Raw genomic sequence first — 71,684 nt, 5'->3', positions numbered from 1 at the left:
GCTCTCCAGGTATTTCAGCATCTCCTCCTGCTCCGCCTTTCTGGTGAGGCTCTTGCCCTCTCCCGTGGCGGCGGCGGCGGTGCTGGTGGTGCAGATGAACACGGTGTCCTCTCCCCTCAGCCCTCTCCTGTCCTTGCGGTAAGCTTTCCTGGACAGCTCGTCACAACTTCCCTTGCCAGACTCCAGGTCCGAGGGGGTCCTTAGCAGCTCCACGACATCCCGGTCCCTGGTGTCCTTGCAGCACGGCCGCATGTTCTCGGGACATTTGGTGCAGCCGTCGGTCTTTCTGGTGAGGGCAATGGCGGCGATGCCCGGCAGGCAGATGGCCGGCCCGATGGCCAGCAGCGGGATGTCTCCCAGGGTCTCTCCCTTGATGCCGGACACAGTGAACATGAAGCCGAACACCAGAAAGACGCTGACCAGAGCCACCACCAGCCCCGTCCGAGGGTTGATGTCGTCGGGTCTGAGGGTCCTCGCCATCCAGCTGGTGCGCACGGGGACACTTCCCTCCGCCGGGGCGCCGCTCGGGGCAGGGGACGGACGCTCCCCGGCGAGCCTCCGAAGTTTCCCGGGCAGCGAGGCTCGGAGCACCCCGACAGCCGGCACCGCTCGGCTTCCCCTCGGCGGAGCCGCAGCCGGAGGGCGGGCCGGGGCTGGGAGCTGTCCTGCCTCCTGCCTCCTCCCTCGCTCCCCCCCGCTCTCGCTCGCTCCCTCGCTCCCCGGGGCCGGCCGGAGCGGCTCCCCCGCCCGCGGCCCCGCCGCGCCCTCCCACGCCGGCGGAGGGTGCAGGGGGCTGGAGCCCCGCCAGGCGCCGGGGGCAGAGGGGCCGGGCAGCTTCCAGCAGCAGCGGCCGGGCAGACAGCTGCCGCGGGGCTTCACCTGCCCGGCCCCCGCCTCCTCCTCCTCGTCCTCACCCGGCCCCGGCGGAGCTCCGCACGGCCGTGAGTACGCGCTCCGCCCGGCGCGGGATGCTCCGCGGGATGCTCCGCGGCCGGCGCCGGGGCTCGGCGGGGCCGCCCCTACCTGATGGCCGGCGCCGCCGCCCCGGGCAGCCTGTCCCTCTCGGGCCAGGGGGGGCGGACCCTCGACGGGCGTCCTTCCTCGGGAAGCCGGCGTGTGCATCCTCCGCACCTAAAGCCTCTTCTTCGGTGAGGACGGGGCTTGCGAAGTAATTCTTGTCCCGGGCAGACGGCAGTCCTGCTCCGAGTCTTCTCCCGAGTTAGGCACCGGTGGAGAGCAAGGCTTCGGGAGATGCTCTGTGGCGGCTGGATTTCATCCTGAGGGTGGCTCTTAGGGATAGAGCCTCTCCTGATGTTACTCCCTCCCCAAGAATGAACACAGATGTTGGGGTTCCCTTGGTATCCATAGCCTGCCGACTATGATGGTGACGTTCTGTCCTTGTGATTTGATGCACTTCGGGGATGGTAATTTGAAGTAAGCACCACGAGCTGAATGACTATTCAGAAAACGACCTCAACTAGGTAGGAATATGAAGAGGCAGCAGCATCTTCAGGCAGGTTGCCAGTGATACAGACTAAATGCATTCATCTGGGGCAGAGATAGTGAGAGATAAAAAAGAGTGATACCAGAAAACTTCCAAGAAAATTAAGGTAACAGAAAAGGACACTGTGAACTAAAATTGTGAAACCATGGTTTCTTTAAGTTTTCCCATTAACATGATTCATTTTCCTCATACTACAAACTTGGAAAGCTCAGAGAAGCCAATTTAGAAAACACTCATATGTTTCTCAGGTCATGAAAAGCATGGGTTCTATTTCCCCTCCCTACAGTACAACATCAAGAGAGCACCTCTGTGTTGCAGATTTCCAACTTGCCTTGCAGAGAGCAAAGAATATAATTTGTAAGTGGGAACAACTTCTGCCTTACAGGACTCTTCATAAATGGGGTGTCAAGTTATAGTATTTACTGTTTCTTTTGAAGGATGAGTAAATGGGGCTAGAAGTACACACTGGGGAGAGTTTTTAAGTCAGTGGCAATGGTCTGGATTTGAGATTAAAAGTTTGTCATGGACTACAATAATTGCTTCAACTTGTCCTCCAGAAAATTGTCCAGTAAAATTCACACTCAACCTCTCACCTGTTGCAGAGTGGGCTGAAACAGGAATGTTTCAGACTCTGTTAGAAATACCTTTCTTGACTGAAATATTTAAAAATCAAAACCTTCCAGCCAGCACAAGTTAACTTCTACTTTTGTCACTGTGCAGGATTTAGTAGTATGAGAAATGACAGTAGCATTCTCAGCTCCTAGTTTCCAGAGTGAATATTTGCTATTTATTTCCATCTGCTGTTATTCAGATACACAGCTTTTATGTCCTCGTGTTGGAATGAATACTGCTTTTTTTTATCCATCAGCTAGATTCTGGATGAAAGGAAGTGATTAACCTCCAGCAAGCCTGTTCCACATAACTAAAATGTTGTAAAGTGTAAGTTATGAAGTTATGAGTATGTTGGTAACTAATGCTATGAAAGTCACTGTTCCTGCTCCTGACCTTCCTTCACCTCCCCTAGTGCATTTGAATAGTCTTTCAAAAAATTGGAAATTGTTTTTTTGTTGAAAAACAAATTATGGTGCCTGGGAAAAGCAATTACCTGAAGCTGTATTCATCAACAGTCCTTCAGAGATAGAAAAAGGACACAGAAATGTAAATATTAGTGGCAGTAGTGGAGAGGAAAATTGCTGTAAGAGCTGAAGTACATGTCAGAATATCTAACAGGAGTAAAAATGGCCCTTCAAATTTAAGCGACAGGCTTACTGAGATGGAAGAGGGAACATTTACTTTGGAACAGAAAGCTGTTAGTGGACAGAAAAACACAGAAAATGCCAGGACAAAGGTGGAACTAAATGTCTTCAATTTGTCCCTTTGTGAGTGATTTCAAGACAAGATTGTATGCTTCCAGCAGGAGGGGATAGAAAGGGAAAACAACCACTCAGTTCCAGGAAAGCATGCCACAATTGTTAAAATTGTCTTTCTAAGCTAGAAATCAAGAGATCAGCAAGTGCCACTTAACACAACTAAGCAACAATGCAAATGGTTGAATTTTCTATCCTGTTCATAACTAGAGAAAAAAAAATTCCTTTGGGGTGAAGTATGTTTCTTTCTGGCATGGTACACAAAAATTAGGTATTTGACCACATTTTTTCCTCAGTTTTTCAATGGCAAGCTCTCTTTCCCGCTCTTGAGTGAGTGGGCAGCAGGATGGGGACTGAAAGAAAGAAGTGCTCTCTACTGTAATAGATCAGGTTTGTGATCACCTGAAGAACCTGAACATGAGTGTGTCTGTGGAATCTGATGAGATGCTGTGCTGATTTTGTCTGGGATAGAGCTAATTTTCTTTGCAGTGGCTAGTATGGGGCTGTGTTTTGAGTTTGTGCTGAACACAGGGTTGATAATTATAAAGATGTTTTTGTTATTCCTGAGCAGGACTTACAGAGAGCCAAGGCTGTGTCTGCTTTTTGTCCTGCCACAGTGGTAAGGAGTTTGGGGGTGTATAGGAGGCTGGGTGGAGACACAACTGGGACAGGTGACCCCGACTGACCAAAGAGAAATTCCAGACCATGTGACACCATGCTCAGTTCATAAAGTGGGAGGAAGGAGGAGGAAAGGTGGGACATTTGAAGTGATGACGTTTGTCTGCCCAGGTCACCATCAGGTGTGATGGGGCCCTGCTCTCCTGGAGGTGGCTGAACACCTGCATGCTCATGGGAAGCAGTGAATGAATTTCTTGTTTTGCTTTGCTTGCGTGCATGGACTTTAGTATCCCTATTAAACTGTCTATATCTCTATCTTTTACCCTTCTGATTCTCTCTCCAGTTCCAGTGGTGGAGGAGTGAGTGAAGGTAGGAAAGAGAACTCTGGAAACTACTGATCTCTCAGCCTCCCTGTACTGACCTTTCCTATTAAAAGCTACCCAGTAGCTCTCTAAATTTTCTAGACAAGGATTTGATTGGTGGGCTGTTCAGTGGATGAGGAATTGGTTGAACAGTCATACCCAGAGGTCAGTAGTCAACAGCTCAATTTTCACATGAAGATTGGTAATAGATGGTGTCCCTTAGGGATGTGCCTTGGGACAAGTACTGTTTAATGTCTTCCTCAGTGATGAAGAACCACTGGCGGATTTGCAGCCAACCTGCTTGGAGTGGTTTGAGTGGTGCTGTTGACACACCTGTAGGTCAGGGTGCCATCCAGAGGGGCCTGGAAAAGTCTGAGAAGTGAGCCCATGGGAATCCCATGAGGTTTAACAAGACCAAGAACAAGGGGCTGCACCTGGGTTGGGGCAACCCCCAGAATCAACTCAGGCTGTGAACAGATTGAGAGCAGCCCTGTGAGAAGGACTGGGGGTGCTGGTAGATGAGAGGCTGGACACGACCCAGCCATGGGCACTGACAGCCCAGAAAGCCAAACGTGTCCTGGGCTGCATCCAGAGCAGTGTGGGCAGCAGGGGAGGGAGGGGATTCTGCCCCTCTGCTCTGCTCTAGTGAGGCCCCACCTGGAACCCTGCATCCAGCTATGGGGTCCCAGCACAGGAAGGACACGAACCTGTTGGAATGAGTAAGGAGTAGGGCCATCAAGATGATTAGATGTATGGACCATCTTTCCTACCATGAAAGGCTAAGATAATTGTTGAACCTCATGAGATTCCTATGGTCCCGCTTCTCCATCTTGCCCACATCCTTCTGGATGACATCCTGTCCTTCAGGAGTGTCAACCACATCACTTACCTTGGCCTCATTTGCAAATTTGTGGAGGGTGCAGCAATACCCTTGTCTATGTCATTAATGAAATACTAAATAACATGGTCCAAATACCAACCCCTGAGGGACATTGCTACTGATGTCCATTGAGACCCTGAGCCATTGACCACTGCCCTCTGGATGTAACAGTCCAACCAATTCCTTATACATCTAAAAGTCCACTCATCAAATCCATCTCTCTCTAATGTAAAAAGCAAGATGCTGTGAGGGACCATGTCAAAGGCTTTACAGAAGATTAATGACATTCACAGCTCTTTCCTTGTCCACTGATGTAGTTACTCTGTTCATTCTCTATTTCCTGTCACTGAGGATTTCTCCTGACTGCCATGCCTTTGCAAATACAGTGGGGAGTGACTTGGCAGCTACATTAGCCAATTCTCTCAGGACTTTCTGGGATGCATCTCATAGTGGATCCCACAGACATATGTTCTGGTTCTTCAGGTGATCAGGAACCTGATCTCTTAAGGAAGAAAGCACTTTTCTCATCCAGCTCCCACCTTACTGTCTATCCACTCAAGAGGTGTGGGAGGAGAGACTGACAACAAAAAGAAGTTGCTGAATATCTCAGCCTTCTCTCATCTGTTGTTTCTGGTTTTCTAGTTGTGTCATTAGAGGAGTACATTTTCATTGACTTTCTTAATTGCCACGGAGCAACCACAACAGCTATTTGGATAAGCAGCTTTGGAGGTACTAAATTCCTTTTGGTTTTTTATGTAGGTTTGAAGATAGAGATCAGAAAAGGGTGGACCAAGATGGATGTGGTGAAAAGGGTATCAGTTGAATGACAGGTAATTTTTCCTGGTACTTCTTTCTTAAACCCTTCTCTGAACCTGCTCTTTTGCAGATACAATTGTATGGTTCAGTCAATGGCTTTTGCAAGAGCAAAGACTTTCTTTGACCAGTGTGTGCGCACCATATTTTTTAGTATCCTAAAGTTTAAAGATCTGGAAGATGGAGTTTTGAATTAATACATTACAATTGACAGCTGTCTTACATATCTCAGGCATACCATGCAAGAACTCCACAAGGCCTTAATAACATCATAGGTAAAATTAGACTCTTAATTTTCACCTTCCAAGCTCTGTGGCAATGCTAAAACTTGATACTGTTTTTGAGTATGGGATTGTGTAAGTCCTATCTATAATTTGGATATGGAACATGGGGCTTGTTTTGCTAGCAAGTTCTGTGTGGATTGGGATACTCAAGTTTCAAGCTTTTACACTAATGCACTTGTTCACATATTTGAGCCACCCCATTAGCTTGAGGAGACAGTCAGTCATTCTGCTGAGGTCACTGGTAGGCACTTCAAACCTGCTCAAGAGCTGCTTCACAAAAGTCCTTCCTGTCTGCAGCAAGTACTCCTTGCTGAAAGTGGATGCTGAATGCGCAACATCCATCTCCAGGCCTTTTTGTACATTGTGTTTTCTTGGGAGCATATACAAAAGGAAATACTTGACAATTTCTTTGTAATGTGCAACTACGTGCTGTGATCCTCATATACCTCTGTTAAAAGATATTTTTTTCCTCTATTTGAAAATCTTGTTGCTTACCCAGCATCACATACCATAACAAACTTATTTATATTTCTTAGGGGGTCTGTGAAGCCACTTCTGAAGCCTCTTCCATACCTCTGACCTGCTCTCAAAGCCTCAGGCAGTTCTCCATGTCTTCATGTCCTCAAGCACAAGAAGTTCACCTGAGGGAGGATTTTTGAGCTCTGACTGTTGAATCGAGCCCCTGGGTCTTGCTCTTTGTAGACAATCATTTGTGCTTGACTGCTGCTTGCTGGCCAATTGGCCGGATGTGGAAGGATTCTGCTGATGAGAGCATCTGATCAATAAACAAGGGGCAAAAGAGAAATAACAGATGCCTGAAGGGCTTGTGTTTTGTCACTGAGCCATCACACCAGGAGTGGGATTCAGAAGCCCTGGTAGTGAGTCATGCATCCGTCTTGAGGTGACCTCGGGGACTTAGCAGGATTGCTGTGGAAGAGGTACAGGCTGCTGTGTGAGTCACGGCATCAGGCAATAAATTAGCCAATATAATTCACTGGAAGCTTTATCTATCTGCATCGCTCTGCCTGATATGCTCTTTCCCTTTGGGAAGTTTCTGATTAAATAAACTTTATTTCTTCTATTCAAAATTGCTCACAAAACATGCAATAAACTCAGGGGGGGCACCCACAAGTAGTGCATGCTATGCACAATGGTGAATAATGAGTAGCTTGCTTTGTCCCAGAGAACTTAGCAGACACTTCTTAAAGGGGGTCTCTAATTGAGTTGCTTGTCTATGGAAAAAGAGGAAGGGAAAATAGGTTGTCTTGACCTACCTCTGCAGAAGAAGCTAATAATTTTTGATATGCTGGAACACTTTTAAATCAGTTTTAAGCATAATCTTGACCATGTATTAGGGTACTTGCAATGACTAATTCTTTCTGTAGAGCTTGCTGACATCCTTCCTGTCTTTTAGGAAAATTAAGTATAAAAGTAAGAGAACTGATCAAAAGGCTATGCATGTTCCTTGAAGGCTCTGAAAGACTGGAACTTCCCAAGCCAATTAAACCTGAAGCAAATTTAAACAGGGATGGATATAATCAATGTCTATAGCTCATTTAAACGATGCAAATACGTCTTTAAAAATATCATCCTGTGCTGTGGGTATGAAAGAAGAAATGAAATCTTTGTCACAACAGTCCTGATTGCTTGACCTGTGACTATTTCATGCCACATCTGCACCTTTGCTAAGATGTAGCAGCTAAGCCAGGAAAACATTTCCAGGCATATGAATAACAAGAAAATAATCAGAAGCAGTCAGCATGGATTCACAGAAGAGGAAGTCATGTTTGTCCAGCCTGATAGTCTACAGTGAAACAGCTGGCCTGCTGGATGAGGAGAGCATGAAGTCTACTTGGACTTCAGTAAGGCCTTTGACACTGTCTCCCATAAGATCCTCCTAGGCAGGCAGTTGTTGTATGGCTTAGGTGATCAGACAGTGAGCTGGACTGAAAACTGCTTGAATGGGCAGACCCAAATGCTTATGATTGGTGGCACAATATATAGCTGGATGCTGATGACTAGCAGTGTACCCCAGGGGTCAACACTGGGTCCTTCAACAATCTTCATTAATGAACTGGATGATGAGGCAGAGCACACAATCAGGAATTTTTCAGAGAACATAAAACTAGGAGGGGTGACTGATTAGCAAAGAGTCATGATCACAGGGATGTCAACAGCCTTAGAAATGGGCTGATAGGAACCTAATGAAATTCAGCAAGGGGAAATGCCAAATCCTGCATGTGGGGAGAAAAAAAATATATGCTAGGTACTGCCCAGCTGGAAAGCAGCTCAATAGAATACGATCTGGGGGTCCTGAGGGACACCAAACTTAATATAAAGCAGTGTACCTTTGTGGTGAAGAAGGAAAATGATGTTCTGGGCTGCATTAGAAAGGGTATTGGCAGCCAGCTGGGAGGTGATCCTGCTCATTTACTCAGAACTGGTGAGGATATCCCTAGAGTATTTGTCCAGTTCTGTGCTCCTCAGTACAGCAGAGTCATGAACATATTGCAGAGAATTCATTCTTCAATGGAAGGGTCATTAGGATAGCTGAGGGAGTGGAGTACCTTTGCTATAAGGAAAGGCTGAGGGAGCTGGGCCTGTTCAGCTTGAAGAGAAGATGGCTCTGGTGCAATGAGCAATGTCACTGAGTGCATGAAGGGAGGTCACAAAGAAGACACAGCAAGCTCCTTCCAGTGGTGCCCAGTGACAGAACCAGAGGCAGTGGGCACAAAATGAAACACGGAAGGTTTCCTCTGAACTTCAGGATACACTTTTTCATTGTGAAGATTACCAAACACTAGGGCAGGTTGCTCAGAGAGGTAGTGCAGTCTCCATCCTTGTAAATACTCAAAAATCATCTGGACATAGTCCTAGGCAACCTGCTGTAGATGACCCTGCTTGATTAGAGGGTCTTCCAACACCCGCAATTCTGTGATTCTTTTATGGCATGGAAAATTATGGGTGAGTGTGAACATGTGTGCATGCACAGACTGAGCACTTTCTCATCACTGTCTGCAGGAGCACTGGAGAGAGATAGCCAAAGTATTTTTTACTGGAGATGGGGATACAAGCAGCTCTCTTTGAAGGGGTGAAATCTACATGTACACCAGGAGTTCTCTGGGGAAAAATTTGCAATGGGGTACAAAGTGTGCATATAAGTCACAGGGCAGCTGTGTTCTTGAATAACATGAAATCTGCGGGTTTTTTTCAGGAGGCAGCCTGTCTAATACATGTCAAATGGTGATGGCTTCCCTAAACCATCAGTTCCAACAGATCATCAGCCATCACATGGCTGCAGGCACTAGGAAGGCTTGCTGCAGTCACGTGTTAGCCCCTCACTCTTAGGCATTTCCCTGGCAGCCCCCTTCTTTCTGCCTTTGGGAAATACCTGCTACTTCAGCCTCTGCCACCCAGCAAGGCAAGTATCTGAGTGGAGGTTTCTCAACCAATTCGCAACCCTTCAGCGGCTGTTGGGCCACAGACACTCCCTGGGGGAAATTTCACCTAGCTCAATGGTGCTGCTGGTGGCCACTGTGAAGAGCTTTCAGGGCCTCTCTAAAGACCAGGGGAGAGAAGTGAGCTATGACATAGGTATCTGCCAGCTCTGCTGTCCCAGTGATTGATACCTGACAATAAGCACAGCTGGGGATCAGACAAAAGCATGTATATACTGTGAAATTTCCCTTTTTTTTTTTTTTTTTTTTTTTTTTTTTTTTTTTAATTTGGCTTTTGGGTGCACCAGACACCAAGATCAGGAAGTGACAGAAGTCTGTCCAGGCTTTCTTGCAACACTGTGAACATGCTACTGAAGACTGCCTTCAGAGGAAATGGTGTTTGAGTTTGTACCCACAGGTACTCTCCATGAGGATTTGTGAGGAAAAATATGCAGAAATGGTTGCTAGGAAGATCTTGGTGTTTTCCTCCATGGAGTGTGCAATGAATTGGTAGGAAGTAGCAGTAGTGGTAAGGCCTCTGTGATTGGAGTAGGGAAAATCAGATGTTCTGTTATCCAAAGAAAAATGCATGTGCATCACAATGGCTCTTGCATGCCACCACACTGTCTAAAAGTTAAGAACTGACTTGTACAGACATCAGTCATAAGAGTGGCTAAATGTGTACTTGATTAACCTTAGTGCCCTACTGACTAATTAGGCAGCTTATGGGGATAGCTTCACAGATGGTAATATTGCCTTTCTATGGTCTTGTTGCCTTTTCCCATAAGCTGCACCCATAAGTATCCATTATCCAACTAAACCATCATAGATGGTGAGATGACAACAACCATAGCAACAGTCATGGTACTGTACTGTGTCAGGGAGCAGTATTTAAAGGAAGGGTTGTGTGTTCATTGTGCTGGGAGCACAGCTCTGTGCATGCTTTATGTACAGACCAGATCCTAGTGTTTATTGCATGAGGAGGTATGTAACCACAAAGGGTGAAAGGAAGTGATGGGGGAGGACTTTGCCAGCATTACACACATTTCAATGTAGTAGGGTGTTCTTGTTTTTCAAAGGCACTTGATGCAGGGGCGTAATGAAGTTTTTATTGCTATATACTTTGAGTGCTTGCAACATTTAGAGTTGGTAAAAACCTTGCATGCTCATATCAGGGGATATCGAATGGCTCCTGATTGCAGGCATGGGTGTAAATACTTGGTTTTTATTCCCTTTCCATAGAGTGGACCTGTGTCTCTGAAGAAAATGGGAAGGATGCTGTAAAAACAGCTACAAATGTTGCAGAGGAGGAGTGGAGCATGAGAAGGTCTCCAGCCATCCCATGGGAGTGAGGGCTTGGTGCAAACTAAGTCTTCAGCACAGGCTCAGAAGGGCCAGACTGTTTCTCCATCCGTGCTCATTTTCCTTGCCCTCTGCCTAGAGCAGAGAGAGTGCAGGCCACTTGGGGCAGCTTCATTTGAGCAGAGATGTTCCTTACCATATCCCAGAGATACTAGATTTAGAGGGTGCCAGAGAATATTTACCCAGTGTGTTTACTATTGCTGGCCCTTCGCAGCCCAACATCAGCCATTCCCTGGCTCCATCTCTACATCCAGTATCAGGCATCAGGTGTCCTATGTCCTCTGTCAAGGGATCTCCAGCTGACAAAGAAAGCCACATGGCAGGTTCTTTTTTTTGCTCTGCAGGTTGTGGTGAAATACTGTCCAAAGTGTTTGAAAAACCTGTTTAAATCACTTCCACCAATGAATACATTTTTCATTGGCATAGTGGTAGGAAAGAGATGGTAATAGAAATTTTGTAACTTTTTTTCTCCTTCCTGCAAAGTGCAAGTGGTTCCCCAGACTCTGATGGCATTTTGGGTCACCAGGGTGTGTGGGCACTGTCTATTTAGCTGGTCTATTGCCAGAAGCCCTGTTACAGTAGGAAAGCTGTCAGAGGTCTAGCCCCAAGACCTGCAGGGGAAGACACTGTAAAAGGAGAAGCCAGTGTGCTTCCTGCTTCCCTGACTGCCACACTACAAGCAGAGGGGCACAACTTGTGCAGGGTCACCCTGACACAGATAAAGACCCTTGCATAAGCACATCCTTGGGGCTTCCAGTTGATTTCAAATGCCCTCCTCCCAAGACTAATTCTCATTTTCCATCCAGGAACAATGTTCATCTGAAGCAATAGAATATGGGCATCAGAGAGAGATTCCTTGTCTAGACATCCACCTATCCCAGGCAGAGTCAACCTGGCTTGGATACCTCCTCAACCCGTCTCCCTATAGAAAGTGAGCACAGGTCAATCTGGAACCCTCCTCTACTGCTGTCATGGTCGCTGAAAAGGAGCAACCAGCCACTGATGTGTATTGAATCCTACCTTGTGCTTTGACAGGAAGCTGCAATGTGGCACAATGAGAAATTAATTAGCCTCATGCTGCCGCAAGCATTTCCAGTCCCAGCTGACAACAGACTAATTAAGAACCTCCCTGTGGTGTCTATTTTAGATAACCATTTACTTTGATACAATTTAACAAGAGCTTTTCTAATGGTTTATTTCACAGGCAACTCATTAGATTAATTTGTGTAGCAAACAGCAGGAACTTGAGCAGATATTTTGAATTCCTAGCCACCAAAAGTTAAGACATTTTTGCCAAAGAATGAATTAATTTTATCAAGACAAAACACACACTTCCTTCTGATGTTTTATGTCATGTCATTTGTTTTCAGATGTTACCTTAACCTAAGTCCAGAAATTTTGAAAACTGAAGGTGACCTGGTAAGTGCTGGTTCTTGGGAGCCAGTTAATGCCCCTGTATGTGATTTGCCCATCAGAGTAATTTGCCGTGCTTGCAGACTGAGCACCAAGAGTGCTAAGTTCATCACCTTATCAGTGTTGTCTGTTTCTCAGTGAGTAACCAAACTTCCTGCTAGCTCAACAATCCCTGCATCTTTTGACTATGGAAAATGCTGATAGATGCACAGATCTCCAACTCTATGTACTCACAGGATCTCCCACAAAGCTTAACAGAATCAGAAAAGGGTCCTACATCCCTCAAACAGCAGGAAGGAGTGTCTTTCCTTTCTACCTTAACTTTCAAATGTTAAGCTTGACCCTGCCTAACTGCATAAATGCAGTTAGTCTGTAGGAATCCACAGGAGTGCCACATGTAGTCTGGACCAAAGTAGGGACATGGGTTGAAAATTAACCCAGAAGCAACTCGGTTTTCTCCATACAATCTGTCCTAATGGGAAAATGTGTAGGAGGATTTTACCTTCCCTCACTGTCTCTGCACTGCCTCATGTTCACAAATTACAATTGTGAGGGTGAAATATTTGACTCCAAATTAAGAGTGAGTGTATGACAGCAAAGATGGCAGGTTGGACCTTACATAGCATATGATTGCACAGCTTGGAAAGAAGACTGGTGCTCTGGGTGGGGAAAGAGAGCAAAGAACATGAGCTGAAAGACCTTGCCAGGGGAATAGGGTAGTACCACAGCAGCAACTAATTACTCTATGTGATTTTAAGTAGGATACAGTTCTCCACATGACTGAGATCAGGTTTTTTGTTGTCACTAGAATTGGGAAGGTCTCTTTGAAATTAATATTTGAACATCTAATATATTTTCTTTTTCCCTGGGGGGATACTAACTAGTTTCCTATTTTCAAACATCATCAGAAACTTAGGTTAAAGCTGCAGAGATTAATATTGCCTCAAGTTTGGCTGAAGTTGGCTTGTGGATTTGGATACATAACTTCATTGGACAAACGTCTTCAACTGGAAATGCCTCCGTACAAGTCATCTGCTCATCAAGCTACCTGCTCAGAGGCACAGAGATCATCACTGTTTGTTGATAGAGGACTGTTTCCATGCTCTTCTTTCTAAAATGCTATCCACAACTAAAATCCCCATATTCTTGTCTAGGATAACACATAGAAAGTGAAAACTAAAAACATTAGTGGGATTATCGGTTTGCATTTCTCAGCATCTAATTGTTTGTAATTCTTGCCTCACTCTCCCTCACTCCCAGAAATTCTGTGTGACTAGAATTTGGAACATTTTCTCTGTTTCATGGCAACAGAGCCATGCTGTAGAGCCACACACATTATGATTTTTATCCCTTGTTGCAGGCTGGTTGTGTGTAAACACCTCCTTCCCAGTCCTTTCTGAGCCTTTTCGGATGCAAGCAGCTACAGCAAATATCAAGTGTGACTTCATTTGCTGTAGCTATCTGTGCTCACCTCCTAATCCTTCAGGCTGTTGCTGCTTTTCCCATGGCGGAATGCTGCGAGGCTGGTGACCCACTTCCCAAGACTGAAGGCTCCGTGGAACACAGGGTAGCTGCAGTGCCCAGCAGTTGTGTTGAAGCTAAGTGCTGACAGCCATAAGGCAGTAAGGACTGAATGCAATTGCCTCTGAAATGCACACTGTGCACTTGGCCCAGCAGATGCTTCTGCCATAGCCATGTGACAAAACGTGCTCTTGACTCACAGGGCCAGACTCCTCAGAGGTGAATACTGGCTCAGTGCTATCAGTTTGTATTTCTTCCTGCCAAAAGCCTCTAAGGACCGTGTTAATCAGGGGGCTTCTAGAGCTTTTTTTTTTTTTTTTTTTTTTTTTTTTTTTTTTCCGGAGGAGTAGCTTTATACAAGCAGCCTGTGTAACACTGGTGAAATTTTTAATTCTGTTCTTTTCTGGCTGGTCCTCTGGGCATTTCATGGTGGCTTCCTGAGGTCACTGGTTCTGCTCTGCTGACTCCTACCTGGCATGCTATTTCCTTGTCTGAGCTCAGCCTGCCCAAAAAATAACTTCGTCTACCAGAGTACTCATGTCAACTGCTGGTGCAACTGGATGAGCTACAGTTGCCCTGCCTTTTGAAACTGGCCATGCCTTATCAGGTGGCCAGCTTTTTGGTAATCTTTTATTTACTATTAAATATCTGTTTCCAAGAGTATTGTGTGGTTTCTAAGGATACTGTGTGTAAGAGTTACATGTCCTTTGTGCTTCGGTGTATTAACAGATGGGGTGCTTGGGCATATTGCAGTACATGAGAGTCTGTCTGGCTTCTGAAGCTGACCTGATATCTGCTGCTAATTTTCCAAAGCAGAAATTCTTTATGGGAACATGAGACTAAGGCAAGGTCTCGTGGATGAGCTACATCTGAACACCAAGTGACCACAACCCACTATGCTACATATTTCCTTGCAGAGGCTTGCTCAGACCCAGTAGTAACACTGAACAGCATGTTGTACCTGATTGTGCAGTTTACATTTTCAGACTCTCGCCAAATGTGTGCCATTGATTCCTAGGTGCTCTATTGCCCTGGCATTGCACTTGGTTTCATCTATACTCCTAACTCCCTTCAGGGGCAAGATTGTCTTCAGAGATAACATGGTCTTCTGTTAAACACACTGGGAACAGCCCACAAGGTGTGGAGTCCTTGGGCTTAAACTATAAAGTATGACCCTATGTCTCTAGTGAGGGCATTAGTTTTCCTGTTGTGAATTCCTGTCCTAAATCCCACCCTATCCTGCCAAGGGGAGCCACCAGCTGCCATGTTATCCCATGGGTTTTTGCAGGGTTCTTGTTTTCAGCAAATAAAGGTTCTTGTGGTGTTTGAGCATTCATTCAGACCCTGTGTCCCTGTCAAGACGTTTTCCACATTTCCTATTCAGGTGCTACCTGCAAAACATATAATCAGTTAGAGGTGCAAAGACTGGATAAAAAATTCTTCAGCAACATTTATTCGACAGATTCATCCCCTGTGATCATCCCCTGCCCTGTCCTTATCCTGTTAAATTTAATTGAAATTTTACTAATAACCTCAGAGGACTAGGATATTACTCTCCCAGATTAGTCGGCAAGACCATTATAACATTATAGCATCAGAAGAAATTAAATCCCCTCCCCTGCTCTTTGGGTGGGGAACAAGTTATGCTTTCTCTTTGGATGATGCCTGTTCTCACAACTGCTAATCATCTGAGACAGGAGCTAGTGTCCTGTCAGATGAGTGTGCTGTAGTAATTTCTCTCATCATCATATATCTAGCTCTAAGTTTGGAAAATGGCTCCTACTAGATGGGAGCTGAGCTAAGTATACCTCAATGGTTGCAGCTGTGCATTTCTGTAACCATTGGTGCTGCAGAACCTGGTGTCGAACTTCCACTATTTTTTATTTGTTCCTAGAAGACTTAGTGGAGGGATGTTGAGATAATTTCTCTGTCTTCCCCTGAAATTTTTATTTTTGGAGTGCATCTCAAATATCCTTAGAGAAAAGGAATGAAAATCAGCAGTATGACTGTGCTAGCATAGCAAATGTTTTGCTGGTAGTAGCTATTTCCCCCATCATGTTAGTACTGAATTTGTTCTGGTATCCCTGAAATGCCCTTAGCACTTCATTTCTTCTTTAGAGTGAGCCAAAATGCTCCCTCATGTGAAAGCTAGCCCTGGGAAGACAGTGCTAAGCCTCTTATGAGAGCAAAGCTGTGCCTGTGTTTAGACTTATTCCATCACCCTCTGTAGTATTTGAGCTGATTCCACTTTTTATGCCTATCACTTTCTCATTTCCTTTGGCTACGATCCCTCTTTCTTTCTGCTGAAATGTTTGGAGGGCAGGCAATTCCATGGCTGCCTGCAGATGAAACCAGATCAGCTTTCAGTATTGAGTTGTGTAACAGCTGCCCACTGTCACTTCAGAGCCAATTTTGGGACAGTGTCATCAGCTTTGTCAATCCATATGTCCCAGGGAGATTTTTACTGGATAAAAGCTTAAGTGCCTATTAATTGGCTCAAATTCTTAAATGTATATCCAAGACATGAAGTGTCAAATGAGACCCTCAACTTTCACTAACCAAACAAAACTGTAATTCATTGATATCAGTCCTATGAATTCCAGATATCCATAGACACATGATATCTAAAAGGTTGTCCTGTGCTCACCTGAGCCTGTATATGAATATGATGGAATGAGCAAGAAAAAAATTAGTATTCTTTTTGCAAATTTTGCTTTTTTTTTTTTTTTAATTTGAAGGTTTGTGCTTGTCAAAAGCATATGACAAATGAGCCAGTATGAACAGTATTAGAGTTTTAGTTCCACAAAGCAAGTGTAAAAAGATCCAGTGGAAGCTTGCAAATATATATCATAGCTTTCTAATAATAAAAATGTCCCACTTGCCTTAGGTGTGGGACACTGTGTCCTGGAAGATGTCCTCTTGCTACCTGAACAGCGGAGCCTCCTCCAGTGAGAGCATGCCCTAAGCTGCTCTTTGCCATTGCATTCATTTCTGAACAAGATGACAAGACCCCAGGGCTGGTAGGTCAGCTGCACACAACCTGGATCAGATCCCAGGTGGCTTTTAGCTGGAGGTTCAGCACCAGCCTGTCCTGTCAGAATGTGCTGATGGACTCAAACAATGCATGGAGCTGAGACAGCTCCATAACTGAAAGTACCATGTGCTCCAGGTGAGTGGTCTACAGAGACCCTACTACTGAAAAGTAAGTCTCAGGACTGAGTTTGGACTTATTTCTCTTTGTCTAAACACAAAATCACAATCAGTTCAGCTTGCTTAACTTGCCTAGTTTGTACTAGTTAAATCACTCAGTAGCCTGATAGTGGCTTAACTTCATCCATTACCTTAATATTTCTTTAACTAACTCAATTTAAATAAGAAACAAATCACATCTGGTGCAAAATTTGCTAAATGATAGACAATTGTGGCTGCTCAGAAGCTCACAGTCTGACATTAACTCTAGGTCACTTCTCAATAAGTTTCTGCTCATCCACAACATGACAGCTGCCTTCAGAGTGGTCAGAGGAATGAAAAAAAAAAAATTAATGTTTATTTATTTTATTTAAAAAAAACTCTTTTGTTGTAAACAAACTAATAAGCACACCTTAGCCAGGCATGGAGAATTTCTGAATCAGTGTAAGGAGCTCTGTTGCTCTGAGAGTCAATTGGTATATACTGATTTGCATTTTTCACTGATCAGACCTGCTTGCATGAGATAACCCCTTACAATTTTCTTGTATTTGAAAAGTGTGTTTGACCAATTTCTTTACAGCACTGCATAGCTTTTGATAGGACGTAGAAATCCAGCATTCTGGATTTCTCTATGGAATGTCACACAGTAATTTTTCCAGGAATAACCTGGGATTTTTCAATTTGGATAAATTCCAGCTCAAGTAATTACACTCTGCCTTCCCCAATTCCTCCAAAGGTCCAATTAATTCAGGCATTCTTAGCATATAACTGTTACACACGGCTACTGTACATGACTAGACAGCTGTTGTACTTCGCCCGAAAGACAAATACATCTCAGTGGCGCATGAGCAGATTCCCTCACAGCACTCTGACGTGGTGTGCCTGAATGATTCCAATTCTCACAGTCCTCCAAAAAAAGCACACTGGTTATGCACACATTGTCCTGGGTTGTAGTGTAGGATGTACACAAAGTATTTATTCTATCACCATCTTCATGAGCTGTTGGAACCAGGTGGGGCAGTGTTTTCCCAGGCCCCCTTCCTTTGGGCTGTCTTCTGCTAATGGCCCATCAATGCCTTGCCCATGACTCACAGGTAACTCCCTCCAGGGGTTATCTCTGTTTAATGGGCCATCAAGGACCCACTTCACGACTCATTATCCCATTGTGAGATGCTCTGCCCAGGGGGAGGAGCCAAGCATTCTCACTTGGATATAATCTGGGATTTGGGACAGTAAGAGTAGCCCTTACCTACTGGATTCCCAGAGGAGCAGAGCTACCAGACCTTTCTACAGGATCACTGCTTCAGGAAGAGCACCTCATCTGGACTGCTTCCACCACCCTGCTCAGGTTGTATTCTGACTCTGTCAGTGGTCTTTTGTATTATGGTATTTATTTTATTTCACCTTTTTACCTTTCTTCTTATTAAATTATGTTTTCTGACTTGGAGCCCCTCACTCATTTTGCTTTCAAACCACGACACACATTTATCATGGTCTTCCTAGAGCTGCTAATCTTGATCATCCTTCTTTGTCCTGCTGCTTAAATTCCCTCCTGGATCTTGAACTATCTTAGGTGGGGAGGGTCTCAGAGCAGGGGATGTGCCAGCTGCACTGGCAGGCTGTACTCACGTAGCACACGTTGTTTTGAATTCCTGAGACGGCACCCCCACCGAGGTAATTAGTCATTTCTCAACTGCCTAGCAGGCCTGTGACACCTGTGCTGGCTGATGTCTACCTGTAGTGAAAGAAAAGTTTAAAATCGCAGAAAGCAAGTGGAGATAGAAAGCCCATAGCTGCAGTGCAATATGTTCTGCTTTTTCTTTTGAATGTGTTTTTACATCTGTTTTTTTTTACCAGGTCTCAGTCTGATCCTTGCAGCAAGAGCATGTTGCTTTAAAGCCCACTTGTTCCTAGCTCTAATGATGTGGTGTGACTCTTGTGGTTTGTAAAATCAAGCTGCAGTGCTCATGTCTGACCCTTGCTGTCAGACTAGAGCCAGCTGTCACATCAGAGTCTCAGCACTTCTGAATAGAGGGCTTTCTGGGCCTTGTCCAGTTTCATAAAACTTGCCCCTGATATAGTCACTGTGGCAGTGAGGATGTTTCAACACCAGGGTTGAAAGCAGTGGCCTCTTCCTTCTGTTAAATCTGTTCAAAAGCAATGTGAGGCCCAAAGGTAAACCCTGGCTACACTGTCTTCTTGGAGGGACCTCTGCACTGCTGGAGTAGCAGCTAAAAGCAGCAAGGCTACAATGAGAGAGGGTCTCATGAAAAGAAAGCTGAATATGACAAGGATCAGAAGGGGGCAGTTTCTCTACCATGTGCTTTGCTGTTTGAACTTCAGGGATCCTTTTGGACATGCTGTAGGATTTCTGGTTGTGTCAACTGCCAGCATATGCATCCAAGTCTGCAAGATACAATGGGGACAAATTTTTTTGTGGAGTTGCTGTGAGATGGGATAATCCACACTTCTGTCTCATCTGCACCTGTGGATGCATTTACCTTTCAGCCCACAAGGGGCTCAGTTCAGCTTGCATTGCTTGAGGGATAGAATTTCAGCTGGTAGCTTCTGGGTCAGGCTAATGTTGGCAGGTGGAGTAGCCCTGGGAAGGAGGCTGCTCAGTTAGGGGTATCCTACGTCAGTCTGTCTCTAATGTCCATCAAGGTTTCAGTCAGTGCCAATTTACAGTTTCCTTCCTGCCTGGCTGTCAGGTGTAACTGTCATCATACTAGACCCCTCTTCCGACTGTGACGTTGGCATCCTCTGACCATGACATGAAGCACTGGATAAAGGCTGCAATGGGGAGGTGGCATGTGCCTGCCTTTATTGTATGTGCTACTGAGTCAGCCAGCTCACCTTTCATCTTAGCTCAATCTGGGCATGAACATGTTCAGTACAAGTGCTTCCTGGGGAAACGCTGTCCTCCCTGAAACTTGGCTTTCTCCAAGGCCATTGGCTTCCAACATGTGGTGTGGAGTGTAGAGAGCAAGTAAAAGCATTAGGAAAAGAGGTTTCATTTCACACATATAATTGGGAAAATTGACATTCTCCAGAATGGGATGGGGAAGAGAATTGGAAGGATAAGAATGAAAAAACCCATGGTGAGAGCGACCAATTTGATTTTTATTCATGCCTCAACATACGTTATACCTAAGTATCCTAATAGGGAGTGTATATCTGTTGGGAGCCCTATCCCAGGGAGGCTTTTCCTGGCAGCCAATCAGGACAGCGAAAGTTTCCACGGTCGGGCTGCGAGTGACTCCCACTTGCTGGCGGGGCAGATGCCCGGTTCTCCAGGAAATAAAGCCCAGGAAATCAAGCTGGGAGAGGAGCCTTAACATAGAGAAGCAATTAGCTGCAACACAACCAATGCCATTTTGCTTTGGGTTTCTTGCAGGGATCAGGGGCTCACCCGGAAGGTCAGCTTGGCCCTCCTCCCTGCCATCGCCTTTCCCTCCCTGCGCTCCCGCTTCCCTGTCCGACTGTCCCACCATGCTCCGCCGCTTCCCGGGGCAGCTGGTGCCACCACATCCAGCACGGTTAGCGTAGAAAAACACATAATCACAGAATGATTATATGCTATGTTTTATTGAAGAGCTCTGGGAATCAGGGGTTCAGGACCCAAATCAGACTCCAGCATGGGTTCGGAATGGACACGGTTTTATACCCTCTTGTTACATAACTACATATGTTAATTATTAAACTTACATTGTTCTATCGTATTACATTGATCTTATCCAAGCATGAATTTTGCAAATATCAATTCTCATGATTCTTGTTTAAGATAATAATCATATTCAGTTACCAAACAAATGTTACAATTGACAGTCATGTCATTTATCACATGATGATTATATAGGTACAGTTCCACCCGACCTAGTAAAGAATACCTAAATTTATTTCCAGGGCCTACGTGTTAAACTAAGAATCACACTCATCCCTCCTTTACCCTTGATTTATTACATAGGCAAAGTTATACTTGATTTGGTTAAGACAGTGGAAGCTAAAATTCTGTTCTTGCTGCCCCGACTGTTCCAGGCCTTGCCTTTTTAATAACGACCTCCACCACCTCCCAGTTACCCATTTCCAATTCTTCCAATTTAAAATCATTTTAACTCTGTACTATCAGCACTCTAGTGTTTCCCTGCACGGAGTGGGCACTGCCACACCTGGCCCGCAGCCGCCACCGTCCCACGTGTCCCGTGGTGCCGCAGCCCCGGCCCGCAGCCACCGCTCGTCGACACCACGGACAGGCTGCTGCCGCCACTGGGAAACCGCACCCGGCTGTTGCCGAGAGCCGCGCAGGCTTAGCCCGGCTCCTGCTGCCCGGCTGGCGATAACTGGGCCTGCAAGCGGGAACCATCTGTCCCTCTCCTCTGCTTCTTCCTCTGTCTCTCTTTTGCCCTGTCTGCTCTCTTTTCTGTCCCATTTCGGGAGGAGCACTGGCCCTTCTTTATCGAAAAACAGTTCTGAGATATAATATTGCTGCATTTGTGCTTTATTTTTGTCCGAGAAATCTATCAATAAGAATCCTATCCAACTCCTCTTTTTACAGCGGGATGAGACATTCATATACCCTGTTTCCAAGGTCAGACTACAGGGATGATATTACCCAAGTACCATATGTTTCCAAGAAGGGCTCATATTCTAATTTACAGTATGGCACACAAAAGGGGATGCCAAGGTCTTAACAATATGCAGAGTTCAGTTGATCTCTCCATGGAGGTAATCTGCTTCCAAGTGGATTTTTTATATTGTTTGCATTCCAAAGGCCTGTGGAGTACATTTTGCATGAAATTTGCAGTTGAATGTATTTTCTTATTGTCATCTGTCTTGGGTTGCAATGCAAGATGTAACCAAAAGTATCTATTCTATTGCCATCTGTCGAAACTGGCTGGGGCCATGTTTTCTTTATCTCTTCCAAGATATCCTCCCTCTGGGACATATCTTCTGCTAATGGGCCATTAAGGCTCACTGCATGACTGATAAAATTACATCATCCAATTGTTAGATGCTCCACTCACTGGGAGGAGCCAAGCATTCCTACCTGGAAAAAAAACTGCGTGTCGGAACACCAAGGCAGCCTGTTTCCACTGGATCCCCACAGGAAGACAGGACCCATCTTACCACCACTGGACCTTCAGAAGAAAAGTACACCCTTCTACAGGATACTCGCTTTCAAGAGAACTCCATCTGTCACTCCAGGAGGACTGGAGCCGCCATTTAACTGGACTGCTACCAACACCCTGACCAACAGGGCATCAGGCTGTGTTCTGACTCTGTCAGTGTTTTCTTTTTCGTTTGTTTGCTTTTTATGTATTACTACATTTTTATTTTTAATATTCCTAGTTATTCCTATTTCCATTTCTCATTCCTATCCCTATTCCCATTTCTTTGCCTGAGAGCCCCTTAATTTCAAAATTATAATAATTCAGAGGGAGGGGGTTTACATTTTCCATTCCAAGGGAAGCTCTGGCTTTACCTGGCAGAGACCTGTCCTCCTAAACCAAGACCCATCTCATCACCTGTTACAAGAAGAAAGCCCATGATTTCCAATCAACAAACCCTGCCTTGGTAAAGCTGGGGTGTCTTCCCAACAGAGAGACACTGTTTTGGTGTTTCACCTCATGAGAACTAAACTTGCAACATAAACTTGTTAACATTTCAGGCCTGGTTCTCATTGCTGGGCTGACAGATGGCACCTATTAGGAGTTACCTATTCAAAATACACCAATTCAAAAGGTAGTTAATTATGCTAATATGCCTGGCTTTAAGCAATGGAACATCATTGGGCAGTAGCCTACAGATGTTAGTTATGGCAACCAGAAGAGTTTTGTGTCAGAAAAGTATGGAGGGATTTAGTCTAGTGACAAAGGTGTCAGCAATAAACCCCTCCTCAAATAACTGCAATTCATTAGGCTTGATCTCAGGTTTCAAGGAGGTCTGGCAGAGCTGCTGTTGGAGCCATGTGTAAATATAACATGGAGATAGCCAAATACATTCCATGGAGTTTACAGTCAAATGTGGAACTGCTCCAAAAACAAGTGAAGGAAAATACAGTTGTGCCTGTTTCACTGAGCAGAAGCTGAGGAGATAAGCTGTTCAGAAAGTTGTCTGTGCTCACAGGCAAGGTGAGAGCTAGTCATTGACCACAGTCCTCCTGTGATGATACAGCATCCCTCAGGCCAGAGAGGGTTTTAAAGAGCCTTTAAAAACACAGCTAACATATAATTTCTATTAAAGACTTCTGAAGCTGTACTGAAGCACAGCCGCAGCTGTGATGGGAAGTGTGGGCTGCAAATGAATGACAGTGGAGAACTCTAGAGATTAACAGAAAATAAAACCTGAGGTGGTTCAATGTCCCAGATTACAAGACTATGAATCTGATATTTAAAAATCTGAGCAAGATGGACAGTGGACAACCCCGGTCTGAAGGGTAGGATAGGAAGGGAGATAGTTCTGCTGGGCAGGCAATGGCAAACTGCCCTCCTCAAGATGAAGCAAGTCAGCAGAGCAGGGTATTTTTTACTATCCCCCTTAGTCTGTCCAGTAGAGTGACCATATGGAGACATCAGCCACTCACAGATGATTGGTTTGTATTTTTCCTGACAGTTTGTTTCTTTCTGAATGGTCCATTAATTTTGGCTTCCAGCAAAGAAATCCGGTGCAAAATCAGACAACAACCAACCAAACTTGGGTAGGGAATTTTGATTTTGGATAAAAAGAAATGTTTTACAATAAATAGTAGGACAGACCTACAAATTCAGAAACAACTTTCATTACTATTCCAGATATAATGGGATATATTAATATGTATTAGGAAAAGGTCTTTGTACAAATATATAATTTAATATGCTTTATAAAATAGTTTTATCTCATATCACTAACTTTACATCTGAATGGATAATAAAGATAATTTACAATTTCTTGAAATATTAAAAGCTCAGAAAACCATGCTTTCTTAAGATAGATATCAGTAGACTAGAATAAACTGGCTGTGTTTTCTGTGCAAGATTCACCCACAGATAGTCTATGAGTAAGTCAATACCACTATCAATTTTTCTTAATTAGGAGGCCTTTGCCCATGAGGAAGAAAGAAACATAACTACATCTCAAAACTACTTTGCTCATGCTTCAGCCTGTTGTTGGCCAATTTATCTTTTTCAGCCACAGTTCTAAACAGCTTCTGGGAAAAGAGCTCATTTGAAGAGTACATACTTCTAGTTTTGGAAGCAATTGTAAAAATAGCTTAGTAGGATTTTTATTAATAAGCATATGTTCTTTCCTTGCTTCCTCGGGGTCAAGCATAACTCACCTGTGGGTTTTTTTGCTATTTAATTTAGATAATGAAACTGCAAGTGATGCTTTAGAAGTATGTATAAAAATTCTGTGCTGAATTAAGTGGACAATGTCAGTTGCCACATAGAACTGAGCTACTATTAGTTTTAGAAGACAAGAAGCTGTGCCCGCAGCCTGCTGATAATTAACGTTTCCACAGTCATATTTTTCACTAACAGAAATGCTTCTTTCCCTGCTATGTTGTGTGAAAAGCCCAAACGGGGGAAAAAAAAAAAAAAAAAACCCAAAAAAAAAAAACAACAAAAGACTGATGGTATGCATGTGAATGTAGAGAACTGTCAAATCAGGCACACATCCCCATCCCTCCCAGGCGGCAAAATGCAAAGTAGAGACTTCTAAAACCACTTGCCCTTTAGAAAACAAGGCCATATCCACCAAACAAAAGTTCGTCTCTCTTTCTTGACACAATCAGCTCAGCAGATGCAAAGTCATGCCTTTGAAGAAAGCAGAAAAAAGTCTGTTTCTTCCTTTGCTACATATATAAGTTTAAGCACAACTTGCCACAAGTTGAAAATTAAAAAACGTAAACAGAAGTCAGATTTTTGCTAAGTTCCCATGATGTTCCTTTGAAAATAATAAAGTTAAATTTTGAAGTGCAAGTTAAGAAAGTAGAGGGAACAGACTCTCATTCCACAGTGTAAAAATGGTACTTTATTTCTATTAAAAGCATTGAATGAGGCTTTCAAACAGAATAAAGAACTAACACATAATTAAAAGCCAGAAGAGGACACCTATTTTTATATTCCATATTTACAAATCTGTAATCATTTTAAGGACTCCTCTCATGCCTGCATGGATGAGTTGAATTACTCTAGTATGAAACTGATTAGGCCAACATCTGAGAACCTAGACAAATATTGTATCTTAACAGCCATCCAAGAACTAGATGTCCAGCTTAAATTGGCCAACTAGGTTTTCTTCCTAGGCCATTGAGTTTTTGCTGAAAGATCAGTGTCTTGGTTTTCCTCCATGGGCCAGATGAGTGTGGCCCAATGAATTACTACTCAATGCTCTGTTCTCAAATTTCTTCTGAGTGCCTTAAAAATGTGAATCAGGCATAAATCACCAATGCACTTATTACCTGCATGAGAGTACAGACATCTAAGGGTAAGGGCTGCAAGGTGTTTTGCTACACCAGACAACACTAATTCCAAAATACATCAAATTACTTCAGCTTAAACAGTTTAAGGTGTTTATATATGTAACCACTGCCTTAATTTGGGATATTTATCTGCATTTTTTTGTCCCTGAAAGTGCCCATCCTTTTGCCACATACAAAAGATGTTTGTGACAGGCAAAGATCATGGACTTCTGGCATAGACTCATTGTGGAGGTTTTTTCTTCTGAAGCAAAAGATTTTATCAAAAAAGTTACCTGAAGTAATGGATTTTTCATAAGGGGCATATAGCAGAGAGATGCCACAGGGAAGATGCATCCTCATAGCCAGTGAGGTTCTCTTGAGCATCTCATCTGTTTGCTGCTCTTCATCTTTCCATGGCTCCCAAACTGTGCAAAGCTAATATAATTAACCTTAAACGACAGCTTTTATTAAACAGAATGAACAGAAAGAGAACAACATAGAATTAACCTGTGCATGGAGTGAGAGTAGAGATATCTTTACCATTCATGTACCGTTCACAATGCCTTTTGATTTTCAGAAAACCATGTGGCATATGAGGCATAACCAGGAATGGTTATGACCTTCTTGACTTGTTTCTGGTGCCTCACTGAAAGACTTACGCATCAGTCACATACTTTATATCCTCCTACTGACTTTGAAAAGAGCAACTTGAAATGAAGCTGTTAAAATGCCTTAAAATTATCAGGTAAGCTTCAGTGAGAAAGTTCCCAATTATGTACAGTGAGAACAAGGTAACAAAGAAGGTATTTTTTACCACTATAATAAAGCCCAATATAATCCAGCATGCTTCAACTATCTAAGGAAGTGTATATTATCAGATATATTCCATTTCTTGGACAGATTCTCAATGGACAGTGCAAAAATCAACACCCTTGCTTTTTTTTTCCCCTTTCATCAGGAGGGTCTTCTGAGGCTACAATAGGACTGTAAGTTAAACAGAAAGGCATATTTTTAGCTTTTAAGTCTCATCTCATACCTCTCTTTCCCAACACTGACTCAGGATCCCTCCACTCGCAAATCTTCCAGTGCACACAAGAAGTTCTTTGTTGGCTTTTTCTGTGTCAGGACAGAGCTAACATAAGAAGGAAATGTCAGGAATGCTTATCTGGGAGTGAACTTCATTTCCCACTAACCATTCATAAGGGAAAGCTAGCATGTGAAGTATGTATCTAAATAAAATGTGTGAGGACACAGGAGTGATGGAATAGGGAAACTTCATGTGAGATAAGGTTTTCTGCTCTGTTTTTTCACCCAGACAAGATCAATACTGTAATAAACTTCGATTTTGTTTGTCCTGAACACTGGGCAGCATCCCCTAACATCCTCATGAATTAAAGAATTAATAAAATAGTATTTAAGCAGCAGGTAGAACCACACCTCTGCCTTGAGAAGAGATGCTTTCTAATGGCTTATCCTTGCTTCCTGAGCTGATGTTATAGGCTGCATTGTCTGCCAGGCCAAGCAACTTGATTTTGAGCAATGAGATCCAGTCACACAGTGAGAAGATTAACTCACATCTGTTATAACACCTTTTGAGGCAACTCATTAAATCAGTCTGGCTGTGAAGTCCAGCACACCTGATGGCATTAATCTAATATCTCATCCTGGACCTGAGGTTATCAGTGGACAGCTGTAATTACAATTGATTGAAAAGGCATTTTCACAGAGGAGTTTCAGTTTCCTGGAATTCAGGCATTTCTGAATATTTTTCCTGTGTTGTCCAGTCTAGTCATTCCAATCTTATTATGTTCTGGCAGGCATATGCAGCTTTTTAGTAACTTGAAATCAAGGTATGAAATTGGTAAAATTCTGATTATAGGCAAGATAAAAAGTTAAGCTCTAAAGACAAACTCACATGGTCTTTTAATGGCACTGTATATATCTTCTACAACTTCCTGTATCCTCCCTGTATGCTGGGGAACGGGGTGAGAAGCTCTTGCTTGGTTCACTGTACTCGTCGCTGTTTCTTGACATCTTCTTTTTCTCTTCCTTGATGGACTCCTCAGAGTCAGAGGACAGCTCAACCACTTCTGGTGTCCTCTCAGCCAACGGCTTCACGTACTCAACAATGACACAATTGTCTGAGGAAGAGCCACTGTCATTTGAGTCAGCATTAGCCTGTAGCTCAGTTTGCAGTTTAGTTCTTCGACTCCCTGAAGCAGAGTCCTCATCAGAACTTTCGGATGACTCCAGAGGAGTAGCTATGGTTGCACGAACCTCTTCTGAAATGGAATAGGAAGGCCCTGGAGTTTCATCATTCCAGGGAGCTTGACCAAGACCAGGTACAGACAAACTGTTATCTGGCCCTTGTGGGTACGCCACATCTGGAGATATCGTAATAATTGATGAGTCTGAGTGGCTTCCTTCCTCATACGACGGTGCAGGACAGTCATAATTGGCATGTTGATCATATGCTTCCAAGTTAAAAGGACAATGAGCAAAACTGATGAATTCATGCAGGAAGTGCTCTGTCCGATTCAGCAGAAACGGCTTTAAATCATTAGCAAAGGCCTGACTTTCCAGATCGTATCTCGTTACGTTACTCATGATTATGTGCTGCACAATATTGATCAAGGATCTGTGGGCACCAAACAGGATGGTAAGTTCTCGCTTCAGCCAAGGAACCAGCCGGTGCAGGCAAGCGGGGTTGCGACGGAAGAACTCTGCCGAAATCTCCCGGTACCGGCCGCCGTCCTGAATGCTGCGGATGCGCACGCCGGTGCGGTACAGAGCCCTGCGGAAGCTGATCATGTCCTCCTCCTGGATCTGTCGCAGGGATCTGCCCTCTGCGCTAGCCTTCCTCCTTGAGGCCAGCCTCCTGATCATCTGCTGAATCTCTCTGTGTCTGTGTCGCCTCGGTTCACTTGACAACCCTTCAAACAACATCCCGTTATTGGGAGGGGAACTGCGCGTGCGGCGTTCCCTCGTTAAGGTAGTGCGATAACGAAACCTCCGGCCATCGGGGCTGGCAAAGGAGCTGGTTTCTAAAGGGCTGAGTATGTACTCCTAAAGTCATCCTCAGCACGAATCGTATGGAAAATGGAAAAAAAGGGCTGCTTGCAGAGCGGGCATTCTGCTTTGTTTTTTGACCACTCTTGGACACAGCGGAAGCAGAACCTATGCAAGCAGCGATCCAGATACGCAACATTGTCAAATCTATCCAGGCAGATGGGGCACTTGGAGTCAGGAGATGCATCTGTTGGCAGCTTACTGGTGCTGGCTTTTGGAGAAAAATTGCTATCTTCTGCAATCTCTCAGCTAACAGAAAGCACCCAGTACCTCCCACATTTTAGGATTACCATTTGGCTAGTCAGGTCATCCCTGCTGCAAAGCACCTTGGAGCATGAGTCACATCCTGACCTGTGAAGGATGGGCTGAGTTTACTCACTGCAATAAGGAGATTTTCCAAGCAGATGCTCTGTGTGCCTCTCTTTTCTCTGTTCGTGGCTCTTAGCCAAAGGGTGACCACAGGGTGACCACTTTCAGTAAAGATTAGATGGTCTTCCTTTTTTTTCTTTCTTAACTTTTGTTCCCTGTCGCCTCAAGGACTGGTCCTAAGCAACCATCTCATCTTGATGTGAGCTGCAGGCAGCTGTCAGATGGCAGCATTGCTCACTAATAGGTGAATGGGAATTGAGTCAGAAACTCAGAAAGCAAAGGTTTAGCTTCCACAACCTCTTCTTTAAGCCACCCAGTTCTCACAATCTAGTGAGCCATTTTACTTTATAAAATAATCATGTTCTAAGAGAAAAAAAAAATGTTTTAAAAAAATTAATTATTATTGTCTAAGAGAAAACACAGACTCAATTTCCTGGAGATGAAAGGTTAGATACAATCTAAACCAGCATCATAATCAAAAAGACCAAGTATGGACACCATGCATTCACTTACCAAATGGACGGAATATTTTTGAAATGGCATGCTCCTCTTGAGGAGTTCTCTGGGTAACAACTGGAAGGAAACATAGAAAGAAATCCAGCATGATCTTCAGACTTTTATTTCTGAACACAGAATAATATTTAATATTCCCTTGCACAGGCTCTCCTACACAAAGCCTTCAAGCTCTGAAATGCACTGTCTTCTACCAGTGAGCTATACATCTTCCCATCATTCTCCATGCTCCTGCAGGGATCCACTGGCCAAACAATGCCCACGTTAGCAACTGGATGCCTTAAGCATATTCAATGCCTGCCCTTTGGTTGGCTGATGGCAAAGAAGCAAGTTAAACTGGAAAAGTCAAGTGGAAATCACTGAACAAAGTGAGCCATATTGCAGACACAAAGTAAAGTGAGTTCTCGAGCTATGAGAAAACTGAGTCAAAAAGGGTTTGAAACAGAAGCTCTTAAGCAAAGGGAGAAACCAAAGTTGTTATTTTAAAGACTGTCCATGTGGCAATATTGCTCTGTGGCCAGGATCTGTTTTGCTTTTAGCTCTGCTCAAGACTGAAGGCAGTTTTGAATTGTAAGACAGCAGAGATTGTATAAAGCAGATTCAAGCTGCATTGGGAGCAGCAGCCACGTACAAAAGCAGGAAGGTGAGCAGGAAAAAGCAAAAATAACAATCCTGATAAAGGGAAGAAATTATATCACCTGCTTTCACAGATAGGCAAGGACAGCATTGGAAACCTTCCACCCTCACTAATAGGTAAAACCACATATACAGAACTTTTAACCTTCCAAGGATTTCATGCATATTGTCCTCTTAGATCACAATGTCTAAGCTTCCAGCCTGTCCACATAATGACTAAACCTAATGCCACAAAATAAGAGCAATAAAACCAGCAGTGACTCCATCTTCCTCAAAGAAGGATGTTAGCAGGACAGTACTTACAAGAATTCCTGTAATACCATTTGGTAGGCATTTCAGATCTTACAAAGGTGTTGCTTTGTGATCCTGGGCAGCTTCTGGTCCTTCATTGCAATGTATTCAGAGAACACAGCACTGAGTGTAGAAACAGGGAACCTTGGAAAAAGAGATGCATTGCAGATGTGAACACTACTAAGACAACGCATGCCTTCCCTTTGTGGAATGAAGTCAGAAAAAGCATTCCAGCCCAGGACTGCAGGAACTGCTGTAAGGCAATAGCAGAATCCTGCACTGAAAAATTTGTCTGGAATTTTGTACAGAAATAAAAAGGGCACAGTGGTTTTATTTATTTATTTTTTAGTAACTGGCCTTAGCCAGTTACTCCTAACTATCTGTCCTTACGTCTCGGAAAAAAAACAGCTAACACTTGGGAACAGGGACTGAAGTGACATCCTACTGTATGAGCAGCTTCTTATAAAGAGGATGAGCCAGGTCGAGTGGAGACCATAAGGGAGAGAATAACAAAGGTAATTAATATCCTGTCTTGCTTCTGTGACAGCTGAGCCCTGTGCACAGGAAGGCTTCTGGGGCTCCCTCCTCTGCTCCTTGTATGCAGTAGAAATGCTGCTTTTGTTGTATGCCACATAATTATGTTGCAGCTGGAGAAAGAAAAAAAAAAATAAACTCTTTTTGTACTTGCCTATAAATGGCCAGGTCATGAAAGAAATAAATTGCAACAAATTATGAGGTCCTGCAACTCAAACTGCACCTCTCTGCAAGAACAGAGTATTCCTAGGTAAGCAGCCAGATGTTCATTTAATTAATTTTCCTTTTTTAAAAAATTAAATATACTTTAGGCATCTAAACAGCCAATATGAAACAGCCTGGGTTTGGGACCCAGCATGCTCTGTAACCATGGCAAGTTCTCAGAGTCAGGCTGATGCTGCAAGGCATGAACCATATATTAAGTTATATAAGCAACTTTCACTAGAGAACATAAAATGTCGAAATCTGGTACTAAGCCTTACGTTCCTCTGTTTCAGAGTTTAAAAGTTAAAACTGCTGCAAAACTCCCAAAGGTTTTCAGTCAAAAATGTACAATCTACATGCTTTGAGCTTTAGATATTTGAAGAGTCTTTTAAGATGAAACTTGGTGATGTGAGAAGGTTTAAAGGTGTGACATTTATTTAATTTATTTAATTTTAGCATTGCTGGAGTTTGGAATGTTAGGTGTCCAGCTGGATTCCACAGTTTTAAAACTTTTTTTTAATCCTGATAAAATTACTTATCGTAATATTCACAAAAAGGCAGTTTACAGACATAATCACATGTGCTTTCCTTTACCATGGATATGCAATTAAACTGCCTGCCAGCATAACAGTTACTAAATGCTGAGGTTTGCAACCAGCTGTCAATGCAAAAATCTATGCCCCCTCCATCCAAATTTACATGGTATACTACTGCATAAAGACATAACATAATCATTGAGCAGAAAGCAACCATGTGAAATAAATGCAGTGTATATTTGCTTATCCAGCCACTAAATAAGAAAAATGCAACCTATATTGAGACAAAAAAATGGAGAGTCCTTATTTTTAATATGATGCAAACTATTATCATACTCCTGCTTAAAAAGCCATGAGAACAAGTTGAAGTTAGAGTGTGGTGGAAGGAGAGCAGAAGCACACTCATGCTGTGCCACATCATATTTGTTGTGTTTTAAAGGCAAGTTAGGTCATTTCTTGCAGCACTTGTGAAAGCAGGAGAAAAAATAGATGAGGGTGGGGCAAGAAGAGAATGTGAATTATGGAAACAGAGCAAACCCCTACTCTCCAAGTTTCAAAGGCATCCTCATTTGCATATGCATATCTGAAAATTGAAAATGTAAGTTTACTTCTACCCTTTTAGTCCAAGCCATCTCTGAAGCATCAGCAGAATAAAACCTGTGCAGGGATACAGCAGCCAAGATCAGTACATAGCAGCAAGTCAGCCCCTCAGCTTGGTCTGAGGTGTCTGTACTTCAGAGATCATAAAAATAGAAAGTGGCAGATTTGTAAGAAAGCACCAGCATTCTGTAGTGCTGCAGGTTAATGATATTCTGTTAAAGCCATATGGATCTGTGTCATGCAGACACTAAGGAGGAAGGAGAAGGGGACAGGGTGATGAAGAAAACTGAGACAAGAGAGTGGGAAAGCTCAAGAAGAGAAGGAGGGTAGCTGCAGCTCCACTGTTCTCTGTGGCTATTGCACAGAGTCAGGAGGTCATCCTGAAACCAGCAATTTAATATGCCCACTTCCAAGGCCCAGGCAGAAACACTGGTTCCACTGTCTGCTCCCCACAGGCATTCCCCTATCTGGCACAAGGTAAAAAAGAGCAAGTATGTCTCTGGCTGAGCATCCCATAATGCAAAATTAATCCCTCAGATATTCCTTTGGGCACTAGCCACGTTTTGTGCCTGATGCCAGACCCTGGGTAACGCAGCATCAGCTCCTTAAGGTCCTTCTCCTTGGCAGAGAAAGACCCCACCTTTGCTGCCTGTGCTGGGGTGGGAGCTGTCTGAGGAGGGGGCTAGCAGGCACAGCATTGCAGCCCACCTTGAACTAGAGGTGTGTCCATACAGAGGCACCAGGATTGGAGAGCACTTCAGATTGGGTGAAGCACCCCTCTAAAAAGACTTCAAGTTATCTGCAAAAATTTGTCATCATTTATGCTGGCATCTAAGAATGAGAAGGGTCTGTGTGCTGCTTTTGGCATTTACTTTCTTCACAGTGGCAGGCGTGGGGCTGGGTTTTGGATTTGTGATAAACACAGGGTTGATAGCAGAGGAGTGTTTTTGTTACTGCTGAGGAGTGCTTGCACAGAGCCAAGGCCTTTGCTGCTCCTCCACTGAAGAGGCTAAGGGAAAGAGGCTGCACAAGGAATTGTGAGGGGATACAGCTGACCCCAGATGGCACAAGGGATATCTCAATCCCATACCCATGCTTAGCACATAAATCTGGAGGAAGGAGGAAGGAGAGGAAGTGCAGAGTCATGACATTTGTCTTCCCAAGCCATCCTTCCATCCATGATGGGGCTCTGCTCTCCGGAGATGGGTGAACAGCTGCCTGCCTATGGGAAGCAATGAATAATTCCTTGATTTCCTTTGCTCCCATGTGTGACTTTTACTTTCCCTACTGAACTGTCTTTATCTCAATCCATGTGTCCCATCCCACTGTAAAAAGAGGAGTTGGATAGGATTCTTATTGATAGATTTCTCGGACAAAAATAAAGCACAAATGCAGCAATATTATATCTCAGAACTGTTTTTCGATAAAGAAGGGCCAGTGCTCCTCCCGAAATGGGACAGAAAAGAGAGCAGACAGGGCAAAAGAGAGACAGAGGAAGAAGCAGAGGAGAGGGACAGATGGTTCCCGCTTGCAGGCCCAGTTATCGCCAGCCGGGCAGCAGGAGCCGGGCTAAGCCTGCGCGGCTCTCGGCAACAGCCGGGTGCGGTTTCCCAGCGGCGGCAGCAGCCTGTCCGTGGTGTCGACGAGCGGTGGCTGCGGGCCGGGGCTGCGGCACCACGGGACACGTGGGACGGTGGCGGCTGCGGGCCAGGTGTGGCAGTGCCCACTCCGTGCAGGGAAACACCAGAGTGCTGATAGTACAGAGTTAAAATGATTTTAAATTGGAAGAATTGGAAATGGGTAACTGGGAGGTGGTGGAGGTCGTTATTAAAAAGGCAAGGCCTGGAACAGTCGGGGCAGCAAGAACAGAATTTTAGCTTCCACTGTCTTAACCAAATCAAGTATAACTTTGCCTATGTAATAAATCAAGGGTAAAGGAGGGATGAGTGTGATTCTTAGTTTAACACGTAGGCCCTGGAAATAAATTTAGGTATTCTTTACTAGGTCGGGTGGAACTGTACCTATATAATCATCATGTGATAAATGACATGACTGTCAATTGTAACATTTGTTTGGTAACTGAATATGATTATTATCTTAAACAAGAATCATGAGAATTGATATTTGCAAAATTCATGCTTGGATAAGATCAATGTAATACGATAGAACAATGTAAGTTTAATAATTAACATATGTAGTTATGTAACAAGAGGGTATAAAACCGTGTCCATTCCGAACCCATGCTGGAGTCTGATTTGGGTCCTGAACCCCTGATTCCCAGAGCTCTTCAATAAAACATAGCATATAATCATTCTGTGATTATGTGTTTTTCTACGCTAACCGGGCTGGATGTGGTGGCACCAGCTGCCCCGGGAAGCGGCGGAGCATGGTGGGACAGTCGGACAGGGAAGCGGGAGCGCAGGGAGGGAAAGGCGATGGCAGGGAGGAGGGCCAAGCTGACCTTCCGGGTGAGCCCCTGATCCCTGCAAGAAACCCAAAGCAAAATGGCATTGGTTGTGTCGCAGCTAATTGCTTCTCTATGTTAAGGCTCCTCTCCCAGCTTGATTTCCTGGGCTTCATTTCCTGGAGAACCGGGCATCTGCCCCGCCAGCAAGTGGGAGTCACTCGCAGCCCGACCGTGGAAACTTTCGCTGTCCTGATTGGCTGCCAGGAAAAGCCTCCCTGGGATAGGGCTCCCAACAGATATACACTCCCTATTAGGATACTTAGGTATAACGTATGTTGAGGCATGAATAAAAATCAAATTGGTCCCTTTTGGATATAGAAGGTACCACATAGTGATACTTAAATACTGAATAATGAATAGCACCCCTGCAAGGATTTTAGTTTGATGTTTGTTTGTAGCTAAAACTGAATTAATTGTCTTTACATCCTGAACATGGAAAGTTCAGCACATTCTTTTGTATGTGAGTAGTCACCTTGAAATCACTGGGAACAACTGTCACAGTTGTGGGAAGCTTGATGTCTGACATAGATATGATGCCTACTGCAGATGTTTACACAGGGCATGATTTTTAAAATTGTGTGCTTTTATTTATTTTGATGTGATTATTTGCCCCAAGTCAGGTGAGAAATTTGTATGGAATTTGGATTTAATTTTCTAAAAAAAGGAAAAGGGGAAGGAATTGAGAAGGATAGTGTGCTACAAATTTCTCCTTGGAATAGACACTTCTACCTGCTGCAAAATGGATTGTTCACCCACAGTTACATCTGGAAAATGACAGCGGAAAACACAGAGTATATTTTCCTGTGTTTGAGAGCCTTTGTAGCAACGTGGAGTGACAGCAGGATGACTGCAACTGATGAAAAAAGATATGATTATCAAGCTGCATAACCAACAAATTATTTCACTTGTTTGGGTTTAGTTTTTTTTCCCTTTTGGGCTCTAATGCTGGCACTCAGCTTTTGGTTCACAATAAAACCCACTATATGATCTTAATTACAGCTCATTTTAATAATTTTGACTACTTTGCTACTTGAATCAGCACAAGGATAAAGTCCAAATATCATTTATATAATTTGCAATGAAGAACTATGAAACCACTCTACCAAAAAGTAGTTTGTTGAGTAAAAATATGTTGTCTTAATGACTGTAATCAGTAACACATGTAGTGTGAATAAAGTAAATGCCATCTTTATCTGCTGGCCATGTTATGCTCTTAGCTGCTGCAATTATTTCAAAATGAGTGGAGGAAAATGCATTTTCCTCTTCCTTTAAGTGTGATGTTTTCCACATACAGTCTGTTTTTCCATCTCACCAAGTCCAGAAATCACTTTTAGAGCAATCATGAATAGCCATACATCTGTACCAGTTAAAAGATTATTATGACATTATTACTATTAGAAATTACTGCAGCAACAACTTGCCAAATGAACCATTAAAAGCAAGTTAGACTCACTGAACCACAGTAAAAACGATTAATGGCGGCTTGGGGTGACATATGGTTTTTGAAGGTCTTTATCTTTTTAACCATTTGTCTCTTCCAGTGCTTGTGGCAAAGCCCTCCACCTCTCTTTCATTCGAATGTTAAGAGACATTTCAAAAACTATAACTTTCTCTTTGTGACAAGCTCATTTAGTGGTATGTCACTGTTCAACTGGACCTCTATTAACATGCAGAAATTCGAATTAAAGGCAGAGAACACCTTACTGTTAAGGAAAATGGTGTGCTGCTTTGGGAACTTCACTTGAGCCTTTTTGGCTGTTGCTTTACCCTGTGCTCTGAGCACCCCTTTTGTGGTTGTTGTTTTTGAGGCTGAAGTTTCAGAGATGCGAAACCATTTTTTCTTCAGATGACAAAAAAGGGAGGTGAAAACCCGATTCCTGTAAAGGGAGTTCCCACAGTCAGAGCAGAGCCCGCTGTGGAATCCCTGAGCAGCAGCTTGTCTGTGCCTTAGAGCATGTGGCAACACTGCCGTCTAGCTTCCAAAAGGCTTTGCGCACTCTTGCTTCTTGGTTGCTTGAGTTCGTGTGTTAGCACAGCTTGGTCGAGCCTCCGTCGCCGAGTCAAGGTCCTGAAGGATTGACTTCTGTTTGGAAACACAGAATCGTTTGAAGTAGTCACAGCACGAGATGAAGGATGGAAGACGGTAGCAACAAATGGTAGAGGAGATCTGAGGTGGCAATGCATCAAGAAAACTCACTGTCTGTGTGTGCAGATAGGAAATGAAACCCATCTGTCCAACTCTTGCAAGATATTTGGCAGCACAACAAGGCAGAAAAACCGGTTCCATGTTTGCTCAGTATTTTTAATGACAAAGCATTTGCAATGTCATTGAATACAGTCTCCTGACATATCACCGTCAATACGTCCTTTAGGCTCAGTGTTGAATCCTGCTTTCCTGCTTGTCTCTCCCTTATCCTTCTCTGTCTCATACCACAAATGCATCTGTTTTATTCTTTTCCCACAGAAGCTGTAGCTTTTGCTTCTTGGTTTGTGGTGACCTTAAAGGTACTTGTCAGAAGTAGTCTGAAGTACTTTGTTTAGGTTTTATATGCATCTTTTGTCTGATCATCTTGGGATTTTAAAAGTTTGTATGGTTTCCATTTACAATGAACTTGTATTTGTTTACCAAAATCTGTGTTTGTATAGCCTTTAGGTTACAGATGGTATTATATAAATAATAAAGAGGATAATGAAAGCATATAATTATTTTTAAGGAGGCAGAAGGCTCTATTTTGGACTCTAGTTTGAAATTGCACAATTCCTCCATTTTCAAACAACATGTAATGCAGGAATGAAGCAATTGTGTTCAAGCTTTCTGGGTGGTGTAACTTATAAGAAATTGATTATCATCATATATTAAAGTGATTGAAAGCTGTATTTAGCCCAGAGTGTCCTGACTAATGATTTTGTTTCTTCTTTTTGCTCATTTTCAACAGCTTTCATTAAATAATTCAGCTACCACATTAATCAGAGAATCATCAGGGCTGAAAAAGACTTTTAAGATCATCAAATGCAACTTTTGGTCAATTACCACCCTAGCATTTAGACCATTATTTAATTGCTACATCCAGTCATTTCTTGAACACTTCAAGGGATGGTGACTTCACCACTTCCCTGGGTAGCTTGTTCCAATGTCTGACCATCCTTTCAGTGAAGGAATCCGTTCTGATGTCCAACATGGTCATCCCCAGCACAACTTGAGACAATGTCGTTTCCTCCTGTCAGTAGCAGCCTTGGAAAACAGGTTGATCCCCACTTTCAGGTAGTTGTAGAGGGTAATAAGGTTACCCCTGAGCCTTCTTTTCTGCAGGCTAAACAACTCCAGTTCCCTCACCCTCTCCTACAGAATTTACTCTATACACCCTCCACCAGCTCTGTTGCTCTTCTCTGGACACACTTCAGCACTTCAGTGTATATCTTGTAGTGAGGGGCCCAGAACTGGACACAGGACTTGAAGTGTGAATTCACCAAGTACAGTAGCATGGTCACTACCCCAGTCCTCCCGACCCCACTATTGCTGGTACAGGCCAGGATGCCACTGGCCTTCTAGGCCACCATGGACACATGGCTGGCTCATGTTCAGGCACTGTTGACCAGCACTCCCAGGTCCTTCTCCTCTGGGCTGATTTCTAGCCCCTCCTTCCCCAACCTGCAGCTCTGCATGGGGTTGTTGTGACCCAAGTGCAGGACCTGGCACTTGGCCTTGTTGAACCTCCCACAACTGGCCTTGGCCATGGATCCAGGCTGTTCAGAGCTTTCCTGCCCTCCAGTGGAAGCATGGTGTCATTTGCAAAGTGACTCGATCCCCTTATCCAGATCATCAGTGAAGATGTTAAATAGAGCTGGCCCCAGCACAGACCCCTGGGGGACACCACTGGTGACTGATTGCCAGCTGGATGCAGCACCATTCACCACCACTCTATGGTGAGAGCCATCCAGCCAGTTCCTAACCCAGCAAAGAGTGCTCCCGTCCAAGCCCCAGGCTGCCAGCTTATCCAGGGGTGTGCTGTGGGACACAGTGTCAAAGGCCTTGCTGAAGACCAGGCAGACAACATCCACAGCCTTCCCCTCATGGTCTAGGTGGGTCACCTTGTCAAAGAAGGAGATTAGGCTGATCAAGTAAGGCTTGCCTTTCCTACACCCGTGCTGGCTGGGCCTGATCCCCTGCTTGTCCTGTACCCGCCATGGGAACACACTCAAGAAAATCTGTTCCATAACTTTAATTGGCACTAGGTTTAGCTATCCTTACATATTCTCATCAACCTTATAATTAACATGTATCCATGGGTACTGCTTTGTGTTAATGAGATAAGGTTGTATTTGAAGGAGAATCTTTTGTGTCCATTAAAGTGGCTGTCAGTATGGCTGCATAGCCGGGTGAATCAACTAATCATTTCATTAAATGAAAGTCCTCTTAGCTATGCTAATCAAAAGCATGCTGATCAGTCTTTCCAAACAAACCCCCTGAAACCTAAACAAACCACTTCAAGACTAATAAACCAGTCTTGCTCTGATATATAAGCTATGCTTTATTAAAAAGGATTAAAAAGAAAAAACAAAAAAGATCTGAGGGAGATTTCATCAGCATTATGCATATATTCCTTTAGCCATCTCTGGTGATGTCATCTGAATGGTAAATGCTGCCTAAACACAGTTATTTGCCGTATCATTTTGAATGTGACAGGAGACACAGGCTTCCTACTTTGAACTGCATCTTCTTGGGTGAGGAGAAGATGGTGGATGCTGAACACTGACACAAAGCTCTTCTTCTTAAATCCCAGAAGCAGGTTGAGGGGTTTCTATGGGCTTCTTGACTTCTATAAGCAAGCACATGATAAGAAGCTGAACAGAGAGTTTGAAAAAGGAGAGGTTGAATATATAACACTGCCAGTGAGCAGCTTCGTAGACAGCTTTTTCAGAGAGTGGTAGATCAGTGTATTAAAAAATGAGACAACTGGCTTTAAAACTTCTTAGGTGTGGTTTAAGCCCAGCAGGCAACAAGTACTATGCAGCTGCTTGCTCACTCCCCCTCCAGCAGGATCAGGGAGAAAATCAGAAGAGTAGAAGTAAAAAACTGTATGGGCTGATACAATAACAGCTTAATAGGTAAAGCAAAAGACACACATACAAGCAAAACAAGCAAAACAAAACAAAGAATTCCTTCACCACTTCCCAAAAGCAGGCAGGTGTTCAGCCATCTCCAAGAAAGCAGAGTTCTATCATGCATAACAGTGACTTCAGAAGACAAACATCCTCCCCTTGATTCCTTCTTCTTCACCCAGCATGATGCCACAGGGTATGGGATACCTCTTGAGTCTACTAAGGCCAATCCTGGCAGTGTCCTGTCTTTTCCTAATTCCTTGTGTACTCCCAGCCTCCTCCCTGGTGGTGTGGGTGAGGAGCAACAAAGGCCTTGGCTCTGTGGAAACCCTACTCAGCAGTAACAGAAAATGGTTTATATTATCATCACTCCTTTGAGTGTAAATCCAAAACCCAGCCCCATACTAGCCACTGTGAGGAAAACTACCCTAGCTAAACCCAGTACGTTCTCTACTCCTTACTTCATACAATTTACGTCATTCTGTAGTCCTACATGATTTAATAGAGTCTCATTGACACCCCCCATCCCCTCTCCATCCTTTGATATAATAAACAGATATCATTCCCTTAGTCTATGGACACCCCCTGCAAAAGCCCATCAAATGTCAATGTATGTCCATAGAATGTCAACTGAATTCATGAGCTGGGGCTGTCTGTTCTGCTGGTCACTGATAGAATAGGAGAAGAGAGGTGATGTGGGACTGTGGCCTAGAGCCAGTTCAAGTCAAGTCACTGCTGCATTTGCACTCATTATTGTAAGACTTGTCCTCCATTGGTTCATGTGGTTCCTATTACAGTAATTCCTGTAAGCGAAACTCAAATAATGTGTTACAACAATTTAAAGGCACATCCATTACTATTTCCACCCCTGGGCATTTTGTGCCAGATTATAGGATTTGATAGTGTAATGAACTCCTCACCTTGCTTCTAGTCTGGCTAGCAACAAGGAGTTCCTGCTATAGCAATTACAGGGTCCACCACAGACCTCCATGGGATGCAGAGGGACAGTCTGCCTGACCGTAGCTTCACTGTGGGCTGTAAGGGAATCTCTGCTTCATCACCTGGACCACGTTCCTGCCCCTCCTTCTTCAGGAAGAGGACTGAGGACTCATCCACATGTCACAGTCCTATGACTCAAGTTCATACTGGAATTCCAGCTTGTCCAGTACAGCAGCAGACATCTGCAATGCCGTGGACACCTGTCAGCCCAGGCCCATCATGGCTGTTATCAAAGCATTCCTAGGCACAGCAGAGTGAGGTGATAAGAAGCACAGCACTAGAGCAAACAGCCACCAACAAGCACTGGATTGCAATACACAGTCAGGCAAGTGACCCCTGTAGGCAAGCACTGGAGCCTGCTGATTAATAATTAAGCAGCCATAACAGCCGAAAGTTCCACCTAGCAAATTCCAATCTGGACTGTCATAATCTGAGTTTTCTGTGGTCCACATTGGGTCCAAAGAAGGACTGTTGTGGTTTAACCCCAGCCAGCAACCAAGCACCCCATAACTACTTGCTCACTCCTCTGTGGTGGGATGGGGAAGAGACTTGGAAGGGTAAAAGTGAAAAAAAAACCCAACAAATTGAGACAAAGTTTAATAGGGAAAGCAAAAGTCACACACAGAAGCAAAGGAAAGCAAGGAATTCATTCATTGCTTCCCATAGGCAGGCAGATATCTACCCACCTCCAGGACAGCAAGGCTCCATCACATGTAAAGATGACTTGGGGAGACAAATGCCATGACTGAACTTCCTCCCCTTCCTTCTTCCTCCAGATTTCTATGCTAAGCATGCCACCATATGGTATGGGATATCCCTTAGGTCATTTGGGGTCAGCTGTCTCAGCTGTGTCCTCTCACAATTCCTTGTACATCCTCTGTGTCCTCACTGGTGGCATGCGTCAGGAGCAGCAAAGGCCTTGGTTCAGCATAAAAAATGTTATCGGGCCTGTTTTCAGCACAAATTCAAATCACAGCCTGATAATGTGAAGAAAATTAGCTCTGCCCCAGCCAAAACCAGCACCTTTCCACTACACTAGAAAGAGGTATTTTCTAAATCTCTATGAGGCCTTTAATCCCATTTCAGTGTTGTGGGGGAGATAAAAGTGACTTCTTACTTCTGCCATCATGCTGACATAACTTCAGGTAAGCGTTAGGATGTGGAAGTGGAGATGTTTCTAGGATCCTTGACATTTACTCTAGCATTGAGCTATGACCAGCTCAGTACCAGAGAAAGGATACAGAAAATTGTCAAGACAGACTAGAGAAGTAAAAGCTCTTGAGTGAGGCTCTCAGTTCTTTTAATATACACAGAAACATTACATAGGTTTCTCAGTTAGGTAAGGGCCATGTCATAAAAAGAGGAAGTCTCTTTCTGCCTTCTTGTTGACACTGTGCAAAGTCCTCATCATCAGCAGGGACATTACTGAGTGTTTCATCTCTCTTGTGAGCCGTCTCTGCCTTTCACTACAGGGACAAGAGAAAACCTACAGGTCTTGGTGCTCCAGAGATTTTTGCAGAAGCATCCCTGAACTTGCACACCGAGCAGCAGCTAAGTTGAAGGGAGAGAAATTCCGCTGCTGTTGCTGCTGCTTCCCCGTAGTCCTACATGGCTCCAGCCTGCGGTGCAGGCAAGCCAGCTTGGAGGGGATGCCGAGGAGTATTTTGCCATCTCGTGGCAGCTCGGAAGTAAAACATCTCTACGTGATCACAAGCACTCGCTGCCCGGAAGAAACAAAGCCAAAAAAGAGAATTTTCCAGTGAGCTGGCTGCAAAGTGACACTTGGAAGGTTTGCAGCAGAGCAGGCCACAACCCTGAACTGACCAGTACTTGCCCATGTGCAGCCCCAGATGCATGCCAGTGGTAAAACCTGAAACAAAGGTTGAGAAGATAAAAATAAAGAGGGCCGAGCTTGGGGCAGGCCGGTGGTCAGAGACTATTTCTAACTCCTACTCTTGGTGTCATGCTGTTGTAGATTCCCCGTGAGCCAGGGAAAGGAGTGGATAACTACAATCTGGCAAAGGCTTCAACACCACAATGACGACAAGAGTGCACTGAAGCTGAGCTCTTATGGTGTGGATAGTGAAGAATGATCCAGCCAGTCAGCTTTGGCTCAGAGAAAGTCAGTGGAGAGGCAGAGAGCCTGTCAGCACAGAAATATTTGGAGGAGCACTGCTATAGGTCTATGACAATTTTCATGTATTTGCAATGTAATATAGCTAAGATGGAAGAGGCTGAACAAACTCAGGAATTGAACAATCTGAACCTTCCACTGACCTCCTTTCCCACAGGAGCTGTTGCTGCTGTGCCTGAGTGAGCATTGCCCATGGTGCCAGGCACACCAGAAGGAGGGCTGGGGCTTGTCCCTGGTCAGGGATTGCAGACACTGCATGTCAACAGCATGGGCACTGCCAGTGCTGTGGCTGCTGCTCAGGAAGACAAGACCTCCCCACAGTATTATTCCCACAAAGCTGCTAGCAGGGAAGATTCCTGCTGCTGACCAAGGGACTCCAGAGGACCTGACAGCAGAGGAAGGAGGGCCAGGCACCCCAAGAAAAGGTTGTTCCCCAGCTTCAAGAGGTATGTGGGATGAGGTATGTGCTAATCTGTATGGGCAGTGGCAGAGAAATCATGAGTTCTGCTCTTCATAGCTGTGTAGAAAACCAACACCTCAAAACAGATCCATTTTACGTCCAGAATTGCTTTTTTTCAGCTCAGAAATTAGAAATCTCTGAAGAGCCTGAAATGCCTTTTAAGAAAACATTTATATTACCATGACCCAGAGATGAACTGTCCAAGTGGGTCCCACCTTGCTTAAGAGCTGACACATGCACACAGCATTTAGCAAGAGTACAAAAATTTGGGATACAAATCCCTCCTATTATGCCAGCAATGGGAGTAGGTAAAGGTAAGGGCCCTCATGCCAGCAAAGGTGACAGTGAGGCTCCAGCCACTGGGGCAGGATGGGTATGTGTGCCCCCTTAGTGGGGAACTAAGGCAAGTAAAATGAGTGAGATTTGGCACCCACACACAAAGCAGGTCATAGCCCATATACCTGGTGCTGCCTGCTGTAGACACAAGAGAGGTTGCATCTGCCCTGAACATCAGAGAAAATTGTTGGGGGCAGGGATGTAACTCCTGAGCAAACTTCAAGGTGGGCTACCTGCTGAAAAGCAGGCCCGGGGTCCAGGCACGTCATGAAGGATTGACTGTGCTACCTGGGGAGATCCTCAGGAGTGGAGTGCCTGTTAGGAGTACCAGAGCACGTTTGCTCCCGAGCAGGAAGCAGGACCAGCTGGTGCGTGGGAATGAGTAAAATGGCTCAGGATATGGGAGCAGGCTTATCACATGGACAGAAGGGCTGTGCTGGAACTCTGGATCTGTGAATTTTGCAAACTTTAGTCCATATTGACTGTGGGCAAGAAAAAGGACAGGGCTGGCTGCGCTCCTGTTTTACACAAGTCCTGGTGGTAATATATGCACTTACTGTGGCAGGCTATGCCCCACCTGTGCCGGCCTGCACAGCTGGCCTTGCCCGTGTCCTTTGCACACTTGTGTCTTCTGCAGATATGTGATAGTAAAAACCAGTAAGGAGAGTTATTTTTCTCTTTCCTAATAACGGTTTATGCTTTATCTATCTCTTCTTTTCTGCGTGCTATTTATATTATACCTGCCCAACCACCCCCACAGCTTCTCCAGCCTTCCATGGATTCCTCCGCACCCTCGGAGACACCGCCGAACTCCCGCTGGCCGCGGGCTCTGCCACTGCCACGGGCAGCCCCTGGGGCAGGCAGCGGCTCTCCAGCTGCCGCAGGGCGGCCACCCGCGCCCGCAGAGAACGGAACGGCGGGCGCACCACCGCGGCAGCCACCTCCTGCACAACAAAGCGCGCTCCGCCTTGGCGGCTGCACCGCCGCGTCTCTCCTCGCTTTGTTTCCCCCAGGGGCGGCCGCCCCCAAGCTGCCCGCCGGGCGGTACCGCACCCCTGTCGCTTCCCCGCCCGCCCGGCAGGCCCTCGGCAGGCTGCAGGCCTGGCCGGAACCCGGCCGCCCGCCGCCGCCATCGCGGCCCGGCCCCTCCCCGGCCTCCGCCCCCCGGAACGGCGTCACCGCGCCGGGCGCGGATGTGACGGGACGGCCCCGGTGGCGCTGCCGGCAGAGCCCGGCTCCGCTCCGCGCCCGCGGGGAGCTGTTCCCGTGGCAACGCCGCTGCCGATGGCGGACCCGGCCCGGCGCCTGGCGGAGGGCGCCCGCCGCCGCCGCCCGCCAGGGGAGGAGCGGCGGGAGCCTCCCGGCACCGGGCACGGCCGGACGCGCCACAGGCTGAAGGCGCCCGCGGCCCCGGCCCGCACGGGAAGCGAGGGCCCGGCGGCGGTGAGTGCGGGCCTGGGGGCGGGAGGAGCGGCGGGCCCGGCGGGGCCGGCGGCTCCGGGGGCGGGGAAGCGGACGGGCGGCGCGGGGCCGGGCCCGCTCAGCCCCGCGGGGGCGCGGGCACTTGGGCGGGCGCCCCGAGCGCCGGGGCTGCCCCGGCTCCCCCATGGCCCTGCCCGCGGGAAAGGCCTGCTCCAGACCGGCTGCAGAACGCGGGATGATGGCTTTTGGAGCAGAGTGGTAACTTATTTCCACTGGATTGCAATGCCTTAGGGTAATGCCAAAACCTAAAATAACTTTTAAGTAGACGGATTTTTTTGTTGGCCACGTTTGACATCTCTCATGATTTCACCCTCGCCAGCTGCCAAGCATAATGCAGGCGCTTGCGCACTCCTCAACCAGGGAGAAAAACTCATAGGTTGAGATAAAAACAGTTAAATAAGGACACCGAAAGCTACGCACACAACGAAGGCAAAACAAGGAATTCATTCCCTGCTTTCAGTAGGCAGGCAGGTGTTCAGGCATCTCCAGGAGAGCAGGGCCACATCATGTGTGACAGTGATTTGAGCAGACAAGCATCATCACTCCAAATGTCTCACCTTTCCTCCTTCTTTCCCCCATGTTATATATTGAGCATGATGTCACATCATCTGGAAATCCCTTTGGTCAGTTGGGGTCACCTGTCCCAGCTGTGTCTCTTCCCAGCCTCCCATGTACCCCCATGCACCCCCAAATTTCTGACCAGTGTGGAAGTACAAAAAGCAGAAATTACCTTGGCTTTATGTAAGTCCTTCTCAGCAATAATGAAAACATCGCTGTATTATCAACACTGTGTTCAACACAAATTCAAAACTCAGCCCTGGATCAGTCACTGTAAAGAAAATTTACTGTCTCTGGCAAAACAACACAACAACCTGACTAGAAAAAGGGCAGTATGTGCTTGAGGATGACATCTGGTTGTTTTTGCTTCAGTCTTGAAAAAAAAAAATACTTATTTTGGCAGGAACACATCCCTAGAGATTGTCTAATACAAGAAACTGTGTGGTCCAGCATGAATGCCCAACAAAGAGGGGCAGAGTGTGCAGGAACAGAACAGGTCCACCAGAACTTGGAAGGTGATAACATAGTTCAAGTGCAATTATTTCTTATGGCTGGTTTGTTTTAAACTCAGTTCAGAACTAACTGTTCTCATACTCTTCGTGTATAAATGCTTGGGTTTTTGAGCTATGTTTTGAAAGATAACATGTAAATCAATAATTTTACTGACCACATCAAAAGAGTTATTTAAGAGTGAGGAAAAAGAAAGGCCTGCCTTTCACCTTCATCTATGCCAGCATGATCCAAGTGCTGTGTAAAATATGCAGCACTGAAGAGCTAGATCTCACTGTGAAGAAAAGCCAAACAAAGTTATGAGGTAATGCTGCCTCTTCGTTCAGTGTTATCTTGGAGCTATTACAGGGTTTTGCACCCTTAAAAGCAATTGTTATGGGTTTCTTCATCTTACGTGTAAGCTTTTTGTGTCTCTGTGGTAGCAATGATCTTCTGTCTCTGTCTTTTCTAGACCATGACTTCAGATAAGGAGATTGCAGAAGATAGCAATTTTTCTCCAAAAGCCAGCACCAGTAAGCTGCCAACAGATGCATCTCCTGACTCCAAGTGCCCCATCTGCCTGGACAGATTTGACAATGTTGCGTATCTGGATCGCTGCTTGCATAGGTTCTGCTTCCGCTGTGTCCAAGAGTGGTCAAAAAACAAAGCAGAATGCCCGCTCTGCAAGCAGCCCTTTTTTTCCATTTTCCATACGATTCGAGCTGAGGATGACTTTAAGGAGTACATACTCAGCCCTTTAGAAACCAGCTCCTTTGCCAGCCCCGATGGCCGGAGGTTTCGTTATCGCACTACCTTAACGAGGGAACGCCGCACGCGCAGTTCCCCTTCCCGAAGGATGCTGTCCCCTCCCGATAACGGGATGTTGTTTGAAGGGTTGTCAAGTGAACCGAGGCGACACAGACACAGAGAGATTCAGCAGATGATCAGGAGGCTGGCCTCAAGGAGGAAGGCTAGCGCAGAGGGCAGATCCCTGCGACAGATCCAGGAGGAGGACATGATCAGCTTCCGCAGGGCTCTGTACCGCACCGGCGTGCGCATCCGCAGCATTCAGGACGGCGGCCGGTACCGGGAGATTTCGGCAGAGTTCTTCCGTCGCAACCCCGCTTGCCTGCACCGGCTGGTTCCTTGGCTGAAGCGAGAACTTACCGTCCTGTTTGGTGCCCACGGATCCTTGATCAATATTGTGCAGCACATAATCATGAGTAACGTAACGAGATACGATCTGGAAAGTCAGGCCTTTGCTGATGATTTAAAGCCGTTTCTGCTGAATCGGACAGAGCACTTCCTGCATGAATTCATCAGTTTTGCTCGTTGTCCTTTTAACTTGGAAGCATATGATCAACATGCCAATTATGACTGTCCTGCACCGTCGTATGAGGAAGGAAGCCACTCAGACTCATCAATTATTACGATATCTCCAGATGTGGCGTACCCACAAGGGCCAGATAACAGTTTGTCTGTACCTGGTCTTGGTCAAGCCCCCTGGGATGATGAAACTCCAGGGCCTTCCTATTCCATTTCAGAAGAGGTTCGTGCAACCATAGCTACTCCTCTGGAGTCATCCGAAAGTTCTGATGAGGACTCTGCTTCAGGGAGTCAAAGAACTAAACTGCAAACTGAGCTACAGGCTAATGCTGACTCAAATGACAGTGGCTCTTCCTCAGACAATTGTGTCATTGTTGGGTACGTGAAGCCATTGGCTGAGAGGACACCAGAAGTGGTTGAGCTGTCCTCTGACTCTGAGGAGTCCATCAAGGAGGAGAAAAAGAAAGATGTCAAGAAACAGCGACCAGTCCAGTGTCACAGCTGGAGTGACAGTGAACCAAGCAAGAGCTTCTCACCCCGTTCCCCAGCATACAGGGAGGATACAGGAAGTTGTAGAAGCTGTTTTTCTGCTGCAGTCGAGAAGACGGAATCAAAAGACGATGAGAAGAACAAATGTAAAAGAAAAGATCTTCATCCACAGGACTTGAATTGGAGCCCCTCTCCAGGGAGTGACACAGTTTGCTCTCCTTGGAATCACAGATTGTCTAAAAAGGGAAAGTCCAGAAGTCCACAGTCCTGTTCACGGGACAGTCGAGGCAGTCACGGCCGTCACTCTAGAAGAGAGCATCGTAGCAAAAGCCAACTTAAAAGGAGACGATCAAGAAGCAGAGATAGTAGCAAACACAGGAGTAAAAGAAGCAGCAGAAGGTCAAGGGCTCATGACACCAGAGCCTCTCTGAAAAGCCAGAGGGGCTCTCTAAGTGGTGAGAGCACTCCATCCAGAGAAGTGAGCAGATCACGTTCACGTAGCAAAGGCCACAGTAAAAGGAGATCAAGAAGTAGAGACAGTGATCGCTATTATGTAAGAGACAGTTATCAAAGCAGACACCAGTGGGGTTCTGCTTTCTGTAGTCGAAAGGTGTTTGGAGACAGCTATGAATCCTCCAGCAGAAGGAGGACCCGGTCTAACACTCTTTACTCAAGGCAATCTACTAGTCCAGAATACAGGATACGATCATTTATTGAGAGGACAGATCTGCATAGCCAGAGGGGACTCCATGAGAGGCATTATTACTGTTATGAAAGATGCAGGTCAAGGAGTCGGTCAAGCAACAGATCAAGGACTCCTTCTGGAGGAACTGACAGAACAAAAAGTGAAAAGCCTGGTGGAAAAAGGAAGTACAAAACTCGCCACCTGGAGAATCCATTCATGGAGAGCACAAGTGTAGAAAGAGAAAATGACTCCAAGAAAACTTCCACAAAATTTGGAGACTGCTGCAAAAATGAAGATAACCTGCCAGACAATTGTGCAAGCAGTGAGACAAAGCATAAAAAAAGGAAGAAAAAGATGAGGAGTCCAAGTGTTGAGATAGTCTACGAAGGAAAAGCAACAGACACAACAAGGCATCTTAAAAAGAAAAAGAAAAAGCATAAGAAGAAACACCGGAAACATCACACAAGTAACTCAGTACATTCTTCTCCGGTGGTGATTACGATTGATAGTGATAGTAGCAAGGAGCCAGAAAGTACTGAATGGGACAGCAGTATTACATGGACAGGCACAGCTCAGATATATGAGAGGGAGAGTGAGTCTCCATCTTCTTTTCTGAGGAGGACAGGATGTGAGGAAACTGGAGGAGTAGACAAAAAGTATGGTATCTCTGCCACAAGAGAAGACTTAGATGGTGGCATTAAAAATGCTGATATCAAACTTCAAGAAACAGCTGCTGATCAGAATGTTACCATAGTGAATACCAGCAGTGACACTTCTCACACAGAAACTGTAACCAGTTATGTTCCAGAAGCACCAGCAGCGCCTTCCAGGCAACTGCCTTCTCCCAGGACTTCCTTCTTAGAATGTCCAGAGAGAGAACCATTGATACTAAGACTGCCAAAGAGACTTGTCAATAGATCCTCATGGTTTGATTTCCCAGAAGAAAAAATGTAGTAGACTTTCTTGGAACACTTGTTAAAACTGTGAATTTAACTACTTTTTTTTTCCCCTTGAGAACTAAAATGTCTGATAGAGTTTCTTTCTGTCTAGGAAATGTATAAAACTTTTGAATGTGTATGCACTTTTAAGTCAAAGAAGATAGAATGTTGCTAGTATGTAATTCTTAAAGTTTGTTAGAGGACTGTTTGGAAGTTTTAATTTCATAAAGCCATCCACAGAGTATTTCAAAGTTTTGTGTAAACCAGAAAAGGAGCCCAAAACAAGAGCCAGGAAATTAACTTTATGGGGATAGCTCTTTTTAGACATTGTTTAGTTCATAGAAAGTGATTCAGTCTGAATTCCAGCATCATTTGAACCTCTGGTTTAAGCTGATCTCTGCTGAATAGTAGTTTGTGATTTGTACAGAACTCTCAAAGGACTTTGAGTAATTTTAAGGTAAGCTGTGTCGAAATCTGAATGAAGCAATAAGATTTTTTCATTTGTTTAAATATATTTACATATGTACTGTGTATTTCGCAAATGGAGTTTTTTCTTTTGGTTTTGAGCATCTCACATATCCAGACCATTGGATATTTGTGCAGTCAGGAGTACCCCAGGTTGGAAGGGTTGTCTGGAGATCAGCTGGTACAAGCCTTCATGAAAGCAGGAACTTTGATGAGATTGTGTGGGATTGGTTCAGTTTTGAGTTGTCCCAAAAGCTGGGTGGCTGCTCTGTCTGACCCTTTCTAACATAGGAGTATCCCCTTGGAAAACTTCTTTTTTTCAGATTCTTCTTTTTATTTGTCTTACTGGAGCCTGTGCATTCTGCCTTGTGTTCTACAGCTGTGCAGCCTTCAAGGAGTCTTTTCTTTATACCCTGTGGCTGCATACCTAAAAGACGTCTGTCTTGTCTTGGCAATAAAACACTTCCTCCTGACCCCCGTAAAATAACCAACCAACCCAGCTCAGCACATCCTAGATGTCCTGCTGCAAGTATGTGCAATGCACAGGGCTCTGGCAGGGGCTCTGGCAGGATTTTGTTTTCCAGTTTTGTCCCTTTGTATGCACAGCAGTAGCTCTCAGGGCTGAATGAGGAGGTTATCTTCTCTGTCTCTCCTGCAGTACCTCCATGAGTTTGATGGATTTGACCTTGGCTGGTTGCCTGCCAGATACTCACCAAGCTGCTCTGTCACTTCCCTTTCTCCACAGGGTGGGGGAGAAAGTAGCATGGGAAAGCTATGCTGAGATAAGGTAGAGTACTGTCACTAGCCAGATAGAATTGAGGACAATTAATATCTAATATTGTCAATGAAAAATTGAGTAAGGGGATAAGAAACTGGCAAAACTAAAATTAATTTCCCCTCCCTTCTCAACTTCAGTCTTTCATTACAGGCTCTTCTACCTCCTTCTCCCTAGCTGTGCAGAAGGATGGGGAGTGGGTACTGTAGTCAGTCCATAACATTCAGTCTTGCTGTTTCTTACTCCTTAGACTGTTCCTCTGCTCTAACAGGAGCCCTTTCTACAGGTGTGCAGTACTTCCAAAACAGATTGCTCCAGCTGCCAGGCAATGTGCTCCTGTGTGTACTCCTAAGCACAGGCTGCAGCTCCTGACAGAAGCCTGTTCCTGTGTGGGATCTCCATAGGCTGTAGCTTCCATCAGGGCATCTCTACCTGCTCTGGAGTGGGGCTTTTCCATGGGCTGCAGGTGGGTCTCTGCTCTGTCGCCCTGGTTTCTGCCTGAGATGTTTTGGTTTCTGAAATTCTTTTCCCAGGGAATTTTCTGTAAACAAGAGACATGATTTTATGATGGCAAATTTGTTTACATTTTTTCCCTAGGAGGGACTTGTTTTTGATGTCCCTCTGGTCTGACCAATGTGATTGAAGAGGTTTGCCTTGTCACCAATCAAATTGGTCTGTGTAGAATAGTATAAAAAAGGAGACACATCCAAAGAATAGAGGAGTCATTTTCAGCCTTCTGCAGTCGGAATCTTTGTGTTGTGGTGGCATACAACAGGGCCACTGTTCCACTGTGGTTATCCAGGGGCTGAAGGGGGCAGCTTGTTTCACCATGGTCTTCATCACCTGGAAGTGCCCAGGCTGTGTAGAAGGGCTGCTCTTGCCCAACCAGTCAGCATGAGTTGGCTGAGCCTGGGGGAAAATTAGGAGTGACAACAGTCTTGCCCCTGGGAGCATCTCTGGGTTGGTCCCTACCTTGGGATTAGGTTTCAGGGAGCACAAATGTCTGAAGGAGCCAGGCATTTGGAGGCCTGGGGGCCAAGTAGTGTGAACCATAGTGGTGGTCTTGCTGATGTCGCTTCTGGGTACTGGCTACTAAAAGCTCCCTGGCATCTCCTAGGAATGAATGTGGTGGCTCCCTTTGGTGGCTTCTGTTTAGCCCTGATAGCCTCTCCAAATTTCCCTGGAGGGCAGGGGCTCAGGGACTGGGGTGTCCCTGGCAGATGGCTCAGGGATTGATGGTGCAAGTACCTTTGACTGGAAGCCTTGGTCCATTCACAGTGCTGGGGTATCCCTGGCATAAGTGGGACTTATCCTATACCTGGAGTGCTGAGATGGAGGGTACAGGCTATTGAGAAGAGGGCAGGGCAAGGTGGAGCTGTTGCACTAAAAAGAAGGGAGAGCTGGTGATGATGGGGGCCTCTGGGTGAGGATGAAGGGATGGAAAACAAAGCAGATGTGGTGGAGGTCTTCTATCAGTTTCCCAGCCAGGATGCCAGTGCTGAGAAGTTAATTTAACAGGCCATTAGGAGAAATTTCCAGATCATCAGCCTTTGTCTTTCTGGCAGATTTCAACTTAGAGACCGGCTGGAGATGCCATCCTGCTGTGGTGAACAGATCTGAAAAAGTCCTAAAGTTTGTGGGAGAGAACTTTGTATTAAAAATGTTCAGAGAGACAGCTAGGTAAGATGCCCTATACTTGCTGGTTGGGAATGGAGAAAGCCTGGTGGGAGATGGCATAATCTTGGCCACAGTGATCAGGAAATTGTTCAGCTTAAAAATTTCAGTGTAATGAGAAAAAAATGCAGGTTGCTTCTTTATTTTGAGAGAGCAAACATTGCGCCACCCATGGAGTCCCCTGGGAATCTGCTCTTGAAGGCTCAGGAGCTACATGCTGCATGGGATCTTCTGCAAACACTGCAAAGAACAAGCTGTCAGAAAACATTCTCAATACTTCAGAGACATTTACAGTGTGGGAAACCTCATTTGGTTGTTCTTCATGACACTCATTACTTGGAATTTTTCATTAAAACGTGAAGGGTGTCTAGGGCAGTGAGCAGAACTGATGAAAACATGTTACAGGCAGCCACTGATTTCCAATGCTGCTTTGTGTAGACTGGCTCATCACTCCCGCTGTAGCTACCTGCGAAGTGTGAGTAAGCAACATGGTCTGGTGTCAGCTGCTACTAGGAATTCTACTTGCATAGAGAAAGCATTGTGGTTTAGCCCCAGCTGGCAACTGACTACCATGCAGCTGCTGACTCACCACACCCTACCCCAGTGGGATGGGGAGGAGAACTTGGGGGAAAAAGAAATTGGAAACTTGTTGGTTAACAGTTTAATAATTGAACTTGAGTAAAATATAATAGTAGTAATATTAGTAATAGTAAAAAAAGGCGAGAGAGAGAGAGAACCAAAGGAAAATAAGTAATGTACAGTGCAATTGGTGACCACCTGCTGGCCAATGCCAAACCCAGATAGGCTCTTTTCTGGGTAACTCCCTCAGTTTTATACTGGGTGTGACAGTCTATTTTGTGGAACATCTCTTTGAACTTTTCTGGCCGTGCTTCTCTCCACATTTTTGTGCACTTTATCAGTGGCAGAGCATGAGCCACTGAACAGTCCTTGACTCAGAGTAAGCACTCTTAGCAACAACCAAACCTTTGGTGTGTTGTCAGCATCATTCTCATACTGAATCTGAAACACAATGCTGTACCTGCTTCTAAAAAAAATAACTCAAATTCCAGCCAAAAGCAGGACAAGGACTGAGCTGCATTAATCAGGTCAGGGTAGGAAATGAGATTTACCAAACTTCTTCTGGAGTTCCCTGGCATTATTTTGTAAGCTTAGACAAGACTTCAGTCAGCAGCGGTGTTAGATTTAGCAACCCACATAACCTTGTCCAGGGCTATTTGACTTTCTCTGGATATTCTGCCTGTCTTCCAGGTGCCTTTTGAGAAGAAGGTGTCTACCAGACGTGAGGTGTAAAGCCCTGAACTCTCTTGATGTGTTTCTTAAAGTTTAATGTTAAGTTTTTTTTTTCCCTGAGACAGGCATATGGGAAAAACACAATATTCTCAGGAGGTTAAACAAACTTTTACTGGCAAACGTTAGAAAATAAAGGTACCTGGCAATTTTTAAAACATTCAATTGACAAAGCATTTCACAAGGCATTGACTTAGCAAAGTCTAACCTGTACAACTTTTAAGTTACCCAGATTTCAAGAGGAGGAAATTAGAAAGGCGAGGGTGTGTTATTGTGCAACTGCTTTTATCTGCTTTGGCCTCCTGGGACCCTGCGCTCCACATGGGGCTTTTGGTGTGCCAGTGGATAATAACCATTCTGGAGCTGGACTAGAGGCTCCAGAGAGGTGGGATATGGAGAAGTGCATCATGCCACTTTTTTCAGAGCTTGCCTTGCCACCCTGCCACACACACACACACACACACACACACACACACACACACACACACACTTTGGTTGTTTTGCAGAAGTATTGATTTTCTTCAGTCTCTCACATTGGGGTAACTTGAAATCTCAGGAGAGACATGACAGCAGATAAACCCACCAGAGTTATCTTGCTCTACATGCTTGCAGAGCCTGCTCATATGGGGAGCAGGGATCTTGTTTGCAGTTTATTCAGTCAGAAATACATAATAACCCAGGGTGCTCTGCATGGGGCTCCTCCTTTGGTACCACTTGCTGCACTTCATATGAGTTTCTAAGGTTCATCACTTTGAAATGAAGCTACTGGGATGAAGCATGCTTCTGTCTCCAGACTGGACCAGAATCTAAAATGTGGCTGTAGAAAATGCTGCTGCTGCTGTCATGCCTATCTATCTATTGAACATTTTATTGGTAGATGAATCATCAGCAGTGTCACAGATACTCAGTGCTTCAGTTTTAAGAAGTTTGAAGTGTCACTTTCCAGCAAGCTGGGACGGTCTGCAGTTTAATAAGTTTCATGGCCTTTGCTATGGAGTGACAGAAAACCTGGAAACATCCCAAGCCTACTAGATAGGCAACCTGCTCATTTAGGTATGTTGTCAGTGGTCTCCAAAAGGGGAACTTAATTAAGTGAAGCAAGCCCTTTGTATTAGCAAGGGCTGATGGAAAGTTGAGAAAAAGTCCCCTCTTAGAATGCCTTGGAATGCTGAATCCTGAAGAACTTTTTGCCCAAGGTGCAGAGTGTCCACCTGCACATCTAAGTTAGCCTTTAGTCCTGATGAATAACATGTGAACCACTGTGTGTGGCAATAATACCATTTATCTTTTGAAAACCTTAGCTGTTAGAGATCAGGCATCCATCCAGTGTATTATGCATAGAACAAGTCACAACTAAATGACAAGCTGCTGTCCAAGGCATTAAGATGAACATCAAGTGTATAGGGGAAAAAACATGCAGAGCATAACTTCTTTTTTTTTTGAGATCATTCACTTGGTGAGTGTAGCTGGGATGGAAAGTTTAATCCTCAACCAATTACATGAGCCAGGTCACACAGCACCTCCATAACAGAGATATTTGTTGATGCCTTGAAGTCATAGTTTCTTATGCATTAGCTGAAGAGTCAGAAATGAATGTACGTACGTGCACATGTATGTGTATGCACACCTGCGGGCATCTAGGTTTATGGGGAGAGGGAGTCTGGGGAGAGCACGAGTAAGCTGACAGATGCCTCTTTTACCCTGGGAGAGGAGAAAAGCAAAAGCAAATACTGTGTATCTCCTGCATGCACTCCTATTTTATTTGGAGGTATGAAAGAAGGAAAAACCCCAAAACAACAAACCACTGGATGGACTGGTATCTTATAAGATTTATGAACTACTAAATTTAGAAAAGTCATTTTACTCTTGCTGGTGTACTGCAGACTCCTGCGCAAAATTCAGTAAGAAAAAAAAAAAAAAAAGTAAGTTACTTTCTCTATGAGAGCATGTACAAGTAGCATAAAATAGGTTCAATTAATCTTTTCAGCCACTGAATTTACTCTGGATAAACAAAGCATGTATCAAATTATATGTCCTAGAAAGGTAATCAGCCTTATAAAATGCTTCACAGTTCTTCTTTTTTCATTATTGTATTGCAGATAGTTTTCTGAATGGAAAAACTGTTCAAACAAAATGTTAAATAGCATTCATTTGTCATTTTCCTGCACAGACCAGGCAGCATCCTGCTGGATCTCAAAATATGTAGTCATTATGAAGCTTGTATTGAACTGTTCATCCTTTTTTTGCTCTTTTTTAATCAGGTAGTGTTCCTTTGTGATGTGTAATTTCCAGATCTCCTGCTTCAATTGGTACAGGTGAAAACTGCAGGAATCACACAGATGATTAAATACAGAGGATCATCACAAGCTAGTGAATGTGCTGTGTTCAGGTAACCTCTACAGGCAACCTCTACGGCTTTACCTGTAGCTGTAGATGTTTCTTCATAGCAACCACCTATGTTCCAAACTACATCACCAAGATCTTTACACCAGGAACCTGTAATTTTAGGCTGAGGCATTAATGAGTGGAAAGGGATTTTATCAATCCCTTTATATTATTTCTTTTTCAAGAAGGAAAAAAGAAATCTCTACATTTTTCATGGCAAGTTGATGCAGAAATAACCCAGTAGGACTTTTTGACTTTTGCTATGAAGTGGGTCATAGTAAACAATTGGATTAAGTAGTCCCTTCCAGATAAAAAAAAAAAAGGGAAAAAATAAAATGTGACATAAAGAGTTCCACCACAAAACAGAACCTCAAGTCTTTTGTGCAGGCATCTCAGTTTCAGAGAGTGAGAGATTTGTTACACTGTCATCGTTACACACTAGGTGCCCTTGCTCACTTTAAAATTAATGCAAGAATTTAATTGTTCAAAAGTATGATTAAATATCACCAATTTATTTTATTTTAATTCCAAATTTCTATTGCTTTATGTGAGGTTTGCTATTTACTGCCAGATTTACAGGGCTGGAAGGCTAAACTAGGTTAGAATGATTATCCTTGGGGACATTAATAATCCTTGTTTTAACATGCCAAAATTGTCAGAAGTTAATTGCACTATTGCTGTCATTTTGCACAGGCCTATTGAGCTACAGAGCAGTGATGCATGGCAGTGCTGGTGTACAGTCAGAAAACAGCTTTGTGCAGGAAATAGCCAACACCAGAATGAAGATTGCCAAAGAAAATTTTGCTGTCACAGAATACCCCTAGCATGTCCCACAGGACTGGTGAATAATGATCTCATCTCCTACACAGCACTGAGCAGACATTGAAATAGTATGCAGCATACTACCTGTGTTGTAACCACAGCCGACAGAGAGATAGCCTCTTACAAAAATGCCTTGTTGTCACCAGAGTATCATGATCAGTGCCAGTTCCATAGCTTTTTCCTTCAACAATATTACAGTAATTTAGAAAATGCAGGTTAGCCTTTGCCCATGCAGAACTATTCTCTAATATGAAATCAGTTGTTCTGAGTCCTGCCATCTTCTCACTCCATGTCATCAAGCTGCTGGATTTCTCTCAACATATGTCTCTCTGGAGCTTGAGTCAGGTGTTAACAAATAGGAGAGTGGAGGAGTAGTGTTGAAGAATACATTTGGTGGAGGTATCACACTACCCAAGCATCCTGTACCAGTAAGTGGCAACTTTGATTGGTTCAGTGCAAAGCTTTGGTGCGGTGCAGAGCTGCAAGTTTCTGATCAGGCAGCACTTGCCCTTTGTGGCTGAAGATGCTGAGGGCAGGAACAGTTACAGAAGCTCAGGGTTCTCACTTCTTGACGAATCTGTGATGCAAAGGGCCTTGTTAAGAAGGTCAAAAGCATGGGCAATGTGTTAGAAATTCTTAGAAAACGTTACCCTTATTACAGAGAAAGATAAGCTAAGTCATTCCCTGCATTTCTCCTTCTCAAATTCTTTCAGTTATCCACTCTGTTAGGTTGTGCTTGTTCTGGCACTTCAAATGAACAGATTGTACTCTTGATTTGTACCAAAGCATAAGTGTTGGAATCATCTAAACTGAACACAGACACCAGCTATCTCTGTCAGACCATCTTCACGTTCTAGATCACTTTCAAGATGTACCTTGAGGAGTCTGAATGATTATCGCACGACTCTCCCTTTGCGGCTTCAGGCTCTGGAGCTCCTTTCTCTGGATTCACCCAGGGTTGTATTCCCCAACAATTCCTGGTACCACCTCCTGTTTTCTTGGGACACAATAGTCTAAACGAAAACTTAGCCAAAGGCACAACTTTTGAGTCCACCAGGAAAATAAAGGACCAACTGTAAAGTTCTCAAAACATTTGTCCTGATTTGCTGCAGGAGTCTTGCTGCACGTACAGTGTTGAAAGCCAAGAGAAGCTGCGATTGGTGGCACATTTTGTGACAGAAGCTCAACCTAGCCCTCCAGTAAAGAAAAGAGCTTGAAAAGAGAAAACATGACTGTGGAAAAGATTCTCAGAAAACTGAAACAGCTTTCCCAAAGTGAAATGAAAATGGAAAGCAAGAAAGAATCCAAGATGTTCAGATATAGGAATTCCTTGATTTATGTGCTCCCCTTTACCTGTGTTGCACAAGTTCTCCACTACATTAATTCCAAATTTGTCCCACCTCTAAGATCTTAGCAACTTTTAGACACTCTCATTAGCTACACACCGTTTGCCTTCCCTTGTTTTGCTTTGAAAGCAATGCTGGAAACACAAGAAACATGCAAATATAAGATCTCAGAGTGGCGTGCTTTGGTCAAGTATGAGTTCTAGAGACAGGGAATAGGCTCTGACAGTGTTTTACCCTCAGCGCTGACAACAGGCAGCAGCAACAAAGGTGATCTGTGTGACATTGTCCAGAGGTTTTGTCTTGGATTAACGTGGCAAAGTTGACATGGTGAACAGATTCGGGATCTGACCTGTTTTATTTTTCTAGCAGTGTTGATAAACAGCAGGAGAAATGAACCAGCCAGCAGTTCCTTGCAGAGAGGACCTTTGCTCCAGTGTGACACTGCTGGATTGGCAAGGGAGGAGGAGCACCAGTGAGAGCTGAGCTGCTGTATGGGACCGGCAATCCAAACCATGGCAAAACCAGCAGTTTAATACACTTTTAATCCTCTCCGCAGTCTCCGATTTTCACCCGTAAGCAGAGGAGAAAATGCGAACAGCCCTGGTGATGAGAGCGCAGTGCTGGGCGCGGCCCTGCCTCCTCACCCCGAGTGGTCGGGGGAGCAGCGCTGCCCCGCTGGTAGGGGGCTGGATTTCTCCCTCCTCATCTGCTGCTCTGCCTGGCACTGGCAGGCTCCTCATTCAGGACTTTCTTATGCCCCAGGGGAAAGTCCGGACAGCGCTTGGCTTGTCAGGAGGAGATGCCCGTGCCAGGTGAGTGGGCGTGATGAGGGCCAAGGGACGTGAGCGCTGGGAGAAAGCTGCAGAGTTGCTGGAAATGAAAGTCATTGTGTAGCGAAGAAGAAGAAGCTAAATGAGATGGTAATTTTGTTGCTGGCACAGAAGGAAGAAAGAGCTGCTCCGTGACTCCTGCTGAGCCCGGTTCGGCCCCGAGAGAGAATGGCCAGTGGTGCCCTGGGGCATGGGGCTTGGCCGTGGGGAGCACGGGGCTGATTGGGGATCAGACAAACAGGGAACCGAGAAGCGGATGTGGAGACAAACAAGCCCAGCACTGCAGCAGCAGCAGCAGCAGCAGCAGCGGGCTCCTGCACCAGGATGTCAAACCCAACAACGTCCTCCTCAGCCTGGCCACTGGACAGGCAAAATTGACGGACTGACTGACTTTTTGGCACCTATCTACAAGCCTACACACAATTTGCAGGGGAGCCCACCCAGCGCTATGCTCCCGGTCCCAGCATCTCGTGGCCCAACCACTCATGGCTCAACCTGGGTGTGGCACCAGAGATTGCCCCTTTTGCTGCCAATCGTGGGCACGCCTCTGACCTACAGAGATCTGCCTGTAATTGACAGAAGGAAGTAGGAAAGTTCAGGACCATCATACGGCCTTTTCTTGCTGCTAAACCAGTTTTCCTCTCCCTCATAAAGACAAAGTGCACTTTTCCTGTGCATCAGTGGCAGCTTACTGCACTTGCAGAGCTGAGAGTCTTTTTCCCCACTGCTGTGCTACGGGCAGATTTAGCAGCATAACTTAACACGGAGAAACAGAGAGGGACCTAAGACAAAATGACTACGTGGCACTGCAGCAGCTCTCGGATCCTGCACTGGGACATGAAACCTGACAAATATCCTCCTCAATCTGGCTGATCATTCCACCTTCTCTTGCTGCCAGAACAGTTTTTCTCTGCCTCATAAAGACAAAATGCACTTTTTCTGTGCATCAGTGGCAGCTTATCATACCTGCAGAGCTGAGAGGCCTTTTTCCCTGCTGCTGTGCTATGGGCAGATATAGCAGTGTCACCTAATACAGACATACACAGAGGGACCAAAAGCAATTGACTTTGTGCCGCTTAATTGCCAAAGTCCAAACTCTCAGCAGACACAGATGGAGGAGACTCGCACGTTGCACTCCCTGTTTGCTGACTTGACCCAGACCTGGCCGACACAGCTTTGCCTGATGGAGAATAACAGCAAGGGACCGCTCCCTCACACCCATGCAGCCCAGAGATCTGCAGGGCACCATCAGCACTCGGCTTTGTAAGAGGCCAGTTCCACTGGGATGGAAGCCAACCACCAAATCCTCGCTGACTTCAGCGGCGGCGGCGGCAGCAGCAGTGCCTGCATCTGATCCCTTGGTCTAGGGCAGGGCTGAACAAAGGACACGCGTGGCACACCGCCCCTGAAGGGGTGTGATTTTGGAAACAACCAGCTGCCGCTGTCTGCTGTTGCTTGCGGTAGGGTCACACCAGCCTGTGGCAGGCCTCAATGCCACCTGAGAGTGCAGATGGCAGGCCCTGGCCTCCTGGACCAAACACAGAGGGGAACTTGCTCTCCACACGCAGCTTCCAGGTGGAAAAGGCTGCCGTTGGCAGCCACCTCCAAAGGCAGATAAATGAGGCTCTGCTGCACTTGAGATGTGCCCTGGGTAGACACTGGGAAGAGCACAGGGACAACACAAGGCACAGAAAGAGAGACAAAGCTGTTATGAATAAAAATGGGCGGAGATAATATTAATCTCCTTAAAATGCCTTTATTAATCACCTCTTTCAATATTTGCTCGAGGGGTTTTTGGCTGCCCGTGCGCGCCGTGGAGGAGGAGGGTCTTTATCAGCTCTGTTGCAGAGAGTTGATCAGAGCTGGAGAACCCGCCCTCGCTGGGAGTAACCCCAGGGTTCTTAGTTTCTTTTGTTTTCTCCGGGGGTCTCATCTCTTGTTTGGTCTTTTTAACTTACAGCTAGTAAGAAAACCGGAGAAATTAGCTCCTTCGTTACTCCAGGGTCCACACGGCCTAGCATTGGTTTCTGTGCGTTTCAATTTTTCTTGGTTTTATTTTATAAGGGGTTTTTGGTGTTAAACGGTATCCTGAGATGCATTTCGAGGTTCTTTATTTGCATGCGGGGTCGGCCTGGGCGGCAGGGGCTGTGTGCTTTTATAGTATCCAATATGGCGTTTCGGAGTGGCTGGGCAGCACCAGGGCTGCTAGATGTGGCTGGCGTGGGTTCTCTCTTCTTGGAGCGGGGCGGCGGCCCCCGGGCGCGTTTGGGGACGTGCCATCCAGCAGCGGCGGCTGGCCGCGGGCGGGCTGAGCCACGTGCGGGCTTTGGGGCTTCTTTGCGACTGGGCTTAAGCCGGGCGGACGGCATGGCAGCTGGAGCCACGCCGGGGAGGCGGCTGCGGGGGTCCGGGATTTCTCGTGCTGGGCTTGGGGGAGCGCAGCTGGCCCCTCTTTCTCCCGCTCTGGTGGCGGCTGGCTGCGGGGGTCGGGGCCGGACAGCCCCGCTCACTGGGGTCCCCGCTGTGGGCAGGGAGAAGCGCCGATTCTGTTCGCTCTCGCCTCAGGCCGCCGCCGCAACGCCGCAGTACGGCGCCAGCGGGGACGAGCTCTGCCGCAGCGGCACGCTCCGGGAGTGGGGGGGGAGACCGGGGGCGAGGCCCGCGCCTCGCCTCTCTTCGAAGCCCTTTTCTCTCGGTCTTTGGTGGCAGCAGCGCCAGTGGCGGCAGCGCCGGCTGCTTCGCTGGTCTCTCGCTCCGTCGTTAGGGGTGGGGGGGGGACGCGGTGCCGGGCTTTTTACACAATAAACATTTAAGATATTAATACACTTAAAGGTTTCAGTTTTCTGAATTTCATTTTTTTCAAAAGCCAGTCAAGCACAGGGACTTTTCATGATTGCTGAGCCCCAGAAGGCCCCCAAGGGTGGTGTCACCCACCAGTCCTTGTCTGTTGACAACGAGCAGGTCCAGCGGGGGCCTCGCCCCGTTGGCCAGGGACCTCGCAGGCTCTCTGCTCTCTGCTCTCCCGTTCTGCCAGCAGACGTGCCTACCTTCTTTGATTCCACTTGCAGAGCCTCGTACCTATTAGCTGTGGCCACCTGGGAAAGCGGGAGCAGTCACAGAGGAGACGTGCCGGCTGAACCGGGTAACAACTTGTGTTAGTTTAGCACGGATGGCGAGGAGCAATTGGGGATTTCTTGCGAATTGACAAGTAAAATAGCCAGTTGCATGCAGGTATACACCTCTGGGTCACACAGCCTTAAAAAGCTAGAAGGAAGCCTGGGATCACTCTTTTTCTCTTCGCCTTGACAGGAGGTAAGGTGGTCCTGGCTCTCTCCTTTGAGGGGGCTGGGACGGCCCGGGCTGCTCGGGCCTGGGGTTTCACAGGAGGCCCGCCTGGCCCGGGGACTCCCGCGCCGGGGGAAGGGATGAGGATATAGCCGGGCCCGGCCCGGCCCGGTTTTTTAGCAGCTGTAAAACACTCTGTCGCTCCCCCTGTGGGGGACAGGAGCTGGCCCGAGGCCTGGCCGTGGGCTTGGGCCTTTTTCTCAGCAGAGGAAGGGGAGCTCCCAGCTCCAAGCTGGGCCCACCCTGAATGAGACCGAAGGGTGCGGGCACGAGCCTTCCATCAGCCGGGCTGCTCTGAGATCTGCCGGCCTGAGTTTCTTCTTCTATTCCCGCGGCTTTTGAAAATTCCAGCTGCTGCCCGGCAAAGATCATGGGACCACCGCAGGCCTGGGCAAGCTTTAACTTTTTCCTGACACAAATTGAGACGTTTTTAAACTCTAACCCTTCTCAGAGATGAAAAAAAAAGCCAAATTAAAGATCAGTAAAGGGACAATATAAAGACAGCTAGGTCAGTAAACCAAAAGTGACTTCTTAAGAAAGAAAAACAACAAGTTGCCTGAATCCTAAGCTAAAATCTCCTGGGAGTTTTTAGGGACAGACTGTAATATAAATATGCCAAAGCATTCCTTTAAATCGTAGACAATATGAATTGGGGAGATGATTTGTAGAGTCTTTGAGCAAAAGTATCTGTAATTTACTGGGAGTGAATATTGAATTGCAAGTTGTAATTTGGGTGATCCCAGGGAGGATTTGAACAGAGAAAAATGAGAAGAAGCCCTCTGCCAGTGACAAAGTGAGAAAATGTCTCTGTTCCCTGAGTTGAAAAATCCTTTGCCTTTGAAACTGCTCATTTTTAGAAGGTAACACCCCAATCTGGGAATCTACGACCCACATGCGTGGTCATGGAAAAAGCTACGTAAATATGAAGGGTTCCACAAGTACAGAGTTTCCTGGGCAGGGTGCTTTTGTGTAAGTTAGAAGCCACATTCAGACTCTGTCTCTTGTACAGAATTGCCGAACAACAGAAAAGACTTCTCTTACTCAAAGACTAAATGAATGACTATTTTACAAGTAGTACTGACCTGGAGTTCTGAGTTTTGCCTCCTTACACTGTTTGTAGAAAATAAAGAGTTTGCAGTGGGACAAAGGGTATGTTTCAAAATTAAATTGTGGTTGTTTTTTTCCCTTTGCCATTACTTCTCTTAGTGTGTGCTAATAAAATCTATCTGTTTAACTTAAGTTAAAACCTGCTTTGCCTTTTTCTACAAAAATCCTATCTCCCAGCTGGCAAACAAAATTCAGCAAGCATGAAACCACCACATAAATGGTGCAATGGCTTGAATTAGTGGAGCAAAACCACTACGGAACCAAAAGCCTCTGTGTGCACGGCCGAAAGCCCTATCTCCACAGGACGTTTTGGCCGCGCTGCTCTTCATTGCCTTTTGCCTGGGAATGCATTTGCACTTTCTTCCTCATCCAGAAGTCCACGGCCGGGCAAAACAGGGCCAGTGGGAGGTATTCCAAAGGCAGTGTAGGTTGGAGTTGATAAAGGAAGGAGACGGTTCCCGATTCCAAACCATGCCAAGGCCCACAGGAAAGACTTTCCATCTTCAAAGAAAGATGGGACAATTCAGAAATAAACGCAGAGCCGTATTCCCTGGGTGACAAGGAAGGGAATCTTCCAAGAGGCTTAGGGGTTTCTAGGATTTTTATTCTGAGTCCAGCTCTGAGCTGCCAATGGAGAAAGAAATTCTGAAGTGCTCCTGGTCATCCCCTCTGCTTCCTCGATTGCTTCACTGCAAGTTTCCTTTCTTTTCCTTTGAAAAGCAGCTAGAGTGGAGATTGACATGGAGGGGGCCCATGTGATCTGTCAAAGGAATAGCAGAAGTAAAACTAAAGACAACACCAGCATGAAAGCAGCCCCACAGCCAGTCGATTTCCCTGAAGCATTTTGTCTCCCATGAGTGGTGACAAGTCAGGAGTCCAAAGGGAATCCAGGAAGCCAACTGTTCTGATCACTTTGGCCAGACTAGCGCACACACACGTTCACCGGGTCATTTGCTAGGCGGCAGCCTGCTGCTGCTCGGGAAACAGCTCCCGCTTTTGCCTTTACCGCACAGGGAAGCTGAGACTTCACCCACTCCCAGCCCACCCACTCCCAGTGCCCTCATAGGCAAAAAGAAAGCCCCAGAGTGCTCCCTGGCTGCTTCCAAGCTTCCAAGCACAACAATGGCTTCTGCGGGGAGTCCAGAAAATGTCTGTCTGACAGCAAAGTGAGGAGGAAGGCGTGGTACAGCTCATGCTGAGGCGCACATACTATAATACACTGCTCGAGCGGACAAAGAATGCACAGGATGCACTGAGCAGCTTCAGGCACCTCCTTAGCAGCCTGACGGCCAGCCCTCGCCCACAGCTCTAGCCTGGCTCTGCGGGTGGCTTCCTGTGGGGCCTCCCTCCTTCTGAGACACTCCTCTGGGCTTCCCACAGTGGAATAAACAGTAGAAGCTTTGTGCCTTGAACAACGCCCCACCTGAAAAGTGCGCATTCGTAGCGACTTTGCGCCCTCCAGCAAGGCTGTCCTAAGCACAAATTTAGGAGGAGGATCAGCAGGTGGGAGAAAAGGAGATGCCACCTTCCTTTCCCACTCTGATGGCTGCCTGTTTCGCCCTCTCTCTCCTCAGGATTTCTGCCTGTTCTCAGAGGCTCTTTTCTCAAAGGGCTGCAGTGGTCCTTGTCACCTCCTCTGCTGCCTGCATTACTTTGGTGCAGGGATGACAGCAATCCGGCTGTCAGAAGAGGCTGAAGAGAGGCTCCGCTAACTTGAGAAACGGATGCTGTCCGAAGAGAAGGAGAAAGAAAAGAAACCAAATGTAAAGCGACAAAGGAAAAAGGAAACCGCTCTTTTCCAAATCGTGCTTCTAACAGGGTCAAGCTGGATTCCTCTGGGGCCCAGAAACACACAGACACAAGCAGCAGAGCGCAGATGAACTCAGCTGTGGCTTGCAGTGGGAGCAGTGTCTTCCTTGGCATGCCCTGTCCTTCCTGTGCTGCCTGCCCTATTCCTTCGCAGCAGGGACGGCCAAGGAAGTGGCCTGGGCACCAGCTGCCTGTCTGCCACAAAACCTGGCAGCAAAGCCACAGCGGTTCTCATCTACTTGACCGGGCCAGGCAGCACGTGGGGCTGGCACAAATCCTGCTCAGCTGTCCCTGTTTGGCTGGCAGAAACCTCTAAGTGTGGGGCAGGAGGGACAAGCTGGGTCCCCTGTGAGGCCCACAGTTAGCACCCCACAGCCCCGGCCTTCCCACAGACCAGTCTAGAACGGCTTGGCAGGGACTGCTTTCACTGTTCTTCAAGCCGCGCTGCAGGCCTCCGTCCCCAGCACTGCAATACTTCAGCTCCACGGCTACCAGGGAAACCTGAATACACCAGCCGAGGGCAAAAGGGCACCTCAGAAGTGACCTGAAGTTGGGAGCTCTCCTCTGAGGACTGGCTGTGAGACTTGAGCTTGTTTAGCCTGGAGAAGGGCAAGCCCCAAGGACACCTTTCAATATTTGAAGGGGCTTAGAAGAAAGACGGGGACACGTCTGTTAGCAGGGCCAGTTGCAAGAGGACAAGGGGGAACGGTTTTAAGCTAAAAGAGAGTTGATTCAGACGGGCTCTAAGGCAGAAACCCTTTTCCAGGGGACTGCTGAAACACTGGCACAGGCTGCCCAGAGAGCTGGGAGGTGCCCCACCTCCCAGCAACATTCAAGGTCAGGTTGGATGGGGCTCTGAGGAACCTGATCTACTTGAAGATGGCCTTGCCAGTAGCAGGGGGTTTGGACTAGATGACCTTCATCGGTCCTTTCTAACCTCAACCAGTCTTGGATCCGACTTGGTTTTCATTGGGAAAGCACCCAGGGCGGGGAGATTACTACAGGGGAGTCCGTCCGATGCCCTGGAGTCTGGGCGAGGAGCAAACCCTGACAGGGAAGGGCTGTTGGGCCTGCGGCCACTTTGCATCGTACCTGCAGAAGTTCCTTGGCAGAGCCTCGCCTGTCCACATCCATCTGCAGGCACCAGTCCAGAAAGTCACACAAGCCGGAGGGTAGCCCGAGCTTGTACAGATCTGGTGCCCCTTGCGTGGCTATCAGATACATGGCCTGAAGGAAAAGGAAACATGAGGCCCTTCCTGGTTCTTCCATTTCCTTAAGTGCTCGCCTAGACCCCATATTTTAAGCTCCCGTCTGCAGTAGCCATTTCTTGCCTCGCAGATGGTTAGAGATGAGCCTGCTCTCCCAAAAGAAAAAAGGCCCCAGTGCAGCCCCAGCTATTCCAACCTGCAAGAGGCCTTGCCTTGACACCTTATGTGAGCCCCAGGGACATTCTTAGGAGTGGGCCTTCTGGGAACTCATCCAATCTATGGGAATGGGATTTTGTCCAATGGAGATGGATCAGAAGGACTCTGGTATCAGAGCATATTTGCACCTTACCGTGTCTTCTGTTTCACAAAAGTAAGGAGGCTCTCCTTTGGCCATTTCTATTCCCACAATGCCAAGGGACCAGGTGTCCACTTTGGGGCCGTACGGATGTCTTCGCACGACCTCGGGTGCCATCCACCAAGTGGTCCCGACCATCGACCTCCGTCTCCCCTCCTTAGGGCCGAGCCAACCACAGAGGCCAAAATCAGCTGAGGAAGAAAACAAACACCGCCTCAAGTAGGAAACCAAGGAAAAGAGTTCCTCACTCAAAGTCTCAGAATGCAGGGCTGAACCTCGCTGGAAAAGTAGCTGTGCTCTCTTTCCTCAGGGCTGCCGCCAAGAAAACTGGGAATTGTCCACTAAACAAACCTGCCACAATCCACACCTTGGCTTTTCCTCATTCACATGAAGGTTTACATGTGAACTCTCTCCCTTTGGAAGGAGCACACACAAACCAAAGTTACTCTTGACACCATGTTCCCTCCTAGACCACTCAGCACCTTACCGCTGGGCTCTGAGCCTGCAGGAGCGCTCCGTGCGCTCTCGCCAGCACCACTGCTGGGCACCTGGCAGCCACCCAAAAGCAGCCCCGGCCCAGCTCCCCGGGGCGCTGCGCCTGACCAAGAACACTCACCCAGCTTGACGGCACCATCCCGGCCCAGAAGGATGTTGTCACTTTTGATGTCTCTGTGGACCACCTGGTTGGCATGAAGGAAAGCCAGGCCTTGCAGACACTGAGAGAAGAAGAAAGAAACAGGAGGCCAAAAGTTACCCCGATCGGATTTCATCACGCGCAAAAGGAAACCGCTCATGAATATTCACAGTTCTTACAGGAAAAGTGAGTGCTGGCAAGGGGACCAGCTGCTGCTGCAACCCCAGGAGAGCAGGATCCTTCCAAGGGCAGGTGTATTTGTTTCTGAGGGGGAAACATCAGTCGTTGCAGGAGACTGTCCCCTGCAAAGCCAGTCAGAATGACCACTGCTGCAGCAGATGTGCTCTCCCCATCCCAAGGACAAACCAGGGCTTTCCAAAAGAGGAGAAGTCCCTCCCTCAGGTACCAAGGGGATCACTGTCGGGCAGGAGGCTGGAGGACAAGGGCTCTATGGCTGCCTGGACAGCAGGCTTGGAAGTAGCTCATTTGTCAGTTTTCAGCAGCAAGCACCATGGTGGGTGCCATGCCATCCCTTGAAGCTGAGACCTGTGAGACATGAGTCTCTCTTTGGCTTTGCCGTTGGTTTAAAACAAACTTGGACACCGTGACCTTTGTGCTTACGGGCAGAGAAGGCAATGTAGAAAGGTTCCAGGCAAAGGCTTGGAGAGGCAAAGCGCAGAACAGAAAATAGAAATGAAAAAAAAAAAAAAAGTTTGACAGCAGCAGATGAGAGTAGAGAACAGACTAGAGTAAGGACAGGGACCACTGGTAGGCATTTCAGTGCAGATGCCTTTTCTTCTCTGAAGCATAAGAGCAGCACAGAAAGAAAGCTGTGAACATGGAAGCCCTCTCTTAGCCATGCTTTCAAAGGACAAGCCTGTCCAAACCATCCCAAGCACAAGCAGGATCCCTTACCTCGCGACAGACGGTTGCCATCTGTCCTACAGCCATCCTTTTCTGTTTGAAAACATGAGTTAAAGAGCCCCCGTCCATGTATTCCAACACCAGCAGGACAGCCTCACGGACAAGGTAGCTGGAAGAGGAAAACAAGAGCGTGGAGCTGAATGTGCACAGCTAAATTGCCCTACAGGAGAAAAGCCTACAGCTGAGTCTTGCTTCCAGGGCACTGGTAAACGAAGACGGAAGAAAAGGAAGACACGCTCCGCCTAGGCTATCCAGGGCTTGCAATCTGCGCCGTCTGAATGGGGAAGGCACATCGCTCATGTGGCAAGCAGGGGAAAAAGGCAGTTTTATGAGGGCAAAGACAAATCTGGAAGCAGACACATCCCAGCAGCTGCTTCATCATCTTCATACACAAATGGCACCATTAGCTCCAGCAACAAGGAGACGCAGTTTTAACAGATTACCCAGGGCAGGTGGATGTGCAGAGCGGCAGCCACCCTTTGGAAAACCTTGCATAAAGGACAGTCCCAAACAGGAAAACCAATTTCAAACCCGGCAAATGACATGTCTCCTAGCCTAGTCTCTTGGCAGGCAAAACAATGGAAAAGGGTGGGAACAGCGCAAGGGAAATCATTGCTGTGATGCTTTCTCAGCACTCCTCCCCCGACACTTGCAAAAATCCAAGCCCCAAATCAGCAGAAGAACATGCAGCGAGTGAACATACAGGCTGCTGGCTTAGTAAGAGAGCCAGGTTTCTGAGAACAATCTTCAAGCTCTTTGTGCCAGAAAGCATTCATGGGGACAACATGCTATCTCCTCCCATGCATCGTAGAGGAGTGGGTTGATGTCAATAGAAAGATCAGTTTCCTGCCAGTGAAGAAACAGCTTTTAAACCTTGGCCTTGCAAGTATGCAAACAAACATGCCCAGAAAAATACCAGAACTACTTACCTTTCTAGGTAGGTGACAATATTGGTGTTCTTAAAGTTCCTCATGACCACTACTTCTTTTAAGACTTGCTTGCAGCCCTGTTGCTGGAGATCAAGGTGCTTTATTGCCACCTGCAATGACATTGAAAGCTGTTAGGAGCAGCCATTACAAGAGCCTCTTACTTCGTGCGCTCGTGGGCCTGGATGCCTCGGTAAGAAGGGACTGTAAACCATCAGGCCCAAAGCACTAACAACACTCTCTGCACCCGCAGACTTCTCAAATAGACTTTGTTCATCACTATTATTATCATTTACACACGTTTTGCAAGCCAAAACCAATGCTGTGTGAAAAGAGATTGAAACTGCAGAAAATGCATTTGCATTTCTAGGGGCTTTGACCAGCATTCCAGAAACTGCTGCCATTCTTGATTGTGCACCAAGGTAAATACACACATACATTACAGAGAAAATGCTGTCCTAAAAAAGAACTCCAAGGCGACTCCAAGTAAAGTTACAATCCTAGTGCATCCCAGCTTCTTCTGCTTGGATTTTCCCTCTCTGCAGAAAGTTCTTGAACATGGTTTAGACTTGTAATTATACCACTTGGAGTGGGTTTGAAAACGAAGAACCCTTTCTGTGGTGCACTACACCCCAGGATATAAGTGGATATCTTTTCTGTGGATATCTAATCCTTTCTGTGGATACACACCCCAGGTTATAAGTGGGGTTTAGGGCTTTCGGACACCTCGTAGACCTCCATCCGAGTGCAGTTCCTGAGCACGGCACTGCAGGTGGATAAGGAACTCTCAGGAAGATGGAGTAGTATTTGCTGAGAGCCAGAAATGAGAATTCAGGACTCTGAACTTTCAGCCCCCAAGAGCTATTATATTTTCAAAGCGAACGAGCTCATGGTAAACAATGGGAATACCCATCTGTGTCTGAACTGGGGCTTAAGAGGAATGAGGGCTGTTGCCATCAGCTGATCTATGCATGTTCAGCCTGAAGGTTCAAGGCAAGTGTGTCCTTCTCAGAAAGACACCACTGCCATCCTTGCATTCATTCAGCTACGTAGGAAGGACAAAGTCTGTCCAAGATGCATTTTGCTGCCTCCCTCTAGGCAGGCTGCTTCTGTGGGACAACCTTTGCAGCAAAGACAGGCGCAGATCCCAAAGCTCTGGCTGCGGAGCACATCACAAGGGAAAGCGCTCAAGAGCTGCAAAATCTTCATGGGCTGTTGGCACTTACCGCTCGTCCTGTGGCAGCATCGAAGGCCTTATAAACGGCTCCGTAACCCCTAGAAACAGAACAGCGGCGAGAACAGAGAAGCTCTGAGAAGTGCTGAGAAGCAAAAGGCAGCCCAGGCAGGAGCTCTCTGCTGCCTGAAGCATCTCTCAAACACCAGGGTTCATCTACTCTTCAGCCAACGGCACGGCAGCCCAGCGGCCCTCTGCCGTGCAGCGTGTCCAAGAGAAAAACTGTGCCCAACAGAAAGAAAAAGGGCTGGTACAAATCTCAGATATACACACTAGATGATGGATGTGGGAGTTTCCTTCACCTTTTCCTTTCTGTGTCTGTGTGCTGGCCCTTCCAGGCATTGAAACACACAGTCGTGTTGGGCCTTCTCACCGCTCTCTTGATTCTATCTGCCAAACACAGGGAACACCACACAGCCTTTCTTATGGTCCAGACCACTGACTATTGCTTTCAGCAAGATATTGGAAAGAAAACAGCTGTTATCTGACAGCTATCAGGTGTCAGATAACAGCTGCTCTTTCAGGTTCTTCTTCCTTCATTAGTGTGGCTGTATTACTTTGACCCATACAAAACCATGTCTTCTAGGAAAAGAAGCAAACTGGTGCCTCATGTTTGAGGGACAGGAGGGCTTCCAGGTGCTGCTCCTTGAGGCTGGCAGGACATTGTCAGCATCCACTTATCTTTGATGATGCCTTGTGATCAGTGCTGAGACAGGGACAATCTAAAGCCAGGGTCTGAGGATGCTTGCAGCTTGCCTGACTTCCCACTTGATATTGCACCACCAAAATACCTGGCCCGTAGTTCTGCAGAAGTAAGTGTGGCTGCACTCACCCACAGCCAATAGCTTTCCATCCAGTGTATTTCTGCTCTGGATGTCCCACGGTCACAACTCTCCCTTGAAAGAAACAAAATGCAAGAAGCAAACTTCAAAAGAGAGATACTGACTCCCAGCAGCTCTGAATCTCAGCTCCACTCTCTGGGGCTCTGAGCAATTTACAGTTGCTTGGCTAACAGTAAACATCAACAAGAACAACAACAACAGCAGCCCCAGCAAGACAGGCAGCTCTGTAGCACACGTGGCCTGCACAGAGTCTGCTTCTCCGCACTCCTTTGCCGGGTTACCTTGAGAGG

General features: G+C 46.0%; 3 protein-coding genes across 3 annotated transcripts in view; 1 reads left to right on the top strand and 2 right to left on the bottom strand.

Annotated features, from left to right (window-relative positions):
* The window catches only part of TMEM215 (transmembrane protein 215), a gene marked incomplete at both ends in the record, with an annotated part of 723 nt that extends 243 nt beyond the window's left edge, over nucleotides 1–480 (bottom strand). Inside the window, one exon of the mRNA XM_083882921.1 lies at nucleotides 1–480. This exon is cut by the window's left edge and continues 243 nt beyond it. Coding sequence (XP_083739047.1) covers nucleotides 1–480 — 480 coding nt within the window.
* A 26,633-nt stretch (nucleotides 481–27,113) lies between these two features.
* On the bottom strand, nucleotides 27,114–44,571 carry LOC310922550 (E3 ubiquitin-protein ligase Topors-like; the record flags this gene model as incomplete). The annotated part of the gene is given in 3 exon segments (XM_083883179.1): nucleotides 27,114–28,256; nucleotides 28,262–28,501; nucleotides 44,230–44,571. Coding segments are annotated over 3 exon segments (1,725 nt in total).
* Nucleotides 44,572–44,722: 151 nt separating this feature from the next.
* Nucleotides 44,723–49,926, top strand: TOPORS (TOP1 binding arginine/serine rich protein, E3 ubiquitin ligase; the record flags this gene model as incomplete). Its single annotated transcript, XM_083883178.1, has 2 exons — nucleotides 44,723–45,118; nucleotides 46,440–49,926. 2 exons carry the CDS (start codon nucleotides 44,723–44,725, stop codon nucleotides 49,419–49,421), a joined length of 3,378 nt encoding a protein of 1,125 aa, XP_083739304.1. The 3' UTR covers nucleotides 49,422–49,926.
* Nucleotides 49,927–71,684: the final 21,758 nt, after the last annotated feature.

Source organism: Zosterops lateralis (genome assembly GCF_965231275.1).
Source record: "Zosterops lateralis genome assembly, chromosome: Z".
NCBI lineage: Eukaryota > Metazoa > Chordata > Aves > Passeriformes > Zosteropidae > Zosterops > Zosterops lateralis.
The sequence above is the reverse complement of the archived record's forward strand: the minus strand, read 5'-3'. Positions and strand labels throughout refer to the sequence as shown.